The sequence below is a fragment of the Dermacentor silvarum genome, chromosome 3 (assembly GCF_013339745.2).
Source record: "Dermacentor silvarum isolate Dsil-2018 chromosome 3, BIME_Dsil_1.4, whole genome shotgun sequence".
NCBI classification, from domain to species: domain Eukaryota; kingdom Metazoa; phylum Arthropoda; class Arachnida; order Ixodida; family Ixodidae; genus Dermacentor; species Dermacentor silvarum.
The window spans coordinates 73753222-73813703 of NC_051156.1; the positions used below are offsets into that span (position 1 = coordinate 73753222).

A 60482-nucleotide genomic window follows, 5' to 3' on the forward strand; every position below is an offset into this window, starting at 1 on the left:
ATACTGAAGACATTTGTAAATAGGAAGAAAGTCACGTACGCCAGGGAGGTAGCTTGTGGCTGATTGTATTCCCTTCGACCTACGCTACACAATGTGAGCCATATTCCCACCCCGTTGACCCCAACCGCGGCCACAGAACTAGTCCCATTTTACGGCGAAGCTGTTAGCCTCTAGTGGGTCAAGGTTTCTCGTGGCGTGCTCCCCCCCCCCCCCCCCCCCCAAAAAAAACGGCAGCTAGAAAAGGTTGTTTGTGTTTGAGTTCCCGCGTAACATATTTACGTTTCTCCAATATTCGAATTACAATCCGATGCTATGATGTCAGTACGGTGTGCTTACGTCGCGCTTTACGCATTTTCTCACACACTTCACTTTCAGAAATTCAATTAGCTCAATAACGCTTATGCGCAGGCCGGAGGGCCCAAAATCAAACTGCAGCTGGAAGGCTCTGTGTTTAAGTTTCTGCGTAACAAAATTATGCTTTATCGTACAATCAAATTACAATCCGATGCTATCATGTCTGCACGTTATGTGTAAATCGTAGTTTACAAATTTTCTGGTGCATTTCACTTTTAATTATTAATTTAGTTCAATGAGGCACTGGCGCTTGGCGGACGGCCAAGAAGAATGAGAATGCACGAGGGCACGTGCGCGCGCGCTTGACATGCGTCGATTGCGGTGTTGGTGCTTGTGAAACCTCGTCTAACCACAGTTGGAGTGGTAGTACTTGTCTAACCACTGCACCAGCTTCCCTGTGCATCCACTTTCACCAGCTGAAATGGAAGTGGATTTTTTACTTCCCTATTAATGGCGTGTCATCTACTGATTCGTTCGCCACTAGGGCAAGTCCTGCAGTGCGCGTGAACGCTGTAAGGAGGGGACGCCTTGCGGCATTAGCGCGCCACTGGTCCCCTGCAACCATTAGCCTCACCGACGTGACCATTCTGATCATGTAGAAATTGGCGTTGAAACGCCCCTCTGCAGCAGACTCGTTGGCGATCACTGGGTAGTTGTTCCCACAGGCCATTTAACACGGTGCGTCGAAAAAAAACTGCACTACCCCGTTTGGCGATATGGTGCACCAAGGGAAAACTAAGCGACGTGGCGGCGTATTCCTCTCTAACGCCATGAGTCGCCGCTATAAGAGCGTCGCATTGTTCGCTGCACTTCCTCCGAGTGCCATTTTCAAACAACTGGCACGACAGAACGTCTCAATCGCCGCTTTGGAAACTAGCTTCCCAAGTATGTAACCTCGGATCACATTAATTAGATCCGGGTTCTCTTGTTTCTTTCTAACGCCTATACTACATGACGCATACTACCGAATTCTCTCCTTTCCTTGTTCTATATCGATACGGGCCTTCATGTACCATTGTAGTCATTCTCCCGTGCCGGTATCATGTTTCTGAGGTGACCCTTAGTTTCAAAGCGCCTGCTTACGCCAAATAATGTCGCCGTTTCACTCGTTCCTTCACCGCGCAAGATCAGTGCCACCAGAACTCTCGCCATGACGACTCGCATGTAGTCCCTGCTATACTCAAGGCATGTTGGTTTGGCTCTGGGTCCCATTAAATGCACCTCGCACCTCAAGCACGGTTCGGTGAAATTACCATGAGCCATTGAGATTTATGTAGCAAACTTTCCAGTGAAATATGTCCCCGAGCCTCTGGGCATATCATCTGACATATCACCTGGCTGGCTTGAAACTATTCACGTCGTATGACTCAAGCAGTGTCCCGATCCGTCTGTGCTGTTTTTTTCCTACGTCGCCAGGACGGCTGCGTGGTCTGTGGGGAGCGATTGTCGGGAAGAATATCCGTGCCAGAATACGCACTATTCTACACAATAAAAAAGACAGACGTTGATCGTGGTGGGTTACGCTCGCTCAGTTTTTGATTCCTAAAGTGTGCGGGATATGTGTAATTATTTACACTATGAGTAGGAAACAGCTTTGATGACACACTTTTCAAGTGGTTGTGACCATGTGTTGCAACCTCTGTTAACCTTAAGAGTCTGAAAGGGAGAGAACCCTGGTTCTTATATTTGGAGACCACAGATGACAGCCCAAATATTTTTGTTTTTACCCACCAAAAAAGTTATTGCAGTGATGAACTAGTCGTATATTTCAACCATGATTTCAAGTACTTACGTAACAAGGGGTAGTGTCTGTTAGTACTGTAATTTCGGTGCCATTTATCTGCGTACAGTTGATCCATATCTGCAACATAAGATTCCACGTATAACTGCTGACTAACTGCAATACGTATAGGAGGAAATAGCAAAGTGATGATATAGTGCTTTAAAATATTGGACTGGGTAGGCTTATTTGTTATGTTTATTATTGTTCATGTCAAGGATAAAACAGTAAAATGTATTGCACACACGGAGATAATGTGGGTATTGTGGGCTGCATATAGATTTTATGGCATTTGCAGTTTGAGTGTGGTGAAGGTTAGCAAACGTGTTTGCCCACACTTATCTACAGTAAGTATTATTGCGATAGCAAGTATATGGACACTCCAAAGCGGAGTTCTGCCGTCGGCGTCGTCGTCGCCGTCGCCGTGAGGTTCCGTATGACGTCAACGGCGATGAAATCGTCGCCCGGCTCCGGACGCTGTATGTGCGAGTGAAAGGGGCGAGGGGCGCGCGCTTTCACGGGGAGCGAATGCACGCCGGAGAGCAAACGCGCGTTGCACCGTGCTCCCTGAAGGGCTGCAGAATTAAGTGTCTCTTTTCTGCTTCCCCATATTTAGAGAGCAAACGCTACTTCTTCCGTCGCGCGAAAGGCCGTGGGGGGACGGGAGGGAGGGGAGGCGACGTTTAGCTGCGGCACGAAATGCGTATTTATATAAAAAGATTGTCGAAGTTTCACCCGAAAGGCGAAGCATCAATTGCGATAGCAAATTAGTAGAAAGCTATACGGAGGAAGGGTAGTAGTTTTATCAGCTGTATAAACTTGGACATGCAGCAGCACCAGCAAAGCGCAGAACTGTTGTCGAAGCCGTCGGCGTTTTGCCCGCGTTCGCACTGAACACGCGCGCCGTTTTTGTATAAATATGCATTTGGTGCCGCAGCTAAACGTCGCCTCCCCTCCCTCTCGCCCTCCCGTCCCCCCACAGCCTTTCGCGCGACGGAAAAAGTTGCGTTTGCTCTCTATATATGGAAAGGAGGAAAGAGACGCTTAACTCTGCAGCCCTTCAGGGAGCACGGCGCCGAACGCGCGTTTGCTGTCCGACGTGCGTTCGCTCCCTGTGAAAGCGCGTGTCCCTCGCGCTCTTTCACTCGCACATACAGCGTTCGGCGCGCGGCGACGATTTCATCTCCATTGACATCATACGGAACCTCACGGCGACGGCGACGGCGACGCCGACGGCAGAAATCTGCTTTTGAGTGTCCATATAATTGCTATCGCAATAAAATATGTTGCCACGCTGAAATGCCAGAACGAACTACTGTTTTCTTTCAACGCCCGAGCGCTCGCTCCGTTCGCGTCTTCGCGAACTGCGTCGTCGTCGGTGCGTCGGCACATCGGCGCTTGCAAACCCCCCCCTCCCCCCACGTATAGGCGGAGTCTTGCTTAGAAAACCAGCGTACACGCTTTCTTTTGGCTCTAGACAGCTTGCAGAGACTGCAGGGTGGATGTGACAACAGAAATGATGGTACCGTCTACGGAGGTCTGGACAAACGCGGGCTTGAGCCTATCTCTTGAAACTTTCTCTTTTGCGGCATGGTAGGTTGTTCTGAGCTGATAGTGGATTCCTAGTAGACGTCAAAGATGATGGAAGAAGATGATTCAAATTGTTTGCCTCGGTCAGTAACCACTTCCTCGGGAACTCCAAATCGCGACACCCTGGTGTTCACAAAAAATTTAGTGATGATTTCAGCTGTTAATTTAAGTTATGGAGTATGACGTGCCAAAACCACGATCTGATAGTGAGGCACTCCGTAGTGGGGGACTCCGGATTAATTTTGACCACGTGGGGTTTTTTAACGTGCACCTAAATCTAAGTACACGGGTCTTTCGCATGAAACGATTGTGAGAAAGTAGCGGGATCTTTTTTTAGAGGAAGGAAACGCTCCCACGATATCTATGTCTATATGCACTTTGAGGAAATGGTCGCTTGGCAGCAGGAATTTTTTAACTGGGGTTGTGGTGTGAGGTTGTATTTTGCTTTATTGGCAAGGCAAACATACCTGTGCCCAAGTTCGTAGGTCAACAGTCATGCCAGGCCAAACGCAGCGTCCAGAGACGAGTTTCTGCGATCCTTTCATACCGGGGTGGGAAAACAATGAAAATGTTCGAATATCCGTCGTCGGAGTAAGAGCGGTACAAGAGGTCTTGGTGAGCCGGTCGACATGTCGCACGTCATGGTTGCGGTAATATCGAGTAGGGGGAGACCTTCAAGCTTCAAACTCTTCGAAGTCGTACGTAAGTGCTGCAATTTTTCATCGCCGATCTGTCCTGAAGAAAGCTGTTATTGCGTCATCGGTCCAGCCTTCACTGCTTTGACGCGACTCAAAGCAAATACCGGAATATTCATCGTATTTTTGACGGGCTCAACATGTAAGGAAAACTGAGAAAGCTGTCTCGTCATCCTTGGCGAGTTGTTCATTCGTCCAGAGCTCAGCGCAAAGGTTAGTGGTTTGTGGTCGGTAAACAGTATAACACGATGTCCCTCTATAAAATAGCGAAACCGCATTACGTCGAGTTAACATGCAAGACGTTCTCGACCAAAAACACTGCAGGGCCTCTCAGAGCCAGACAGCTTCTTCGAGAAAAATCGGAGGTGTTTCCAATAGTCATAACTCAACTGCTGAAGAACTGCTACAACAGCAACACAAGAAGCGTCCCCCATAAGAATGGTGGGAGCCTCGTGCTTCGGATATGTTAAAGGAGCTACTTCGGCAAGTTTGACCTTTATAGCTACGTAAGCTTTTTCTCCCACGTCTGTCCAGGCTGAAGTTGATGTCGCTGATTTTGTGTGGACCAGTAGGTCTTGCAGTGGTTTAGGCGTTCTGGCACAATTAAGAAGGGATAAAACGCCTGTAGAAATTTTTACTAAACTGATAAAACTACAGCGTTGTCGAATTAGTTTGGAAGAGGGTAATTTGTAATGGCTTGACATTGGCAGGGAGAGGTTTGTTGCCGTCGCTGTTAACAATACGAACACGAAACTTCAGGGATGGCACACCAAACTGCCACGTGTCTGAGTTCATAACTAGACCGTGTTCTTGGAGTCGGTTGAAGAGCAACCAAAGGTGCTCACGATGAGCTTCTTGTGACGAGCTTGCAACACGAATGTCGTCGATATAAACAAATGCAAATCGTAGCCCGCGTGCGACAACGTCAATAAATCGTTGAAATGTCTGCACAGCACATTTTTCACATCATTTGCGAAGTTAACGCGTCTGGTACAGCAACAAAAAAAGTGGTGGGAGTATGGAGCAAGGAAAAAAATGTCACAATTTCGCCCGAAAGGCGAACCATCAACTGGGATAGCAAATTAGTGGACAGATATACGAAGTAAGAATATTAGTTTTATCGGCCGTATAAACTTGCAAACATAGGCATACTAACTAAATTAACAAGAGTGGTGTTACGCGCGCCAAAGCAAAGATCGGCCGGTAAAACGTAAATTTATTCCAATCTGTTTTTATCCCAAATCGGCCATTAGCCTGCCGTGCTAGGTCAAAGCGGTTCCAGGTCTGCCCTCCGGGGTCGGCTCGGAGGTTTTCGATGAGATAAGGAGGGGTGGTATTCTGTAAGAGTCCACCTAGTGGACTGTCCTCTTCGGCTGTCGCCATTGGCTGCTGTTTGACGAGCATGAAGGAGACTAGCTGGCACCTTCGCGCTCGTGAAGCGGCAGCCAATGGCGACGCCGAAGTTAACAGTCCACTAGGTGGAATCTTACAGAATACTCCCCCAGAACGGGACACTCGTCGAGCAGCGTCGGAAGTCTTTACCACCTTCTCGCCTCTCAATGTTTTTATATAAATACGCATTTGGTGGCGCAGCTAAACGTCGACTCCCCTCCCTCCCTCCCGTCCCCACCGGCCTTTCGCGCGACTGAAGAAGTCGCGTTTGCTCTCTGCCGTGCGTTCGCTCTCCGCGAAAGCGCGCGTTACTCGCGCACATAAAGCATGCATACGGCACGCGGTGATGATTTCATCGCCGTTGAACTCTATACGGAATCTCACGGTGACGGTGACGACGACGCCGGCGACAGAAATCCGCTTGGAGTGTCCGTATGATTGCTATCGCAATAATATAGATTGGAATATATTTACGTTGTACCGGCCCTGAACACATCTCACTCGATGACCACGGAAACTCGCTGTCAAAACACTGGAGTGAGTTAGCGTGGCAGCAGCAGCGAGCGAATTGACCTTCGGCTGCCGCTTTCATCAACGCGAATTAAGCCGCGAAAACACAGGGCATGGCAGGCCTTGTTCCCACCGCAGATGATTTTCAAGATACAGCGGCCGCGCGGTGGCGCACGGCATGGAACGCGCCCCCCACCTCCCTCCCCTTCCATATCTTCCCCGCCGGACCCTTGCTACCGGGTGGACGCGCGCCCGGAACAGAAAGCGCCCCATCCTCCCCACTTCCCTACCCTCCCTTCAGAGGGTTGCGTGCGACTGAAAGACGATGCGCATCCTTCCCACTTCGTTCTCTTGTGTGCGCGAGATAGAGCCGCGATCGCCGGTTCACACTTGCACGCTTTCACTCCCACGTACAGAATACAGCGCGTGGCGACGATTTTATCGCCCTTGGACTTTATACTGAACCTCACGGCGACTACGACGATGACGGCGACGGCAAATAAAATGCGCGTGTAGTGTCCGTATTAATTGCTATCGCAAAACTTAAGCACACGCCGAGGGTGAAGGTGAAAGCCCCCGCACTCAAGAGACATTGAGTTACTTGACATTCTCATTCGAATGCGTTGTTACTCCTTATTACATGTTTTTTTCCATCCAAAGGTGGCGGGTTTGATTGCCTTAATTGGCGCTACCGGAATTAACTGTGCCTTAATTAACCTCGTCTTAATTAACACCAAAGGTCGCGGGTTCGACTCCCACCGAATGTCGTGGGTTCGAGTGCTTGATTTAACTCTATAATAATTAACACGATCACGACGGTGACCCGCGCACCATCATACTGTTGCGTGAGTGTTGCGTGCTCGACCCGCCCACCACCAGAATTATTGTGCGATCGTTGCTTGCTTACTCATAGGAGACGATGACGACCGTGACCTTCACACCATCACAATTTTTGCGTGAGTGTTGCTTGCTTGACCCGCGCGCCATGAGAATTGTTGCGCGAGCGTTGCTTGCTTACTCATAGAAGACGATGACGATGGTGACCCGCGCACCATCAGAATTTCTGCTCGAGCGTTGCTTGCTTACTCATAGGAGACGATCACGATGGTGACCCGCGCACCATGAAAATGGTTGCGTGAGGGTTCCTTGCTTGACCCGTGCACCATCTGAATTGTTGCGAGAGCGTTGCTTGCTTACCTATAGAACACGGTGACGGCGGTGCCTCGCGCGCCATCAAAATGGTTGTGCGAGCGTTGTTTGCTTACTTACAGAAGACCATGGGCAGCAGAAATAAGCGTCATCTTCTTTAATAAAATCACTACTACAATGACGATGGTGACCCGCACACCATCAGAATTGTTGCGTGAGCGTTTGCATATACGTAAGACACGATGCCGGAGCGGTGTAGTAAGTGAATTACTACACCAAGTCGTCATCGTGTACGATTTCGCTTACGTGCCCGTAATTTCTGTGTGTGCGTGATACTGTACGCGTGATCGTTTTTTTTTTTTTGTAGAAACACATCTCATAGCATCACTACAAATTTATGTAAAGTGCCTCTGTCACAGTGTCATTGTAAATAATAATTGTGTACATTGTATGTCTTGAGCATCATTTTATATAATGTGACAATTAGTTTATGTGTAACTGTGCGTTTCCGTTGGTCGATGTGGTTATATATTACAGAGTGTGGTCTCGGACATTTCTACAAAAAGCGCGCCGTGTATAGAGCGCTCCGTACTTTGTAAATGTTATCGTCCTAGTGGAATTGTGCCGTTATTGTGACTCAATGTTCGTATCGTCTTTTCTTGAAATAAACTTTTTCAAAACACCATTTCGCTTCGACGACACAGTTTTCGCTCAAGGATCTTGAAGGTCGACTGAACGATGAGACATATAAGGCTTTCGCCTTAAAATTGCCCTCGACAACTTTGAAGCGGGAAGGGTGTCCAAACCAGTTCTTTTTCTCCTTCAGGCTAATGCCTCCCACAAGATAAAGCTCTAATATTGACTCCCGTGCACGCGGGCCTTGCCGGAAACGAAGCCACTCACGCCTGCGCCCGAAGATTTACGGAGCGGGCGCAGGCATTAGATGAGCCAGACACCGTTGTAGCAACGACTCCGTTAGCTGCGCGAGATCGGCTTTTAACCTGTCAGCACATCAGGGCTGGTATAACGTAATACTATTCCAATGTGTTTTTGTTCCAAAGCGGCCATTAGCCTTCCGTGGTAGCTGAGACTGATTCGAGTCCAGCCCATATGCGCGGGTGTCAAGCGCATATGGGCAGAGGCCGAGCCATTTGGCCTATCACGGATGGCTAATGGCCTACTTGGAATAAAAACAGATTGGAATAGTGTTACGTTATACCGGCTCTGTAGCCACTATCACCTAGACCATTTAACGTTTCCGCCGCTAATAAACAAGTCCTGCGCAGATGTGAACGGCTGTGGCAACAGCTGCAGACCCGCAGCTTTCTCTGTCCTCACCTCATCCACCTCCCTCTCTGCCCCTCTTCTACCTGTAAATTCTCCACAACCAAGCCAATCTCAATCACATCATGTGGGGCTGCCCTAAGCACCATCTTCCCCCTTCTCGCCGTAAATAGGTGGTGAGGAGCGGTTGGAGGGTGCCTTGCCCAGCTCCAGGCCCGATATCCAGGAGGCCTTCCTGGGATGAGTGAGAGGGCTGCGAAGAACTACCTTGCGTAGCACCCTCCCGTCACCCCTTTACCCTTCTGCCCGTTTCCTTTAAAAGTAAAAATAAACTTTTCTCCGCCACCAATGCTGCCCGAAATTTTGACCTACCCACTTATGCCACATCCGCGTATAGTCACACCCGCGCATGGTTAGAAGGCCGTGCGAAGAGATCAAGCGCAACGCTAAACCTTGCTGGCGCTGTCAGTGCTTCGCCCTTGAGCCAAAAAGCAAATTGGGCTGCTCTCCTCTGTCTCCTCGCTCGCGTATGTTTACGTATTTGCATTCATAGTAACGCAATTGCTGTTTGTTGTTACGGCCTGGCCTAACATCAGAATTTTGATGTTCGGCAGAAGTGATGATTTCGCGGTGCCACTTAAATGTTATTTTAGGCGTGGCGCATTGCTGCCACGGCCTATTCAGGGCTACTAGCGTCTCTTCAAGGTTGGCTGTAATTACTGCCATAGATCCAGAGTCTTAGCCCATTGTGCAAACCACGAATTTTGCAAGTCGTAGGAATGCATTCCAGTAGGCATGAAGGCCCGTAGCGGGTTCGTCCGACTTCAAAAATAATGTCTTTTAGTGGTACGAGCACCGAGTGACACTTTTGTTTGCTGCGCAGCAACTTCCGGTTAGGGACCGACTTTCGTTTTGTCAAAGAGGTGGGAAGAAATTAAAAATAAATCATAAAAAATAAAAACAGGTAGATATCGATCGTTCTACTTATTATTGATGATATATATGACATCAGAGGTCAGGTTTAGCGCAGTAAAGAGCTAAATAAGTGTCAGGAATAATCAGAAACAATTAGGAAAAGTGTTATTGCCGTATACCAAACCACACAATCGTACACTTTAGATACCCACCGCATCAGCACAGGTTTCCGTGGAACTCAAAGACCGGAGGACACGTCATCAGTGACTTCACACTTAAACTATGCGTACCCGCACAATACTAATTAAAATAAAAAAGTTGCAGTGGCTTAGCTCGGCTATGCCAGGATATACGTAGCGTTAGCAAAGGTTCAGCTGATTATTCTTAGCTTTCCTGGTTGCCTAGATTGTCAAGGATTAGCCTGATTGTCATGCTTACTGCTGCTCCAATGACACACACGTGGTATACGTATTATGTGGCACATGTATATTTATATCCTGGCATAGCCGAGCTAAGCCACTGCAACGAACGCCGCTTTGCTAGACGTTCGTCCCTTGTGCTCCAGTGTCTCCGCAGCACGTTTAGCCTTCTTCTGTTCATTCCTCCTACGCTCAACCGCTAATTGCCAGGCAACTACTTCGGGATCCGATGAGTCAAGCTTCTCCGTTCTTCTGCGCTGTTGAGCAGCATTTGCGCTCTCCTTCTCCATGGCTATACCACACTGGCAAACGCCAGTCAGAAGCGCAGCGGCTCCAGCGCAGTGTCAGACGGCGACTGCACAGCGAGCGCGCGCCGGCGCCAGTTCGTCTACCACGGCTACGACGTCACTCCTCTGGAATGCGCAGACCGGCGGCGGTGAGTCGCGCGCGGCGGCGGCGGAGTGCGCGAGAGGTGCCGGCTCCGGTGGCTCCGGTGCGCAAGCCGTGTGACATCACTGATCCTTGCGCATGCGCAGCACCGCTCTTGATGCGCCGCGCGAAACGGGCTTGGCTAGGCCAGTGTAGCTAACGATACAAAAACAAGCTAATTAGGTCTGCACACCAACTGACAAACAGTGAATGCTTGCCTAACACAGTGGAAGCCTCGCTTCTCCTTTCTGGATGGGTAACTGCTCCGTCGCTCGCTGGCGCGCGCCAGCTGCGTGCCGGTGCTCGTTACATGCTCTCATGGCGAATTCCACTGGGACAACAGGAGCAGGGCGCCGCGCAGTGCGGAGTCGGGTGACAGCGCAGTGAGAGCAGGTACACTCGACCTGCCACTGAAATACGGCGTGCATTTGGAGAGCAGGTGGGAGGGGGACGTGTGAGGAGAAATGCACCATGTGACTAAAGCAACCGACGTCCCACCATTCTCTGCAGGAGAGCGGCAAAACACGCGTGATCGTCTTGTAATCTGTAGGGCGTAAGGCTGCGACCGTTTGCGGTCACGTACTACATACTTCTGTGCAGCGCCGACGCATCCCACAATGTTTCCGCCTGCGAAGATCATCTGAAACTGCAACTTGAATCTGAAGTTGAGCTCCAGCAGCTTTCGCAGTTGTCACCGTCGAGCGTCTCAAGCACTTCAGGAAGGCGAAGACGCTTTGCTGGCGCTGTCCCCCGCGCATCCAACGAGAAGCAAGGCGGACTAGAAATGCCAGGATCTGTCGCTAAATCGCTGCGAAGCTCGCTCGTATCACCGACGTCAAAAACAGCGGTGCCAAAACACCAACTACGCTTGGATGCCGCCATTGCCGCCGCGCGCGCCGGCTGAAGCAAAATAAAAGGAAATGAGGAGGATATGACGGTTTAAGCCACGTGACTTCCTCCGTACTCAGCTTTTCAGGCGAGAGCAGTCCGGACTGCTCTCAGCTGCTCTCGGCGCAGCGAAACTGCTCCTGTTCGACCACTTGATGACGGCTCTCCCACTCCTGTTCGAGCACTGAAACACGTCGCCTCTGGAACGAGCACTTTCAGCGTGCTTTTGAGTGCTCCTGGTCTCCCAATGGAATTCGCCATCAGTTGAGCGGCGGAGGGGCGCATAAGGTGCGCTGTCCGCTAGGAGGCTACGCGTCGCGTTCTCCTTCACTGCCTCGCACGCTCCTCTGTGCATGGCGGTTTCCCGCCAGTTCCGTTCACTCGCTCCTCCGAGGGTGGTTTCCCGCCCTACACCAGGGTACTCCAACGCCGAGGTGCGAGTGCCACTGGCAGACACCTAAGTCAAGGATTAGGGTTGTTTCTTATTTTATTGCGATAGCAATTATATGGACACTTCAACCGGATTTCTGCCGTTGGCGTCGCCGTCGTCGTCACCGTCGCCGTGAGGTTCCGTATAGATAAAATCTTCGGCGCGCGCCGTATGCCCCAGCGGAAGCGTGCGGGGACGCGCGCTATCACGGAGAGCGAACGCACTCAATCTCCCACGCGCAAGCAAGGAAGCGGAAAGCCAGCGCCAGAGGGAGCAGGGGGGGGGGGGGGGCGCTTCTCTGCCAACAACCGCGCTCGTCGCTCGTGCGCACAGTCTCTTATCTCTCCCACGCGCAAGCAAGGAAGCGGGAAGCCAGCGCCGGCGAGAGCGGGGGGGGGGGGGGGGGCGCACTTCTACTCTGCCAACAACCGCGCTCGTTGCTCGACCGCACCCTCTCTTATCTCCACACGGCTCTGACCTTTATGCACTGTGCATTCGCCGCTCAGTTCCTGTTGAAGCGATAGACCGCACGTACCTTCGCCCGCTGCAGCGTATGGGCATGCTGCCAGTGTTTTGACAGTCGTCGTCTGCAGTCATTCAGTGTGATCTATTCATGTTTGTTTCTGCGCGCTCACACCACGCTTGTTCATTCAGTTACTAATAGGCGGGCCACATTTTCCAACGCACGCTACACATGTAATGCTGCCCGGATCGGCAGTGCAGCGCTACAGGTGTGTCCCTTCGCACGCGCTGCCCACGGGAAGCGCTTCTCATCAACACCACCGTTTCACACGCGCCTTTTCGTGGTCATCGAGTTTCTCTTCATGTCGGTCTACTTACGCCGCAGCACACCTGCTTACTTAATCAGCTCATGTTTACTACAATTTATATTGCTACCACAGCCGCTCACCTTACATCGTATGACATTGCTGTGTTGCTATCGCATTCATTGCTTCGCCCTTAGGGCGAAACTGTGACATTTTTTTTATTGTAATCTGCTAACCACCCTTGTGAATATTTATGGCGGAGCCTCTACATTTTGTAAAGTCATTTTTATTGTCTTATTTTAGCTTTTGTTTAGACTCGGACACGTGCCAAGGATTTTGGTTAAGCAATATGCGATTATTTGTTATCGGCTTTCAATTGCCGTCTTAACAACACGATTCTCATGTTCACGCACATTATTTCGTAGATTCATTTGCCTAACACCGTTGCTGATTTATTTCACTTCATCCAACGCAATAAATTGTGAATTAATAAAAGTTTCCAGGAACCACAGAAAAATGAAGGTACTGGGTGTTACCACCTAATAATTTTATAGTCGCAACAGTACAATACCTACAGCGAATTTTCGCTTACACTAAGAAAAGCGACATATAACATACTTACGTTTCTGAAATCATCAATTGTGGCGATAACATCATGGTTATTAGGCTGATAAGGGCTCTGCCCTGAAAAAGGAAAAAAGGTTTGTTGAAACCACACTAGAGCACTGCACGGGCTCGGGCTTACCCGAAAGACCGAGCCCGGCCCGGCCCGTGGGCCGGGCCGGGCCAGGTAGCCCAGTTCTTTCACGGGCTCGGGCCGGGTTCGGGCTCGGCGTGTGCTTTTTGACTCGGGCCCGGGCCGGGCTCGGGTTTTTTGACGCGGGCCCGGGCCGGGCTCGGGCTTTCTGGTGGTGTGCATGTAACGTGCAGCGAGTTATTCTCGGGTGTCTCAACTCTGAAAAACATTATTTTTCGGTCTCGGGTCGGGTTCGGGCCGGTTTCGAGTCGGGCTCGGGCCGGGCTCGGGCCTAAGGTAAAGGGGTGTCGCGCCGGTCCGGGCGGGTAACGTAGATTATTTTCGGGCCCGGGCCGGGCCCGGGTCTCACCATAAAAGTTTTGATCGGGCTCGGGCGGGCCGCCCAACGTAAAAACGGGCCCGGGCCGGGCCCGGGCTGAAAAAATCGGCCCGTGCAGTGCTCTAAACCACACCATGTATACGTTGATATAGGCGTTCATTACTTTGTCATTACTCCTCCGTCGTATTTTTCTTGAGTTGTTTTGAAAGTTGGATGCCAAAATTTCTTAAAGACGCGGGAATAATTTTATTCTAAAGCCCTTTTTATACCACTTCAGTCGATGTTTCAAGAAAATTGCTTAGTTTAATTCACAGGCTTCTCATTTAACGTAAACTATGAGACTACTACACAAAGTAGCAGATTCATGGCTAATATATATTGCAGCATCGTTCGCACGATAACTAAGCAAGTGTGGTGTGACACAGAAACAGATTTCACTTCTTGACCACAAACAGTCGATGTCACAGCGCAGGCTGTATGAAGAGCGCGGACAAAGTTGAGGGCGTTTGCTTATGCTAAAGCAAATGTAGCGCATGCTGAACTGCCTAAACATTTTTGGCGAATCTTTAGGCTGTGGGAGCCGTGGATATCACGTGCTGCTGCTTAAAACATATGGCCGCTGGCTCGATTCGTGGCTGCGGCGGCCTCATTTTGACAGGGGCGAAATGCAAGAACACTCGCGTAGTCTGATTTAGTTGTACGTTATAGAACCCCAGGTGATGAAAATTATTACGCATACCTCTACCAATGCGTCTTTCATAGTCCCGCTGTTGCTGCGGGAGGCTGCATCTCCTGAACTATTCGTATACTTCTGTCAAAACATATTTGCGATCGCGTAACACATACAATTTCACAGGAAAACTCTAAGCTCTTTTTCTTATTAGTACAGCGAGACCTTGCAGGCGCAATCTGTAAAACGTCGGCTTTCATATATTAGAGTAGTCGAAACATTCGTCGTTTCGCTACATCTTACGTATTTTCAAAATAAAATAGATTCAATGGCCAATCTTCCTCCCGAGCCATTCAGAATATTTTTGCAACTGAGTAGACAGCATTGTGTTTGCAAAAATGCTGTTGGGAGAACATACCGGGTGTTTTATTTTAACGTTAACAGAATTTCATAAAATTGCCTGTGGCATAAGCACAAATCTACTCGTCACCTGTACTAGTCGAAGAGGCAAACACTACGTATATTAGAAATCAAAATGCATAGTTTATTTATTAGGAACATTGCGCTAATGAACATTTGAGCTAATTGCTTTAGCGCGACTATTGCAATACATGAATTGAAGCCAGGATATGGAAAAATGTTAGACCAAACATATTAAGAATAGTATATAAAGTACAAATTAGCATGGAATACATTTGCTTGCTTAGATGAGATCACTCACTGCTTAGGCACGTCTCTGTGACTAAGTGCACGTCCACTTACAACGAATTTCGAAGCTAGCGTCAATTTTTCAATAAGTGCTGTCAAACTTGCGGTAAAAATTCGTTGTTTTTCCAGTTATTATTTTCACAAAAGGCCGTTTTTACACTAAAGCTAAAGAAATTCAGTTTTTCTATCAGGTCTAAATACCAAAACGACACATACTTGTAACTTACCTTATTCAGCTGTTTTAGTCCGGTAGAGCTTCGTACGGGAACTACTGCTGCTTATCTGGTGCCGCAACATTTGATGAACGTACAAAAATCCCGGAACGAGCATTTATATAGAGCAAAATCAACATTCCCTCATTTCGCAAGTCATCTTGCGTCTACTTTATGAAATTTCACGTTGCACAGGGGACTGATGGAGGCTTGTAAAGATCATTTGCAATCATATTTATTTGACCTTCGTGGTGATTTCCTTTTTTTCTTTCTCTATCGATCTATGTTTCTCTCTTACTTTTTCTATCTCTTTTTATCTATATCTATCTTTCTGTCCCTCTCTCCTTATTTTTTCTTTCTCATTCTCTCTCTCTCTTTCTTTTTTGTCCCTGGTATGTGCCATTGATCTTGGACCTTTTCTTCAATATCGCCAGGATCGGCCCACTTTTCAGCGTGACACCGGCGCCGCCGACACCGTGTACCACCACCGCCGACACTCGTGAGCCTATAAAGTATAAACCGCATTCACGCGATCTTGCGCGCGACAGTGACAAGTGGCGCGATGGAGATGGCTGTCGCGGTCGCTCGTCGACTACAAGTCGTACCGCATGCGAGCGACGACTTTGAGCGACGTCTCCCCGGTGTTGCCGGTATGAAGGCAGCAAATACTCGCCGAAACTGGCGTGAGGCTTGCTTTATTAATTTAAGTTGATGTTTTTTAGTGTAAAGAGCAGCATAAATATTTCTAAAGGTCTTGCACTACGTTATTATCCTTGCACGTATCAAAATCTACTCGTTTGCTCGTTCCGTGCGACAATCGGTAGTGCTAGACTGATGTATATCGAGTTCCGGCTTCGCGCTATTGGCTAGTCGCTCATAGCACTTCCGGGCGACGAGCGACGAATTATAGATTTCTAGAACCGAGCGATTGAGCGAAAAGACCGAGCGATCTGTTCGCGCGACGGCCCGTTTCGTCGCTCGAAGCCGTCGCTCGTCGCCGTCACGCACCAAATCGCTTGAATGCGGTTTGGGCTTAAAGCTTCGCTTAAAAATAAATGCCGCGCCCATCAGCGCAGCCGGCGTAGCGTGTATCACCAGGCATTCAAAACGCACGCGCCCGTAACCGGAAGTGCGGTTCCGGTATTGGCATCAGCCGCTTGGTGTGCTACAGTCATTGAGGCCGCTGAGCTCTATGGAAGTGTCCGCTTTTGTTCAATGCTTACAAAATTCTCGAGCATGTCCTTAGTGCTGGCGTCTCTTGGCGTTCGTGTAGCATTTCCTTGGCATTTCCTGCGGCGTCCATGAGCCTGCCGGTGGGTCTGTCGCTTTTCGCCGTACCCAGACCATGACCTACTGGAACTCTAGACCTACACGGATAACCGACTTCTATGGGAGCAGCCTGTGCCCTCTCTCGTTCAACCGTTGGTCGTGGGCGTCGCTTTTATGACCTGTTCGGCTGCTACTGCACAGTTGAGTGGGGAAGGCGTTATAATTAGAACGGTGGCTGCTGTGTTGTGACGAACGGCTTGCAAAGTTCATTTTTGCGAACACAGTGACAGTGAAGGCTTTGATCGGTCACTTGGCTCCAAAAGTTGACGGCCCGAATCCGAAAAATGTCGGTGCGTGTAGTTTGCTGCTCTCTTTTTAAAATAGCCGTAAATATGCGCAGAGACAAACCACGCAGCTCGACCTTGGTCCTTGAAGGTCATCAAAAAACGTCCAGCAGGCAGCTGGCGTAGAGGGGTTGGAGAGCGTGACCGACGGCCGAAATCGGTCCGATCATTGGGCATGGATTCATCATTCGGCTGCGCTATGGGAGGTCCCAGAAAAGCAGCGTCGTCGCGGCGTAGCATGGAGTCGTCATTTGCTCGTCGACCATCAGACCACGGACGAAGAGGTCGAAATGATATGTTGCGATGCCAGCAATGGCGCGCAATATGGCCGGCACCTCCGCAGTCAAAGCAGTTATGACGGTTATCGATGGTGCACCACGCCTCGTATCTTCGAAATTGCGGCAGTCTCGTAGGGTCGTTTTGCGGCGTCGACCAAGACGCAGCGAATAACGGCTGGTGGTATGACTGCATCGGCTTCACGAGTGCGCGCCTGACAGCCTCCTCTTGCGGTGGCGACCAAGGTGCGGCTGTCAGAGGCTGCGGTGGTACGGCGGTGTGGTTATAACGGGTGGGGGACATCGGACAGCAGCGGCGTAACTCATGGGATGCTAGTGGTCTTGAAGATCGGCAGCCGGCAACGCCTGCTTGATTTCATCACGTACCACTTCGGCGATTGACGCGACGGGTCTATCCAGTGTCGGTGTCAGAATCCTATGAATTTCTTCTTTGACGAGCTCTCCGATCAATTCACGCAAGAGGCTCTGATACTCTGGAGTCCACGCGGCAGCATTGATTGTGGTGATGGTGGTCAGTCGATCATACTGCCTGCATCCTTGATAAAGGGCCCGCTCAATAACTGTAACCTCTTTGATAAAGTCAGCGACGATGTCTGGTGGATTCCGCACAAGCCTCGCGAACAACTGCTCTTTTATACCTCGCATGACGTAGCGCAACTTCCAGCTTCTGTCATGTTCGGGCGCGACAGAGACGGGCCATGTCTTCGGCGAACATTGTCGATGCACGCGTGATTTTGTTAAAAAATTGCAAGGGTGCACATGTCGTAGACGCCGGGCAGGTGCATGGTGTGATATTTGACGAGTGCCCAGCATGGATACGAACATGGACAGAGGCGCTCCGGAGGGCAAGTGAAGTGATACGCCCGTGCGGGCGTCACCAACACACAAGCGTGTACCCAAATTGTTTTACGCGGCACATGTTGAGTTACTTCCCTGCATGATAGAAAAACGTCTAATGAAACTCGTCAGCAGCTTCCTTTGGTGGACGCTTTAGCAGTATATACGTATAGCGTCACGTGATTTAGCAGTACTCTGCTAAAGCACGTGACGACATCAGTGTCGTTGGTGTATACCATCTTATCGTAGATGTCTTGAAGTAATACAGACGCGTGAGGCACATGAAAGGGATACATGAATATCGGTCTTACTTTTGCGAGCTCGCATGCGCACGTTCTAATGACTCAGCGGTCAAAGGAAAAAAAAAGTACTGTAGAACACATCTCGCGATGACTGTGGACGCTAATGCGATTAACATATAGCAACACACCATATTTCTGAAGCCACGTTTGTTAAGCATGTGTAGTGGTTATTCCGACACTTCTGTTGGTTCGGCTATATGCGACATACTCCGATATAGTCCCCTTTTGCTTTAGTATTCGTTTGTGAAGATCACCCGTGAACAGGTGGGATGACGACGACTGTATGACGCCGATGCAGAGACGACGGTGGTATGACGAACAAGAAATGACATTGATGGATGGACAGAGGTGGTACGACGACGTAGGCATTACGGCAACAGGTGTCGATTCTTCAATTATGACGACGCTACAACGACGGCAGAGTGACGACGGCGACATGAGATGGCGGCAGTTCTGCAAATTTCAGCGGCTCTGTATCAGTGGTGAAAATCTAACCCCCACAGGCCACTACGAAAATGGGCGTGAGTGTCAATGAAAGCTATTCGCTTTAACACCTTAGTAGCATTACTACACGGAATATTACTACATTGATAAATTTTGAGTACTCGTGCCGATGAAGAGTGCGACTGGTCTGTTTTTTTTTTTTTTTGATGCTGCCTTATGGTTTAGTTCTGGCTTTTCTACGATCCTTGCTTGTTTTCTTTACTTCCTTTTCTATCTGTCTATATATTCAGGGTAGCTTACAATAAAATTAAATTGAGAGACCGCGCTCGTGTCATGCATTTCCTTCTTTCTCCATTGTGTTTGCGCTGAATTTTCGTAAAGATAAATCCAACATTCCAACTAGCCCAATTAGCCGTCTTGACTCATAAGGAACGACGTCGATGGATCGATGAAGGTAGAGTGAATATGGCAGTGACGATGAAGGCATGACGAAAGCTGGTGGTCGAAGTTGGAATGACATCGATAGAATGATCGCGGCGTCACGACAACGGTATGACAACAATGGTGTGACGATGACTGTGTCACGATGACGGCGTGCCGGCGACGGAGTAACGTTTTCGCCGTCAATTCTTCTTCCTGCTTCGCCGCTGTTTGCTGGAACGCTAAGTCCTTCGTATGATGATCGGCAGCAATGATAAAACGCAGACAGGAGGCGAGGCAGACCACATGCGCAAAATGACCAGATTGGCAGTGGAGGTGTCGAGCAGAGCGGACGACTACTTCTGCTCATTTCACAGGCTTCTGCAGTAGCAAGAGCACGGCTGTTGCAACAGTCATCGGCAAGTCGACTGACGTGGCTGCATTGACAAGCGATGTGGACCGCCCACAAGAAACCACGTGTTCACTGCTAGCTTAAAAAGGACAGCGCACCCATCGTCGCAGCTACTTTGCCGTGGAGGCGGCGAGCAGAGCGGACGCTTATTTCTGCTTAATTCACAGGTTGCAAATATGGCATTTGTTTTTCTGCCTCTGCAGCCTGGTGCTGTTGACACATAAACTGCTGTTTCACTACAAGTGCTGTTGTGCGAACTATGGCAGGCGAAAATGACTTTAAGCGGGAAATGCGAAAGGTGTTTAGAGAACTAAAAATGGCCTCGACTATTTGATCAAAGATTTCGAAGTTCGACCGAAGGAATGTGGTGATCTCAAGAGAGAAAATGCCGCGATGAAAACAATAAATCTGCAAATTGCACATCAGCTCGAGGAACTAAGAAGTATAGAAAAACAAACCTCTATGCGTATGACAGCTCTGAATCAGTATTGGCGGAACAAAAATTTGGAAATTAAAGGAATCCCACAGGAAACAAACGTGAACATTATTGCAGTGCTCGCTAAGGTTGGGGATACGTTGGGAAAACAAATCTCAGAGCATGATGCTGAGAACTGCCACCGTACTCCTGGACGCAGAAATACTGCAAGTAATAATAGTGAACGTATCACAACTGGCAAAGCTCCAGTCCAAGGTAAGAGCCCGAGCTCTCATGCGAGTCCGGCCATCGTGGTAATTTTCAAAACTCATGCAAGGCGAGACGCAGTGCTTGGAAAAGCACGGAAAGCAAAGGTTGCCACAGATAAACTAGACTTCCCTTAAAAAAAGTCTTCCTAAATGAAAATTTATGCCCACAAGTAAAGAATTTACTTGCGATGACAATAGCAAAAAAAATAGAGATGAACTAGCGATTAGCGTGGAGGAAGGCTGGAAATGTGTATGCACTGGAAACCGAGCAGTCCCACCCCCTCCAGACAAGCTGTGAAGCTGACCTGGAAAAGATGTGTGACACACGTTAGGTTTCCTAAATTGTAATTTTTCAGCCTGTTAGTTATATCCCTATGGCTGCCCCGGAAGATATCACGTTTCCTGCGAATAGTGCTTATCTAGCCTTTTTGCATTGTAATACACAGTCTGTGCGCAACAAGTGCGTTGAATTGCGCATGTCACTTAGTGAATTTCTTATTTGATTTTATGTTATCAAGTTCACGGAAACATGATATTCCTTTGAATCACATGTACTTTGCTTACCAGTATACCAAAGTTATTTCCGTAAAATGCTCTCAACGGGGGGGTGGTCTATCACAACTGATATCAGAAGAAATTTCATGCACTCTGTTACCAGAATTCACAAAAATCACACCTGTCTAGAAGATTCTAAGGTTAGGACTTGCAAAATATTTGTTTGTGGTAATGAATCGCCCACCTGTCAGGCGCGTTAGTGAACTTTTTGTTTTCCTCAAATGCTTGTTGAGTTTTGTTGACACAAACAACTTCAACATAATCATAGATGGAGACTGTAAAATAATGTGTATCAGAACACAGATACCACTCGCGATTTCCAAATATTGCTTGGCTCTTTTTATCGCACAAATGTCATAAAAGAACAGACACGAATGACTTGTAATTCGTCAAGCGTTTTAGACTTATTTATTACTAACAATTCTTACGACTGCGTGAGGTCTGGCACGATTATATCAGGAGTCAGTGACCACCTTACTGTTTATATTGTCACCTATTAGTGACGGAGAAGAAACTCCCGGCCGCGGCGGCCACATTTCGATGGAGGCGAAATGCAAAAACGCCCGTGTGCTTGCGTTGTAGTGCACGTTAAAGAACCACAGGTGGTCAAAATTAATCCGGAGCCCTCCACTACGGCGTGCCTCATCATCAGAACTGGTTTTGGCACGTAAAACCCCAGAAAGAAGAAGAAGATGACGGTGAAGAAAACTATCGCAAAACTCTTAATGATGAAAGTGACTTTTTATTGGGCGTATCTGTGCCCACAAAAGCAAGCTGCACTCGAAGCACAACGATAGCGGCGAACACAGTCGGCGATCGTCGAAATCTGATCAGCGGCAAAGCGCGTCGGCTTTTATACATGAGTCATCGCAGGTTGCAGAGTAATCCCTGGTGCCCGCGTGGCTTCCAGAAAGTACTAGACAATTCGCGTCTCTCCTACAATCAGATTACATAAGCGTCGTGATAACAGACCACGGATAGAAGCATCGATAACGTTCGAGAAACTTCCGATACATACAAGCGCGTCCTGCACCGAGCGATGACGGTTAACATTTGTTAGCCGGTGAAAAGTGGTACACCGATGAAAGATAAACAAGTACACGTGGCAATATGCTTTCCACACACAATTACAGTTTCAAAATCTAAATTGTACACTATACAAGATATAAACGCCGGCACTTGAGATGCGTTTCGATGTGAAATAACCAACATAAATTGGACCCAGTCTATGAATGCACGAGCGCTGAGAAAGCATACGATGTTTTCATGGGTTTGCTTCAGTTAGCCTATCATAACTGTTTTAAGTTCAAACAGGTTCGGAGGTCAAGAAAACTACGAAAACCTTGGATGACAAATGAGTGTTATAGATTGGTTAAGAAAATGATATTTTGTTTGCGAAAATTGTAAAGACAGAGAACCGAAACGATCTTTCAGATTTAAAAAATTCTGAAACCACGTGACCAAATTTTCGCGCAGAACCGAACGTACCTATTTTGAAAAGCTTTTTAATGAAAGACTTGGTAATCGCGATTCAGTCTGGCGAGAAATTAATAAACTCTTGAACAACGGTTCTCCTCGAAAAGATGAGCTTGAGTTAAGAATTGATAACACAATAACAAAGGGCAAAGGGTCAGCGCATAAGTTTAAGACATATTTTACTGCCTCTAGTGTCCTCCAAATGCATTATACGGTGTGATGCAGTAAAACTATTCTTCGAAACTCCAAACTCGAAAACGGCATTCCTGTAATCAACAACTCCCCAAGAAATATTCTAAACTTTCACAACCCTAAAAAACAACAGGGCTCGTGATATTGATGAACTAGAAATCAGACCATTAAATATATCCTTGGCATCTTATCACCAGTACTTTAGTTTATCTTTAACGTCTGTATATCCACGGGTACTGTCCCTGAAATATGTGACACGACAGAGTAAATATGTGACACGACAGAGTAATTCCACGACAGGAATGGCTTCTCAAATTACAGGCCGATATCTATATTACCTGTCATCTCCAAAGGTTTAGAAAAAAATTTGTGCGAACGATTCATTTTTTTTTGTGAAAAACACTCTTTACCACCTCCATAGCAGTTTGGATTTCGCCGCGGTATGTAAACCAAACTAGCGTTATTACCTCGGAAAGAATTTATTTTTATCGCTTTCAAAAGTAAATTTCTGACCCTAGGCATATACGTATAGTGACTCTTCAAAGGCATTCGACAGAATAAATAATAAAACAATAGGCGTTAAACTTGAGCATTACGGATTCCGTGGTGTTTCACTTGACATTTTAAACCCGTACTTAAAACACGCAAATCAGTCTGTTGTAATGGATGAAATTTGTTCCCCTTTGTTAGAAATAACATCTGGAGTTTCACAAGAAAGCATACTGGGACCGCTACTATTTAGCATTTACGTAAATGACATAACCAGGCAGAATAAACGTGCCGAATGCGTCATGCATGCAAATGACATCGCCCGCTTTTTCCAGTCTACTAACTTTCACGAACTAACTTACATGGCGAATATTACATTACAAACATGATTACAATGGACTTCCACAAGTTGCTTAGAAATTAGTACCTCCAAAACTGAAGCTCTTTTGTTTACACCTGTGCGAAACCAAGTAAAATTTAACCTCACTCTATACTTAGGACCAGAAAATATTTATGCAGGAGGTAAAGACATTGTGTGCGATTTTTAATCAGCACATGACCTGGAACACACATGTCGATCGTGTGGGGAAATGTTTGGCAAAGGCCTGTGGCATTCTATGCAAAGTTCGACAGGTATTTCTACCCAATGTTAAATTGTCAGTTTATAATTCTATGTTTGCAACTCATATAAATTATTGTAAACTCGTACGAGGGAACGCATCAAAAAGCAGCATTAACAGACTTCTTTCATTACAAAAGAAGGTCATTCACCACATTGCAAATGCTTCTTATGACATGCACATGGCCAAGCTGTTTGCCACGCTGAAGGTGCTTCCTGTGCAACACATTTTACAGTTTAATCTTAATATGAAACATAAACACAGTTTGAAATTTGATAATAAACATTTTCTAATGTTATGTAACGTCAGAAAACCCCATGAAAGCCAATTTAATATTAGGAACAGAGACCAATGGTTAATACCTTTATCACTTACAAACCATGGAGTAAATAGACTAGAGCACTGCATGCCCATTTATTTAAGTCACTTGATTTGTACACCATTACAATTGATTCGTACACTATTACCACGAAACAGTTTAAACGATTTCTTATTCTGAACATAAATTGATTACGCCCAGTTTCACCTTTACATACATTTCAAATGTCGCACTTATTAAATTGTTGTGTAGTATGTCTTGTTGAACTAATATTCCTCAAGTTAGCGTTATTCGCGTTGCGCTCTAATACACGTCATTTATGTTATTGAAGTATTTACTTAGATTCATTGTTTATACGAATCTACTTAAGTTTAATGTTATTCTCGCGTTCTACTACGCACAACTTTACTGTGCAAGTGAAATATTTCTGTCATGAATATTGTAATGAAGCAGTCGCGCCTCGTGTGTCTGATAGCAGCTCGGAGACGACGATGATGACCCGTGCTCGGATTTACAAGAGAGCACGGGCTGTTCGCTACTGCTAGGCTGCTGTTTGTCTGCTGCTTCCCATCTTTAAATTAACATCATTACAATATGCTCTTTTTGTGTAATCTTCCTTGTATGAATGTATATCACTATATTTTTATATGCGTTGCTCACCTGCATTCAATATGTTTATTGTAGAATCTTATGATTTGGTTGTTGTCTTCTATGGCAAGACATGGGCGGGAACCTCGTCAAGCTACTTTTCTGTAGGTTTTTGTTCCTGTCCAAACTTTTTTCTTTTCTTTGTAAGAGGAGCAAATGTGAAATAAAGAAGTTGAAGATGTTTATACGTAAATGTTTCTATGACGATACATGGCAGATAAAGCAAATGAATTCAGCTATTCAAAATTAATTACAACTTAAAGGGCTGAGCAAGCAGTGCCTCACTCTCCGACTGACTCAACGAGTGATAGAGCCCAGACTACTGTGCGGTGCTTCACTAATCTATCAGCAAAATTTATTACAGCCCAGACTCCCATAAACGTATAATACATGGAGCCCACTGATCTACTCGTATTAGCTACCCTGATTTTAGCCCGGAGCCCACTGATCTATTAGCTACCCTGATTTAGCCCAGACTGAAGGTCAGGATATCATCTGGAATAATATAGCTCAAACAGACAACGAAACGGGGCGGGAGGGCCATTGGGCGGTCCGTCCCACACATGCAATTACGAATGAGAGCTAAAAGTTTGGTAAGCCACAACACACAGGGATGGGCTTAACTGTGAAAGGTATATGTTTTGGAAAACACAATTGTTTTCCTTCTTTCTACAACTACATTTCCCTTTCCGATTTCCACATAGTCAGTGACGGCAACATCAAAAAGCGCTAGGCATGCGCCATTTATGGCCTGACCATCTCAATCTTCGGCTGCTTCATCATTAGCGTAACTCTAAAGGACGCGCACTGTTGGCTTTCAAAAGCAGCTACCAAAGAGATGCCTATGACTACACATTTACCGTCATAAAAGCAGATGAACAGTACAGTACACCTACTCTATCTCGGTTAGTTTTCGGGGAAACATTTATTTATTTCATTCATTATATTTTTGTGCACCACAATGAAGAAATACTGCACCAGAAAATGTTTAGGACAAGTCTTTGTATCTTCGCAGGCAATAGGTTAATGAATTTTTTGACGCCGTCTTTCGTCCGGGTATGTGCCGCTGGGTAAGCGCGCTTTCCAATGAAACTTTTTGATGTCAAATCGGGTCACTGGCAATTCTGTCGCCCTTCATAAGATTGCAGCAGATGCCATCTCACGATGAGTGCCGAAAGTAGTGCATTGGCGTTGAATAAATGAAGCGATTTAGCTTATTGACACCGTCGAAAAGTTATGTGTGACGCGTGTACTACGGCAGGACACTTCTTTCGTGCTGCCCTAAGAACCCGCCACGAAGCCTGCGCGTGGCCTCCGAAGTGTATGGAGCGCTGGTGCGTGCGAACGCTGAGAAACGCGTCAGGAGGAAACTGGGTTCATTTATCACGCTTCTTTCTGGTCACGCTACGCATTCTAGTGGCATTGCTGAGAAGTCCACGGGGAATTGCCGAGAAGTCCGCGCGATCAAGTATGGACGCAAACAAATTAGTTTGTGTTCATACCTGTTCAGAATGTACTCATTACATGTATATTCATTTCATTTCTTGTAAGTTGCACGTGCAAATTCTTTACTGTTGCTTAACTTGCGTTCAACTGTTGCTCTTATTAATGTTTAGTTTTAATTTTGTAACGGTATATATTTCCCTGGCGCTAATGTTATTTACCTGAATTTCAAAGCGCTCGCAATGAGTATACATGTATGTAGATGTATTCATGCCCTGGAAGTACATACAAAGGTGTTTCATTTTAGCTGCACCACGTTTCTAAAAATTGCCTGTGGCAGATAGCACAATTATAATACTTGATCTAAACTACTCGATGAGGCGGCCATTACTTCCGTGAGAAATCAAAATGCCTAATTGAATAATTAACACAACTAAGCTAATGAACTTTCAATTATTTATTTTACGGCACATCTTTCAATCTACGAATTATAGCCGCTGAGTTCGCAAGACGTATCCACTTGGAACGAATTTTCAGGACTGAACAAATTTCGAGATATTATTTTCAGTGTCTGACGAAATGCATGGTCGTTCCAGTTAACTTATTGTGGAAAACGCTGTTTTATGCATTGATGCAAAAAGTTAACTGGAACGCCCATACATTTCGTTTGGCACTTTGAAAATTATTACCTCGAAACTGGTTACATCCAGAGAATTCGTCCCAAGAGGATACGCTTAGCTAACTCAGCGGCTATAATTCGTACGTTGAAAGATGTGCCGTGAAATAATTGATTGAAAAGGTAATTAGCGTAATTGTAGTAATTATTCAATTAGGCGTTTTTATTTCTTGTGAAAGCAATGGCCGCCTCATCGAGTAGTTTAGATCAAGGATTATAATTGTGCTATCTGCCAAAGACAATTTTTACAAAATTGGTGCAGCTAAAATGAAACACCCTGTATATACCACGTGTTGCATTAATGAAGCTACTTGTGAAAGCTTATTGCTTGTATTGCGGATGTGTGCGCTGCCGCTGTTGCCTGGTAGTGGCCCCCCGGCCTCGTCAAGCTGTATGTTTTCAGCTTTCTTGCCAGGGTGGCCTTCAACACTGTACTTTGTGCATGCTGTAAATAGACGTGACTTGATTTGATTTGGTCTAGGAGACGAGAAGCGTGAAGCGGCGGTGCCTGCGAACACTGAGAAATGCTCTCTCGCTTGCCACACACCCATTGGCACACACTCAGTGACTCAAGTTGGCGAGAGGGTCATTGAAGGTCGCGAGATACCCAGTGTATTCATAGCGCATCTTTTTGAAGCGTTGGCGTGAAAGGCACCACATACCCACTGCATTTGTGGCGCAGCCCACTAAAGCGTCCGGTGGCTGTCCTTGAGGAATAGTCACATGGGTTCGATTCAGCTCAGCATCGGATAAGCTTATTTGATCTTTTTCCTAATGTACAACCGGAGATTGTCAGTGGCAAACGCCTAGTTACACAAGTTGGCGTCAAAGACGTTCATTTATCAGATGCACACAACTACTGCAACATACCCAGTGACCCAAGTTGGCATCAAAGAGGTTTATTGAACAGCAGCGGAGACCGAGTGGCTTTCTTCGAAAGACTTTCTTCCAATAGCCGTACCTAAACCGTCCCGTATTTTAGAGTGATCTATGTCTGCGTGAAAGAGGTTGGTTTAATAGAGGCACTTATGTACACATTGCCACTTACTCAGTTACACAAGTTCGTATGATGGCTAGTTTCGGTACCTCTCACCGCAGCACGGCACCCGTGCGCTACCCATTCTACCACGGACTTCCCAGTGACCCAGCTGGGCAGGAAAACACTTAGATACGAACACAGATATAAAATAGATAGATAGATACATGTACACGTAGCCCCCGGAACGTGCGTGAAGTAGCCTAAGAATGCCAACGCATTAGTACTCATTCTAATCATAGTAAGGATACAGAGTGCCTTCCTTTAGGCGACTAGCATTTTTAGGGCACTTAACGTACTTTCCGGGATCTAAATGTCTATATAGCTACTTATCTTGCTATGTGTCCAACCATTTTCGTGCCCCCTAGGGTCTTAGAGCGACATGTGCTGAATGGTTGAGTGGGTAGCGCGTGGGGCGACTGTGCTGGGGTAATAGGGTTTGAAAGCAACCATCTAACCAACTTGGGTACCTGGGTATGTGACACTGTGTACTTGTGTGCCTCTCTTAACAAACCTCTGTGACGTCGTTATGTACCGGTCCCCAGTGCGTATCTTTTAAGCTGATTGGGACACTACTTATGTGCCATTGGTCTGTGCTGATCCTAAATAAACTCATTTGATACCTACTGAGGTAACTAGGCATGTGCTACTTTCCAATGAAAGTCTTCGACGCGAAAGTCGATAGAGAGCGCTGCGCGTGATGTGCAAATCGACGTGCAGTAGCAGCTGTGAAGCGGGAGACGAGCCCGGCTGCATTTCGACCAGCTGAATGTACCATTAGAAGACCTTTGAAATGTTTCACATGCTGGGCAGAGTCGAACCAACTTCACACGGCGTCGGCAAGGACAGCAGCCCGACGCTTTAGCAAAGTGCGCCACAAATTCATGGGGTAAGCGCCACTTTTCTGTGAGGGTCTTTCACGCCAATGCTTTTGTGAGCTGCGTCATGAATGTACTGGGTATGTGCCGCTCTCGAATGAACATCTCGCCAACTTGGTTTACTAAACTTGTACCACTGAAGTTTTGGCCCGAGACGGAGCTTTTCTCAGCGTGCGCTCGCACCGGCGCGCCCTTGATCGCGTCTCGGAAGCCACTCGTGGAATCTTCGGCAGGTCACCAGATGGCGCAGCTTGGGCAGAATAAATTGTGAGAGAGGAGCCCGCTTGCCGCATGACGCGTTTCTTACCGCATGCACTGTCGCGACATGAATTTCGGAGGCCACGCACAAGCTTCACGGCGGCGCCGCCGCTAGGTTGTGCATTGTTCATAAGGAAGCCCGAGGGAGGGGTCTCGCTGCAATACATGCCTCATAGATAAGGTGTTTCGACGGTGGCAGTAAGTTTTGTTGCTATATTGCTTCATTGCTAAGCGCATTACCGTCGACAGTGATCGTGAGATTGGTTCCGCCGATTTTTCTCAAGAAAGGTTTGAGCTTACTACAGCTGGTTTTGAAAGATTTCACATGATTGGATCGAAACGCTCATATAGAACACGGCCCTAAATTATTAAGTTGCTCGATTAGAGGCAAGAACTCAATTCTAAATAACAGTGGAAAGCTAAAAAACACGTATCTATGTGGCAGAGGACTCCTCACAAAATGTACGGGAGTTTAGAGAATGTCGCACTGCTCCAGTGAAAAATTAGAACCTAATGATCAGGTAACACTTGTCCATGATAAGGTATCAGCCAATGGGGCTTTGCATGCGTGGGATGAAGAGCGCTGTGTGCAAGGGGCTTGACATAGAGCGCTAATGTTCACTGCACGAGCCGAACGCCCCCCCCCCCCTCCCCCCTTCGTGCTCACTCACGAAAACATATCTTCAGAATGGGCTCTTCGTTAACAAATTTGTGCCTTAGTTAACACTTCAGTGTACACAGACTAAATAGGAATTATAGGGATGTAGCTGTTGTACGGCTTTTTAGGACGTGCCTAACAGCTGCAGTACTCGAGTAGTTTACAGAACGCCGGGTGAAAGGTGTAGAAGCGGTGGGAAAAGGCAAAAAGGTTATTCATTGAAGCATTAAAAACTCTTGTGGTTTCTATTAAGTCGCATAACACAAAACTAATCGAGTTCGGTGATTTCTAATAGCGATTCTTTCAACCATGAGGTACAGATTTACAATGCGCTTCATTTTCACCTGAGGCAACTACTTAATGAATACACATGGTGTTCTTGTGTATCGTGTACATCATGAAGTTGAAGCTATTCTTGTTTTTTTTTGCGTGAAGTAACATTCTATGTGCCACTGAGTTCCATGTATTTGATGGACCATCTGATGACTGAACAGTCCTTGTGCAGTTTTCTTGTGTAAAGGTGAAAAAAACATGTTAAGATTGCACATTTCCGTGACTTCTCAAGAGCTGATGATGTTTACACAATGGATAAACTAGAATGTTCTTACGACAACTTATTTTGCTGTGTCGGTACCTGTATGGTGAATCTCTGTTTTTAATGTTTAGGGATGCAGTCCTTGCTTATATGTCGCTCTTTGTATCCCTTAGAAGTAAAAAAAAGCTGCTAACTCGTCCCACCCTTAGATCACGCGGAATATGATTCACCTAAATAGAAGAGTCAAACGTATGAAAAAACTGTTACAAATAATGACCCATTCCACTCTGTGAAGGTGGATGACCAGCGACGCTGTTTAAAACATAGGCGCGTTGCTCCTCGGGAATCCGGACTATACGCGGCCACCCCATTCCAACGATTGAAGAGAAGTGAAATACAAAATGTAGAACGGCAACTTGTCCTTCTGTTTTTCTTTTTTTATATACATTCGCGTGAGCGACAGGACTGCCGCCCCGAGGAGCCGCAGGAAACTAGACACGCGTGACGTTTTGACGGCACCGCCACCATGGCTTAGTGGAAGGAAAGGAATCCAGGGGCTTATCTAGAATTTCCATTTTGGGGAAGTGTTACCAGTACGTGGGGGGGGGGGGGATACGATAGTTATTGGTTTAATATTTTTTGAGCGAAAGGCAGGAGAGGGAGTGGGGAGATGTTCAAGGGGCTTCCACTCTTTACCACGTTTTACTTAATTAAGGCTGAGCGCTTCTTTTTCAACAAATGGCGATGGAAAAGCTGCTAAATGGTAGAAGAACACTAATTAACCCTTTCGGCAAGCGTATGTAGGTATGCATGTATGTACGTTACAGTGGAGTTTGTCCTTGTCGGTGCATGTGGAGCTGATGTTGTTGCGCAAAAAATACTAGAGCGAAGGTGCAGATGGGCGCGCACAGACAGACGAGCACGAACGAACGCTGTATAGAAGGCCGAAATGCATGCCTCGTATTGCGGGATTATAAATTTAATACCATATTTAAACACACGGGGTATTCTGTCAGCACGCTTGAAAATTGCAAGAACACAACGGACAGCGTTTAGACTTTTCGTTTGATTGCACAAAGTTTATTCTTTTTTTTTCTATGCAGAGCAATGTGAAGAAAGTTATTAATCTACAAGCCTTGATAGAACAAAGTGCAGACGCTTTCAAGACTAAGTACAGCATCATTTTGCACGAGAAAAAAAAACAAGAAAAAAACAAGCGTAATAGACACGGTCGAGCCATATACCTAGAAGAACACAATTGAAATATACCAAGTATAAACAAAAATTATATATGCGTATCATGTCCGCTACAATCCGGTACATGCAATATCCAAAGAAACTACTATGTCAGGATGAATGCCTTCTGCAAGAGGGGGGGGGGGCTTTGGTCTCGATTAATTTTTGGGGGGATGACGGGATTCTCCGGAGTGGGGGGGGGGGTAGGAGGCAGTTGGGGGTGTGTATAAATCACTGAAGGAAACTAGATAGGCATGTGCTTGGAAGGCCGACAAAGAGAGGGCGGTGCGAACGTAGACATGGCCGACGCGGGTCGTAAAGCCGCAAATTTTGAGAAACGTTAATTATCTACCTGGGAGTTTATTGATATTGAAAATGGTTTCTATTAATAACTAATCTATTTTTTGATGTCTATATTGATAGCATATCCGTGGGGCGCCGACGAGCCAGATGTGGAAGAAGACGACGACGAACGCGCGAGAAGTGGCAGGAACGCGTTCACGCGGGATCTCAGTTTTTGCACACGCAGAACAAAAATGCACGGAACTCTGGCCAGAAACAGCTTCGCTGCAAGAAAGGCCGCCATAACACAAAAATTTGTAAACATATTACAAGTATGCGTCAGGAAACTAAAAATAAGGTGCGAGAGGAAAAATTCAAGTTTTACAATGTCCGGTTTAGCAGAATAATTAAAGAGTATCCAGGAAATTTATTGAGATTTATAAAAGCCGCGCCATTTAACATTCACACATTACCCCAAACAACATTTCTGCTTCCGATGCTAGTGTTATAGCCAATGCATTTAACCATTTTAAATCAGTGTTTACAGCCAATAATGGAAACTTACCCTCTTTATGTCAGTTTTAAAGATCCGCCTCAAATTGAAAACTTGGATGTATCGGAATCTGTATACTTCATTTACTTGTAAGATTGTGCGACATGAAATGGGCGTGTCCGGATGAAATACGTAACGTATTTTTAAAGCGCTGCTCGGAATAGTGTGCAATATTTCTCGTGATAATTTTAAAGGAGTCATTTGCTAGTAGTCTTTTGCCTGATGACTGAAAAGTGTCGACAGTAACGCGTCTACTTAGACAAAGTGACGAACATAAGATGTCTAACTTTAGGCCCTATTTGATTTTGCCGTTGAGTACGGGAGTTGGCCAACCTTGAGGAGGACTTAGCGAAATGAAGGTTTATTTAAATTATGTCCAGGAACAGAATAAGCAAAATAACAGTAAAAGAGTTATTGTTGCGGCCCCCAGCTAATCGCGCGCGGCGGCTGCAAGAAGGTCTTTCTCTCCTCAATCTTTTTCCGGCTTATAACCCCTTCAGCCCGTGCAGGTGTCGTCATTTTCGTCCAATCGTCAAGCCCGTGCAGGTGTCATGTTCGGCCAATGGGGGCGAGTCATCCTTGAAAGACATCCCAGTGCTGCGAGACAGTTTTTCCCGTGACGACGGTCAACGACCTCGAACTGTAGCAGCTTCTAATTGCTATTTCGGGAGGCGTCACGCAGTGAGAGAAAAAAGCTCCATGGGCGGCATACGAGGGTGGGATTGCCAACCTGTTTGACGGATCCTGTAGCATGGCCGATGCGCCCCTCCACACCATAATTGTAGTGCACCAGCGAGTGGTTGAATTCGATGAACTTGACAGTTGCGAGTCATTGGCCCGTCCCTAACAGCCCACAGCTCTGGCCTGCACATGTGACAAAGTACTCGAACGCATAATATAGCGCCATGTTACTGAATAATTGGATACTAACACATTTCAATCACCACCGCACCATGGTTTCAGGGGGTGTTTCTCTACTGCTATACAGCTACTTCAGGTAATTGACGAGTTCGCTTTAGCTCTATCTAATCCTAGTCAAGTTGACACTATCTTCACGGATTTTCCCAAGCCGTTGGATAAGCTGTCATACCCAAAAGTACTTGATAAACTATTACACATAAAATAGAAGTATGACTTCCACTTGGATTCAGCGATGAGTAACATGTAAATATCAATATGCCATTTAAAGCAAGCCCCTTTAGGTCTGCCTCCAGTTGTCCGATGTACCCCGAGGATCCGTGTTGGGCCCATTGTTATTCTTACTATACCTAAATGACATTGTTTACGGAAGTAATGATAAAATTAGAGTATACCCGGGCGACTGTGTATTATTCTGTTAATGACTGATCTGACAATCAGTCCACCTTAACAGATAACTTCGTGAATTATTTGAGTGGTACAAGACATGGCAAATGTCGGTGAACGGTAGCAAAAGTGTTATCTTGTCTGCAACAAACAGAGCGTGAGTCACATTATTTGATTCCACAATGGATGGAAACATATTTTCTCGCGTCGAGGAATACAAATGTCTTCGTCTCAATATTAGAAATTACCAACCCTGGAACGATCAAATACTTCAATTCACTAACCATGCAATATATAAACCACATTACTTGAGAGAGAGAGAGAAAACGGTCATTGTTAATGTGGTGGGGCGACTTCCTGGTAGGGTGAAGCCCTCAATTCAGGGCCCCATGGGCTCGCGCCACCCCGCGTGCCCGCTGGATCAGCGTCGCTGCTCTTGCAGGTCTAATCGGGTAAGCGCAATCTCCCAGGAGGAAGGTGTAGGAATAGGGGAGCAGCCAGGACTGTATGAACATTCCCAGTGCAATGATATACTGTGGGCTTTGCTCCACAGTAGGGACAGTATGAGGGATATTGTGTGGGCTGTAAGAGGTCAAGGTAAACGAGATCGGGGAATGATTCGGTCTGCAGCTGTCGGCCACACGACGGCATCTTCTCGGTTAAGTGACTGGTGTGGGGCGGGGAAGTGTCTCCTGCTATCTCTGTAATGTTGTAGAGTTTCAGTGTAGTTCAGTGGCTCTGACGGTGCGTCATCTGGGTTGGAGAGCTCTTCCAATGGCGCCCGGTTAGCAAGCTCTCGCGCTGCCGCATTACCGCGTTCATTACTTGAAACCTTCTCCTCGAAACGTTTCATGGGAAACAAAGCTTACAGTACACAGGACTGTTTGCGTACGCCAATATTGTTTGGGACCGTTTTACATCTTTTATTAATAATTAGATTACAAAGAGTTCAAAATGAAGCGGTTATGTTTATTTTTAATTGCTAAGGTAGGGTGTCGGTTTAGGGAGTGGTGACAAAAGCCCACGTTGCAGTGCAACAAAATTGCACGATTACGCTTTATGTTTGAAGTTATTAAGTAAGAAGTAAAGAGTAGCGCATTTAGTTATGTTATTTTGTAACAGGTTATGATGCTACAGGGGGATGGTCTTTGAACAGTATCATTTCAGTCGAAAAAACTGTATGTTTAAGTACTCTTTTTTTCTGGGATCGATAATGAAGTAGAACGACCTAGGTTAACACGCAATTGTTACAGAAGACATAGAAAAGTTCCAAACTTTACAGAACTTTTTTCAATCCGCCCGGATTGAAATACTGCACTGCTTACGGAAATCAGTCTGAAGACGTTTCCATAGGATCTATTTTTGGCATGCTAACACACGAATGTCAACATACAGAGGACTCACCGTACAGCGGGGACGCTATGAACGCACACAAGGCAAGGCACAGTAGCTTCAGCTCCACTAATAAAGAAAACAAAAGAGCGAGCAGTTACGAATCTGAAAAATTCTGAATGCATATTTCATAGTATCAAGGAAAAATACAATTTAACTGCAACACCTTATAGAGTTTTTTTTTAATATTTGACCTAGCCTAATGCAGTATGCAGTAATCTGTTGAATGCAATTCAACTTTCTAACCATTGCATCTACAAACAGACAGGCAGACAAAGAACTTTAATGAAGCTCCTGAGAAGCTCTGTTGCCCCGTCTCGGAGTCGACGAAGGCATCTACAGTTAAAAAACAAAAAAAAAACGAAGCAAATATTTTCTTATTTTGGTATAAAATAGGATGTAGTTCAGTAATGCTGCCGTGGTCAGTATTTAGGGCTCATCACATGGAGAAAATATTTTGTACATTATGTGTTCGGAACCTGCAGGCGTGCAAGATCTATCAGCGTTTTCTAAGAATAATATTTTCTATGAATACTACGCATGTTTAATACTATATTATTAAACGTGCGTCGGAGTAGTGACAATGATTGATGCCTTAATATTAAGCAAACGCACACTTACTTTGCTTCAAGTGCTGTAGTTGTTTTAAAAATATTTAGTACCCACCGCGTAGGCTTAGCTTCTATGGTGTTGCGCTGCTAAGCACGAAGTTACGGAATGAAATCTAGGCTGCGGGGCGAAATACAACAACAATCCAATTCAATGGGGGCGAAATACAACAACACGCGTGGCCCGTGCAGTGCGGGCATGTTAAAGATCCCCTAGTTTTAAAAATTATTCCCCAGTCCCCAACTACGGCTTGCCTCGTAATTAAATCGTGGTTTTGGCTCGTAAAACCCCAGAATTTCAATTCTGGGGTTTTACGTGACAAAACCGGTTCTGATTATGAGGCACGCCGTAGTGGAGGGCTCCGGATTAATTTTGACCGCCTGGGGTTCTTTAACGTGCACTACAACGCAAGCACACGGGCGTTTTTGCATTTCGCCTCCATCTAAATGCAGCCAAATATCTGCTGCCGCGGGTGACCATTCTTCATTTGAGGATCATACATATTATTTTGTTTCCCCACTCCTCTTTCACTACATTCCATTGGCTTCTCTTGTCATGTCCGAATGCAGTTCATAGATTGGGTCGTGCGCCATGTCGCGCACCACAGCCGCCGTCTTGTCAAGTGATGATAGTGGTAGTGTTCGAATGTCTGAAAGCTTTCTTTGCAAACGTGCTTAAAACATCTGTATTGAAGACGATTCTCATCATGCTAGTAGAAGCATAGCAGTAATTGAATGAATGAATAAATAAATAAATTAGAAACGTTTTTTTATCTAAGAAGACAGCTCCGACAATCTCTAACGGAGAACTCCGAGGCGTGATGGGATAGAGAAGTTCCGGCGGGGCAGTAGTGGGACGCCTGTAGCGTTGACGTTGCTCACGACTGCAGGTGTATGTAGCCGTAGCGTGACGCATTTTGGCCAGTATAATTGTTTGTGAGTGCGGTGCAAGGTCCTCGAAAAAACGCATATGGCCAGATAACGCGTCATAATGCATGACTCGGAAGACCTCTTGTCGCAAAGTCCTAGGTACGACCAGAAGTAAGCGGTTGCCTTCTACAGACAAATTCCACTTATAAACTAGGTGACTTTTTTCTAACAAAGCTAGCATTCTTCACCGAGACCGAAAAGCTTTATCCTTACGGGGCTTGACCACAGCAGAAAGTGCCCGTGCTGCACCGGTACTGCCAAAGCGATTGAAACCGCCGCTGCCGTGCTCTCGCTACACAACTAGTGGAGCGAAGATGGAGTTAAGATACTAGTTTTAAAGAAAGGCTGGGGAACATAGATGAAAAAAATATATCGCCGGCGAAAGTGCACAAATATCTGTACCTCAATAGCCTGGACACGGAATGGAAGAGGTCAAGAAAATTGGCAATGAAGTGCAGGGTAACTGAAAGTGCAAATAGATAACCAGGAGTCATAAAAAAGAAATTGAAAGAAACACAGATGGCAAATTAGATACAAAGCATGGAAACAAAAAGGCCATGGTGATGGGAAAAAATTGAAAGGAAGACGTAAGGAGTGAAACATTGTATGATAATGCAAAGGGCACTTCCTAGCTATTTAAGACCAGAGCTGGGTGCCTGAGTACAAAAACATACAGGAACTAATATGTGCCAGAGCATGGGGCATGTGTGTGCTGCAAAAAAAAAAGCGTGGAAACTACTAGGCACCACATAATGGAATGTCAAGATATTGACAGAGCGTGACCCGTAGGTTATGTCCACCTTCCAGAAGCGTCGGTATTCAAAGAATATAGAAATATTAGGTGGGCAATAGTCGAGATAGGCAAAAGACGATATTGGCGGATGAAAAGCAGCGAAGACATTCATAACACAGCAGTCATTGCCAGTGTATTTGAAGGAACAGTATAGTGATAGAGCTTTTAATTACGAAAGTTAACATCTACATGAGATAGGCAACCGGCTAGATAGCTGTAGATGTAATAAAACCTGAATAAATCAAGCAGTCTAGGGGAGTATTAGACGCCGTCCTGTTAGAACGGGATGCCAATAAACATCATCATCTACACCATTGTGTGGAGCCTATGATCGTTGGCATACGGGATTCGGTGATGGAACCAAGTTTCAGGGGGGGAATATGGATTCGATATTTTCAACTGACGCGGTTTCAGATTATATGCCTGAAGTGAAGTGGCTCTTTTTGAGGCTTTGTAGTAGGATGGTATTCGTCACGCATGCGAGCACGCGTTGAAGACAAATGAGGCGTGTGGCGAAATTGCGGAGGTAAGAATTGCAGAAAGGAGGTAAGGCCAGGGTAAGAATTGCACATATGCCACATTAGGGCAAGCAAGATGTTCACTATTCTCTCGAACATAATAGACGCACCACAACGTCCGATGTGCATGATGCTCAATCCGTGTAAGCCACCTGGATTGACGAAGCGGTATTTGGGCGATGAGAGTCCGCCAGTGTTGCCAGCCAGTGGCCTGATCCTAATGGAAATCATAGGAATAACGTTTTGTTTAGTATTATTTCAAGAGTGTCCTTAGTTTGGAAAAAACGATTGAAAATTCTTGAAGTTGATCCGATTGAAACGCGACAGACACCAAAAAAGTGCTGACGGCCGTCTTTATTTTGAACATCACTGCAGGAAAGGCGCAAGAGTGGTGAGGCTGGGTGACGTCACAGCGAACCGCATCTTAAACGTGCTTTTTCATTGCGTCACGTATGGTGTAAACAATGACTATGCATTTCGCATATTGCAGGTTAGAATTCATTGCTTATAGAATAGCGGACATGCGCTGGTGCTTCAACAGAAGGCAGCGCGAAGATAATAGTTCAATCGCTAAAGGGGCTGAAGCTGCTATGGTCACAGTGCATAATGAAGCTATCGATAAAACAGGCGCGAAATTATAAAGCGTCAAGTGTGCTAACCTGACGGGGCGGGAATCTTATGGAAGCTGGTTTCAAGAATGGTTGCAGTATCCATCCTGTGCCACGGCCGCTGGATAAAAAAAAAAGGTGCGGCCTGCTGCGTCGTGTCGCCGTCTATGGGCGAGCGCGTCTCGGCTGAGTTGACAGTTGCGGCCGCTGTTTTTGGTGAGGACGCCACTGCTTGGGTACGCAAGGCAGACGCTGGTTCGTTCTACATTGTGGTTGCCTCAGCATTTATGCGTGTTGATGTGCTTTTTCGTGCGCATATTCGAGTGCTTTTTGTGTGTGATCGTGTGTGTGAGAAGCTTGCCTCATTTTTCTTGTGCTTGAGTACGGTTCTTTGGTGTGGGCGTGTGTGGCAGACGGTTTTGTTCAAGCGTTGTGATGCCGCGTTTCTTCTCGCGTTGTGCAACTCGAACGCGAGTAGAAACGCGAACGCGAGAATGCGAGAAGTGTGAATTACCACAAATTTCGGTGCGATCTACAGCGTCGGGAAGCGTGGCTGAAGAATATTTCTCGCCGAAGGCCGTCAGGGAAAGGAAGGAAGGGGGAGCCAAGCGACAGGTCGCTGGTATGTTCATTACACTTTACTGAGAATTACTATAAAAAGAACACGAAGATTAGGCTCTTGCTTCCGACTTCGGTCCCGACTGTGTTTCCCGGATATCCGCCGTACATGCAAAAAAAAAAAAAAGAACGCGCAGCCCAGGAAACTTTTTTTTTTCGGCCGCAACTGTCAACTCAGCCGAGACGCGCTTGCCCACAGGCAGTGACGCGACGCACCAGGCCACACCTTTTTTTATCTAAAAAGAGCCACGAATGGATTGATCAATTCCGGGCTGTCCAGAAGGCCCACATGCGGCGGTGAGGCCTTCCCGTTCCAACGTGGGAGCAGCCCGCAATATTGTCCCTATGAAAACGGGGTGAAGATTCTTCCGGACCTCAATAAATTGAAATACCTACCTACCTAGCGGCCGTGCCACTGCCAGCGCAGAGAGAATATTGAAACGTGCGAGGGGAGCTCCGTTGAAGAGAAGAACGAAGCTGGGCTAGATAGGGTGCGGCACCGTGGACTGTTTCTCTGAGCGATACCTTCGCATTCATCATCTTGTAAATAAACACGATCCATCGTCTTGAAGTCGTATTGAAGAAACACGTAAATCCACTCCCGATTATTCGTAGTAGAAGACTTCTTTTCATTTCAGGTGAGTCGAGCGGGCAGGCTTCAAAGAGAGCATTGAGCTTCACTCTACAAAAGATTGGCTCCTAGGGTAGACACACATATGTGGGGTAATCAGCCCTTCTAATAAGGACTGCAATATTCAACCTGTAATGTGCAACTATAGAACGCGTTATTTACGGCCTGATTAGAGTCACTGTGGTGCGTACAAACACGGCTGTAGGAATGCTTCTCCGTGAACGGCTGTACCCGAGCAGTGGCGCCAGAGCGGGCGCGAGGAGAACTATGCCCGAGACGCTGTTTCGGTGCCACGCAACGGGCGCATCTCGTGCACTACAGCGCTGGCTATATTTTGTGGTGATTCGACATCATCGCAGAGCACTCTCGACAGTCAAGTAAAGCGATATCTACTAAACTGCGCAAACTATGGGTAATAGTATGGGATGGTGTAGAAGAACAGCTGCTTAAACTGCGTGAAGCCAAGTTCCTTCGCCGCTGATCTGCGCGGTAACTAACCTTCTCTCGAGACAAAATTCTTCTACAGGCAGAGTGATGTCCCACCTACTGTTTGCCTAAGTAACGACTTTGTACTCGCGTACTCCCCGGACGTCATCTTTGAATTCAAGCCAAATGTCAACAACTGTTCTATTTGCTCCTCTGTATTTACAGCGAAGCTGTATACTTCTACCAGCCAAGGAATTGTTCGTGTCGTTGGCGTAAGCACAACACGCCAGGCTAAAATTGAATAGATAGAGAAAATGAGAGCAAGAGAAAGCGGGCGCGTTGCGCCGTATGCTGGGGAAAGAGAAAGAGAAAATGAGAGAGAGAGCGCGTCGCTCGCTATGCTCGGGAGAGAGAAACAAATTATAGCAGTACCAACGAGGCAACGCGCAGAGGTGCTGCCGACGCCAACCGCACTTCTCCGTTTCCCCGCATTAGCACCGAACGCTCGCGGTGTCTGTGATAGGATGCCTCGATGCAAGCGCCGCCGTTCAGGGTGGTGCCATCCTTTGACCGCCCCCGCGCCGCCGCTTTCTCGCTGCGACGCCATCTTGAATCACAGCGAGCGGTTGCGATTGCTTGGTGCCGGTGCTTAGTTCGAGACACAGTGCGCGCGGATGCTTAGCTGACGCTTCTACTTGCTGGACAGTGTTCAGCCGCATGAATGACAAGCTTGTCAAGTGCATCGAGTCGACATGACGGGCTGTTGTGTTCCCATGTGCACCGGATCGACGCGTAAAGGGCTTCGTTGTTTACTATTCCCCCGGGACCCAGAGCGAAGGAAGAGATGGGAAGCCCAAGTAAAGCGGTATCACTGGAAGGCAACGGATTTCTCCTACATTTGCGAGGCAAGTGTCAAGAAAGTTTAGACTATCGCATCGTGTTTTTCATTTAAATAAGAAAGTATTCTCTGATCCTCGCTCACGTACTTACGTTCGCTCACGAACTAAGTAAGCACTGCACCGATGCTGTCTGAGTAGCCTATGGTTTGCGAGCCCGCGTCGCATAGGTTTTTTGCCGTTTTGATCAGCGCAGTCTATGCGAGTAGTACCCTTATTTTAGGGACAGACGAAAATGCTTCACCGCGAAATAGTCTTACATTAGCTACAAATCGTCATGTAAACCACCTATTTTACTTTTTAACGGGAGGCACACATCGTGTGTGTCCCTTGTTTCTTTTTTTTTTCTGAGTTTCTTTTTTCGCTACTGGTTATTTGGGACTAAAGAACGCAGTGCTTCTTCTGGGGAGAGCGGCTGCTGTGTACGTGGCAAGCGAAGCATTGTGATTTTATCGGATTTCTCAGCAGATATCTTGCGGATCTCAGGATGTTACGTTATATAGCTGATTTTTTAGACGAATATATTTGTAGCGTGGTGCTCGTAAGCCGATGGTCATTCGTGCTCATTCCCGATCGTAGTGGGTACTGTGACGGTCTTTAAATGCCTGTGCACGGTATGCCCAGGTGTAGTATACAGAGTTAAGGGGCATCATGGGACCAAATTGTTTCGGCGCTTTCTGGCATGGTGTCTGTTGCAGCCTGTGCATTTCTTCGAAACGTGTGTAGCGAGGTAATACAACATTACTTCTGCGAAAGTTTATTTTTAAGCACTGTAATGGGTTCTCTGTATTTACAAGGCAACTTTTCATATCGATAATCATTGTTGTTTTACTTGTACTTAGAAACACTTTGAAGAGGACCAGTACAACGAAAATCTACAGGATGGGCGCCGTCTGTTAAAGTCAACAGCCCTACATCATCATGGACTATATTTTCGAAGTGAATAACATTGCTAATCTGTATTTGACTGTCTTAGTTTCGTTTACGGTTTTTGTACGCGATATGGATGCAGTGTTGTTTATTTTTTCAATGTATTTATCAGTGTTCTAATGGTTATTTATAAAACGTTCTGTACTCGCCATCGATGTGTTTGGCTGATGCGACGTATTCGATGGTAGCTGATGTATTCTGGCTGGATATCTTGATTAATATTACCCGCGGTTGCGTTTTCTTGTTTGTATTCTTGTTTTCGATTTATATTGTGTATAATAAGGTTGATGTACTCACTTGAAATCCCCCCCCCCCCATGTAATGAATAAGTTAAAAAAAAACTCTCCCTATCCCGAACTGTGTGTGTCGAGCCTACCTTGCGAATTTTTTTTTTATCTCGTCTTTCAACATAACCTTCATGCGCCACACAGTACATATAATTTTTATGTACATATCTCTTTCATGATTGACTGTACTAGACATTACTAAGTAAATGTATTTTGTGCTTCGTTTGGTTTCTTGTGTGTACTACGCAAGATTGACACAGACAAGTTACGTTACATTTTTCTCTACAGCACTAACTAAACCTTATTTTCACATCGCAGTTATTTTTACACCAGCTTAATCCTGTCAGCACACAGTTTTGTGGGCAAAAAGAAAGCAAAATTGCGCGTAGATATTGTCAAATAATTGCAACGAACGTGAAGAGCACGCGCAACGCAAGGGAAACCAACCGCCGTGCGCGAGTGGCTGGCTACAGTAAAGGAGGCGTGACGTGTAAACCAAAATACAACAGCGAAAAAGAAAAATTTCCACACACAGGGGGTCGGAAACCTTATATACCAAGCATCGAAGCGCAAAAAAAATAGTGCGTATTTCACACATACACGCGGCATATTAAATGTGATTGAATTAGGCAACTTGGGGCATGTTCCCGGCGCCATACATTTACGTCTTCGACCTTCGACGAGTTAACGGCTATTGGTTATAAAGATGTGCAGATGCGATGCCGATAAAAAAACCCTCATCAAGGCAAAGCACTTGGAAGGGCGCCGCGAGTAACACTATTTATGAACGCAAGCGTAGCGGAGTCTGAGCTCGTCTGATTCAATATGGCGGCGCCAGCGGGGTTGTCTCCACCCTGAACGGCGGCGCTGTCATCGAGGCACCCTAGTCTGTGACTGCAGCATGCGCCTCTGGCGGCGGCTCGGCCAAACTCCCATCATTTGCACGGTACTGCACATGCGCTGTGACGTCATACCGCCGTTTCGTCTGCTAGGCACCGCTCATACACTGTGAATAGCCTTAGCCCCACTTCCCCTACGTGTGCTCGGACACCAAGTGCTTCGCGAGGCGTTCCCCGATGCCACGGACCACGAGGAAATGCTTATACACTTAAGTATAGCCATGACCAGCTAGGAACCGATCAGCTCCGCTGTGTCTTTAGCCTTGCGCCACTAGTGCAAGCATATCTCCTTTAAAATCAGGCATACAGCATACAGCTCAGCACTCGTTTTCAAAAGAAAAACCACAAAACAAGCATCAAAACCATATGATGTATGTATGATAAGGCGCGTGTGAACAATGGGAACAACCTCGGACACGTTGCGGTAAAGATTCGGTTTGCAGCTGCTTCTAAAGGGGTTGACGTCATTCAAAGCCCTCGTGTGAAGTGCAGACAGTATAATGTAGGCTAATGACGTTTACGAATAATGCGAAGCACGTTACTTCTCCAGCGTGTGTTTGCCGGTAAGATTACAGTTGCGTAAGCTACTCCGAGTGGAAAAGTACCCAACAGCATAGAAATCACTTAGTGACGTCGCTATGGTCAAGCAACTCGTTCAGTACGGACGCCAAAAGAACAACGTGAATATGATGTCGCTGTGAAGTAATAAAGTCTGTGGTTAAGTACGTTTCACTTGTCTCAGGTTTCACTTTTTGTAGAGCCAGGTGCGTGAATTCAAGTGACCTCACAATGGGTAATTGTTGTGGGTGTTGTTTACAACTTTTTCCAACCGCCTTCACAGCGTGGATTGGAGCCACAGTTTCTTGATAATATTGTCATTAAAATTACTATTTCATTTGAAAACATACACAGGAGAGGGAAAGGGAGGAGCATGGCTCGCAACTACCACCGGAAGGGGCACAACGCCTGCCTACTCTTCAGAAAAGAGGAGACAGAAACATGGAAATGGAAAATAGGAAGGACGGGAGGAAAGAGGAAAGAAAGAGCGAGATGAGAATTCTCAAAGAATAACGTAGAACACAAAATACAGGTTACACACAGCAGGGCCCGTCACTGCAGGTCACGCTAGTAAAGAATGTTAAATAGACGTAATAGTTTCCGGGTTACAAACGTGCCCATAAATTCGTTGATTCTGGAAAACTAAGGAGAGTGCGATGAGCCTGATTGCGTCTAGACCCACAGCCACTGGAGTACAAACATTCGGCTAGTGTGGTACACCGCCGGCCAAGGAGATGATAGTCCTTCACTAGTGACATGCGTTGCGCACTGAAAGCGGGACACTCCAATATCAGGTGTTGAAGTGTCTCGCAGCCACCGCAAGACGTACACGATGGACTGGCCACACGTCCTTGTCTGTATAAACCTTGGCGCACGTTCACACAGCCAACCCGTAGCTTGAGTAGTTGCTCTCTAGCGCGACGAGGCCAACCTCGACCGGGAACACGGGGCGGGAACGTTCCATTTGCGACGCGCTGGTCTGGATGATGCTTGAGTACGTGGCGACGAATGAGCAAACGAGCGCCATCAAGCTTGCACAAAATTTCAGGGAAAGCCCAGTCGTTATGAGTGTAAGTTGAAGCCAGCCGATCAGCCTCTTCATTTCTGGCGTGTGATGTATTGCAAGCACAATACGTTATATTTTTGTCATTATATGCATCTGTATTATTGGATACCTTGTTCTTCGATTGCCTGTGTGTTATTTTTTTTTCGAACTCGATCGCACGAGTGCACGCGCCCTTTGCTTCAGATCTTTTGTATGGGTGGTTAAAATCCGACCGCTGACAATGACAACGGCCGAAATAGTGAAAGAAGGACCTTCGCTTTAAAACAACTTCTTTGGTGCCGCTGCCAGGCACAAACAAACAGTGGGAGGTTAGATCGCATTCATACCGCTGCGCCATGTTGGGAGCCCACTACTGACATACAGACCTACTTCAGTAGGAGCTTCTTAAAACGTGAGGCTAAAGGACTATAGGCTGTCAGAGTATCAGGATTTATTAAATTATGACATATGTAGTTGCACGTATCTTATTAGATCAAACGTCCATTTCGGATAATTTCCAGACTGGTCTAGCGGGTCACGTGGGCTAAGCTGCACTTTAACTCTGAGACCACTATCTACCTTGATTATGGCATCCCTCACTAAGGATTCAGTAAAAGATATAACAGCACGAAACATATCGTATCGGCACTAATTCCAGGAAAATGAAGTGAGAAACGAAGGAGCGATGCAGAGACACGTGCAATAGGAAATATTAGTATCAAAATCATGATATGGTGAAATATACTTTCAATATCGTGATGTAGGATTACGTTTTCGGTATTCGACGTCTGAAAATTTATCAGAATAGCCATATGAATCACAACATAATTCGCCAACGTTGCTTATGGCAGAAATCCTCACATTGTGAAAAAAAGTTATCAGCAGTAATGCTATATCGCATTAAAACCATCGTGAAGAACACTTACTCTTTCGTATGGCGAAAATAGTTTCCAAGTCAGAAATCTATCAGAATCGCGCAATATATAGAACGCACTTTACCGTAGAACAGACGTCACGCGTCGCGCACTCTCTGCAACAATCGAATAAGTGTATCTATATAAGTTAAAAATTCTATTCTTGCATGCCTCTGCGAATGAAACGAAGTTTTTATAGAATGATTTTCTCTAGGTATCCTGTATCGCTGTGGCCAGCAGTGCGTATGTTGTTTGGCATTTAGCGCACCGATGGTTATATAATAAAGAGACGACACAATGAACAATGCCAGCCATACGAAATAGCTGCATCGTCAAGATTGCAGCGCGCGAAAATTTGTACATGGACTTGTACTAAGTGAAAAAAATATATGCGATAGCTGTGAAGATGAGTGTTTTGCCGCAAATGTGTGCAATTATTTAGAGCTCAATTGTTTCGCAAGCATACAAGACATCAGTGGAAGCTATTGCGTTGAATTCATTTATTGGGACAGTCATTAGACACCAGCCGGCACCTTTAGGCACCTTACAACTCCGCCACATTTCTTGAAATATTGTGACACGCAAAGCAAACATGACGAACACGGATAATGTTCTGGTCATGAAAGTAGGTATTTCATGTAAGTGGTCGATTGTTCGTCGTTGGCCCACCGTCGTTGTCATACCATCATGTTGATGTCGTGTTGTGTTCTACGAAACTACAACAAATATAACCATAGTCCCTGGCTTTAATACTTGTTCAACAAATCCGCGGTTCTCTTATACACATTGCATTAACACTTTCGGCCCTACTGGTGTCAGCTGACATTTCCGCAAACGTAGTATGGGATTCATCAAACATACCAAATAGAAATAGTTAGGTTTTCGACCCGAAGTTAGCATAGTCTTGATGCATCTGCCAATAGTTTAGGTCGAATGAGGTAACGAAACAATTGTTCAGCCGAAATACCAAGCTATGAAACTGAGTAGTAGCACTTACATTCCTAATTCCACTTTTGAACGCTGTCGGTGCTATAAAACATGGCTGTGCGGCTTGATAATGTTATTTTACAATGAAAGTATGCTGAATAGCCGCTGAAATAGAAAAAAATATGAACGAAGTGCATTTCGGAGCTCATATAACTTATCATTTTACGGAGTGCAAATATGACAACACCATGGCTCAGTGGTTCTAAAAGAGAGATTGGATGAAGTCACTTTATTTTCTTCTATATCTTTTCGGAACCGTTTTCTCCAAACATCGTATGCAATTCTCTTATTTTTACACGTAATTATCTGTTCAGGTCTGTTACCTTAACTGAAAATGTGACGTAACCTGCGATAACATTCAAGTACATAAATATTATTCACCAATGAAAGCAAGGAGGTCTGGAGAAACTCTTGAGCAAAAGCTGTTTGCTTGATAAAAAAGAGTAATGAAACGGATGTGTTGTCCAACTACTTAACAGGTTTTAGAAAACAGAGATGCACAATGGATGCAATATTGGATATAGTAACCTGTGTGGAACATGAACGTGCATGTGGCAACTTGACGATAGCAGTATTCTTAGACATCAAGAGGGCATTTGACACTGTTAATCACGTTCATGTTCTGCTAAGCATGTTAGAACTCGGAATGTCCAGCAGGTCATTGCGATGGATTTCTGAATTTTTATCAGGACGCAAGATATTTGTTCAGACGAGTGAAGGAAAGAGTGCTGAACATGTTGTCAAGCAGGGAGTACCACAGGGAAGTGTACTCAGCCCTTTTCTTTTTAACTGCGTCATGGCTGATTTAGCAAGAAGACTGCCATCACAGTTAAGATTCTCACCGTATGCAGATGATGTGTGCATTTGGACATCTGTAACTAATGTTCAACTACTTCAGATGGCGTTACAAGACGGCATAAATATTATTAACCGCTTTTTGATAGAGAGAGGAATGGTATTTTCACATGCGAAGACTGCTGTATTGCCCTTCACTCGGAGACAGTTAAAAAATTTCACTCCTAATATGGAAGGACAACCGCTAATGATAGTCAAATAGCATCGTTTTCTTGGAATAATACTTGATCGGCAACTATCCTGGGTACCCCACATAAAAACACTCGAAAACGAGGTCAATGCGATCGTGAATGTACTTCGCAGATTTGCTGGTACATCATGGGGTGGATCAGTATCGACCATGCTGTTTACAATGCATTAATACGACAAAAAATGCGTATTCCGCGCCCATCTTGCACGGACTTTCACACACGTCAGAAGAGCGACTTCCTAGAATTTTAGCTAGAGGACTGCGCAATGTCTAGGAGTTCCACGAGCGACTTCTAGCCATCTTGTAATAGCTGAGGCTCGCCAATCACCGTTTCCAGTTATGAGAACTACAGAAACATGCCGGCATTATTGTCGTCTTCAAACACAGCACAAAAACCAACCGTTGGCTCTAGACATAATGAAACGAGATAGATGTTATGTTAATAAAGAAATTCAGGACAATCTGCATGTATTGCCAAGAAATGAATTTTGGAACTCAGATGTCGAATATCCTCCATGGCTGCTTACTAGTCCAAAAATCGATTTGTCAATAGATGGCATATTCAGAAAAAGAGACATGTGAATTCAAGCTGCTCAACAACTAGCACTTTACCAGATTTATATTCGGTATTCAGGATACGTACACGTCTATACAGATGGCTCCAGTACAGCAACCTCGTCAACTTCAGCATTCTATATACCGCGCCTCAATAAACACGAATCGTTTAAGCTATCTCGTGCGACTTCATCCACAACGGCTGAACTGTTCCCAATCCTATGTGCGTTAAAATTTATAACTTCAGTACGAGATGCGCAAAAATGGGTAATTTTCAGCGATTCACAGGCGGCACTCATATCACTCTGCAGCGCAAAATCAAAAAGAATCAGTGATAGTATAATATATCAAACAATTAGAGACCTCACGAAGGCAAGCCAAGAGAAGCATGAAATAAGATTCCAGTGGATACCTGGACATTGTAACATTCCTGGCAACACAGCAGCCGATGAAGCAGCACGACAAGCACACCTCAAAGATGATGCAATTTCGCTCCCAATATCAAAAAATGAATTACGCTGTATCATAAGGGCAACGTCTTTTAAAATGTGTATAAATACGTGGTTCGACCAGAATTCGAAGAGCTCTCATTTATACCATATTTATCCGCTTATTGAATTCAAATTTCCGTTGTCATTAGACAGAAATATAGAAACCGTTATTCGTCGATTACGACTAGACACTGCCTACACAAAACATTTCTTACACAGAATTGGCCGTACGGAAACCCCCGATTGTGATTGTGGATTTGTAGATGAAGATGCATATCACCTCCTTTTAGATTGTCCACATCACGACACACCAAGACGCCGACCTAAATCAACTTTATTGGCATTAGACCGCAGACCTTTAAGTTTACGGAAACTTTCGGGCCCTTGGTCAACAACGGCCTTGCAAAAGAGCGCTCTAAAAGCGTTAACAACATTTCTCGAAGAGAGCCGCATTGTTGGCCGTTATTAGCGCTTATAATGTTTCTTTTAGTTCAATGTAGCTGTGTATGTGTTTGTGGACTATGATTGTGTTGTATGTATGATTGATTGTACGTGTTGTGATTATGATTTTTGAATTTGTGATCTATGTTTACATTCTGTGCTGACTATATGTGAAAATGCATGTACACGATGTGTGCACCACCCGCTGATTAGACTGTATTGTAAGGTGCCATTATTGTTTATATTCTTGAGACTTTCTTCTCCAGTGCATTATTGTTTATATTCTTCAGAATTTCTTCTCCAGTGCAGTGGAGTGATTGAACTTCTACATTGTATGTACCACTTTTTTTCCTCACCGTGTTGCTGTGCAAACGTTGCTTATATGAGAAGGCTATTTTAAGCCCTGTATGTTGTAGGTTAGACGTATTAAAGAGTTGAAGAGTAGCCGGCGCCTTACTTGTGCGTCAACATCTCCTCATATCATTTCAATAAAAAAAAAGAAGCTGAAAGTGACTTCTAGGCACTCTGTCTCTGAATATCAAGCACCCAACGCACACTGAGCAAACTCTTGAGCAACTGAGCACTGAGCAACCCTTGAGCAAAACCTGTTTGCGTGATGAAAAAGAAGCTGAAGATCACTTCTAGGCGCTCTGTCTCTGAATATCAAGCACCCAACGCGCATTGCGACTGAGAACAGGTCTCTGCACCACTTATAAATCACCAGTCAATGTATCGTTTTCTAAACGTTATATTTCTCTAACGGAGGTGAAAACCTACTTTTTCGGTCCCAGAAACATAAAACTTTAAGAACGTTCTACCTTTTACAAAGAATGCTTTACGTGTTCACTCAAAACATTCGAACCCTGGTTTCATTTGACACCTTATGCGTATCTCTTCTAAAAATTGTAAAGTTTATTATATTATCGAGCTTCTGAAGTATTTCTCACACTAAATATACCAAGAAAAACATTTTATATCCATACGAAGAAGTACCAGTTAACCGAAAGGGCTAAAAACATCAATACAGAAAGCTGCTGCATGCGCTGAAAGCTACGTTGCGAACTGCTGCCGGATTACGTACTAGCTCTGTTCCATAAGCATGTTTTCGTCTATTTTCTACGAAAACGTCATAGATGTCACCGCTTACAGAGTGCTCCGCGCAGAAACAGCAGCGATAGCTGCCAGGTGGGAGGTATGGCCGAAAGCTCAGTTATCAGTGCGCTCGCCTGCTAATTGCATCATGCATTAAAAGCGTGATTTCGATTCACGATGGTAGAGAAGGTGGATGTTTTTTTTTCTGTTTGGACACATTTTGCCATTGAAGCTGAGTGCGAAGACATGCGAAGTGAGCAGGGCTCTTGCAGCGACCGCATAACCGAAAGGAAGGACGGATCATGGACACAGCTAAATTACTTCCGATCAGGGTTGCCAATCCTCGAGTGGACGAAGTCGGGATGGGACAAGGGGTGGATGCAGGTGACGAATGGCCATGTCACTGCCACGAGCAACAAAGTTCCACTTCGGTTTATTCCTATACCATGTCGTTATTTACATCCAGAAAGGTACAGCGATTGCCTTGCTAGCACGATTAGTGATAACAGTACTACAACCATGACACGCACGAAACGACATGTACGCTATGACAGGAATGTACAATCGAACCAGCTGTGAGGCATTAAAAACTCTAGATTATTGATTGTTATTCAGCTTTTAAAAATACAAGAGTCGGGACATTTGGCTATACCGACTGGGTCGTGTTAGGACTCGGACTCTTACTCAAATGTCAGCACTCTACGGCCAAAGCGGGATGGTATGCGATCCCACTTACGACGCCTTTACTGACCATGCAGTAAAAGGATCAGGAAATGCTAATGAACTCGCCTCCAGAGCTCAATATTCTTCCACGAATGTCGGCGGCTTTCAATAAGGCAATAAAATTGAAAGAAGTCAGGTTAGCAATGAAATCTCTTATTATGACCGAAGCCTTATATAGTACTCACTTTTGAACGAAGAAGAGCAACTGCATTCGCACGGCGGACGTACGTGCAAATGCAGTTGCTCCTCTTGATGATACGGCGGATCCATACGGAGAGCGCTCTTCCGCTTACATTCCGTGAATTTTCGCGATACCTTCAGACTCAGAAAAATGAAAGAGCAATGGTAACGAACATGTATAATCTTCTCTAGCAAAATGCAATTACTGTTTCACAATTCTTCACTAGCTGTGGAGTAGACGGCCATAGAGCATTAGCAGTGCGTATGATATCGAACGAGCAAATGCTGTCTGCATCGACGGTGAGAACTCTGTGATAGCTTCTGGGAAGTAATTTGCTTCTCGGCAGCAAAACCCTACAGTGATACTGTGGTCTGCATTGTCTGTATCGACACGCTTTCAATAACAATTTCAGGCAACTCTAGCTGTCCTTCTATTACTAACTATTTGATGCCAGTACATAAACGCTGCAGCATCCAAGTTGGATCCAGCACAAATGAGCAGCGAACACACTCGTATCATTTTCATTATCGTTCAACTTTTTATTAGTAAACTACACACGTGCAGACTCGCGACCTATTTTTTTACTGCAATTCAACCATATCCCCCAAAGTTTTGAAGAACTTACCTCATGATAAGCAGAATCGTTCAGCTGAAAAATTTATGGTGTCGATTACCAAAACTAAAGGCAAATTAAAGCAGATGGTGGCTAAAGTACCTTATGCCTAATTTTTTAGATGATAACAGAAGTACCGAAACTGAAATTCAGCAAGCAAGTCCCTGAGACACTTCAGACAGCTACTTTCTTCGTCAATCTTTACTGCGTCAGTTACTTTACTGCGTGGGTCATTGCCCGCCTAACTCAGGGGACGTGGTGGTCCACAATGAACCTCTTTTATGCCAGCTTGGGTCGCTGGATATGGGCGACTGCGTATGTGCTACTCTTCGATTAACCGCTTCGACGCCAAGTTAGGTCATTGGGTATGTGCCGCTCTAGAATGAACCACTTTGGTGTCATTTTAGGTACCTGGGCAGTTGCCACTCAGTGTGTGACATGCATCAAACAAGCCCTGGTGCAATATTGAATCATGGGGTATACGTCACTGGGTATATCTCAATGTTTATGCGCCGCTTTTGTCAATAATCATTGCATAACACGTATGATCAACAAATACCCACTAATCATACGATAGAATGCTGATAGCATTGCGGTCGCGAATCATCTTTAAAAGATGGATGCACCGACACTTTTTGGGCACCGTCAGTACTGGAATACTCCAGGCTTTGCGCAGCGGCCTTGCTTCGTTTCTCGCAGCCCTTCACGCAGGCCCATTCACCAGCGATGCGAACAGAGGTGGTCAGCTTTGTAGGCGGCAGATCTGCAGTGCGAAGCAGGGTACGATTAGCGGTTGTGGTCGACGCCGTCCCTGCTGCTAAAGAATATTGCTTGATCATCGGTATGACTTGCTGTCCCTTGAGAAAATATAACTACTCGCCTCTTGAAAAAAGATCATAGTTCCCGATTTCTCTGTGTTATCATTGCGGTATAGACGTGTCGCTGCGTTGCCACATACATTGGCAAGTCTCGATAAATCTCTTGCATTATCTGCTAGCAATCATACTTCTAGCAGCACACCCTCTGGTAGTCAGTGAAGCAGCAAGTCAGCCTCATTGTTAGCAAATAATTGGCTGTCCAGCTGGATGAACCGGAAAACTGGCTGCTCGCTTGGAATTTCCGGACATCGTGCATCGGCGGAACATCCACCGTGATGCCGCCAAACAGCCAATGGCGGTGGACGTTCCGCCTATGTGCGGCGTCCTGGGATATTATCCGTGCTGCTAGCCTTCTGGTTCCTTTAGCTGTAGTTTATGCGAAGCGGACACTACCCAAGGACATGAAGACTACGGTGACGTATCTCGTTACATTCGCCATGTTTGAGTAGCTTAGCCGCCGCAATGGCCGGACTCGGTCCATCGGAATTGCCAAATGTTTAGCGGGGACCTGTAGTGGTTGTCGCTGTGGCAAGGATTTATCGAAACCGGCTAGCCATGGTATCGATGGTCTCTGGAGTGACAAGTCGAAAAGGCCGCGGCGATTGGGCGCGCTAGAGAGCTCTATTATGGGTACCTTGGGTAAACCACCGAAGGTAAATACGCCAAAATAACAGCGTGAATATAATGTCGCTGTGAAGTAATAAAGGGTGTGGTTAAGTACGTTTCACTTGTCTCTCGTTTCACTCTTTGTAGAGCCACGTGTGTGAATTCAAGTAACGTCACAATGGGTAATTCTTGTGGGTGTCGTTTACAGCTTCGCTGTCCAACAACCTTCACAGCGTGGATTGGAGCCACAGTTTCTTGATAATAGTGCCATTATTATTATTATTTGATTTGAAAACATACACACAGGAAAGGGAAAGTGGGGAGCATGGCTCGCAACTACCAATGGAAGAGGCACAACGCCCGCTTACTCTTCACAAAAGAGGAGACAGAAACATAGAAATGGAAAATAGGAAGGACGGGAGGAAAGAGGAAACAAAGAGCGAGATGACAAATCTCAAAGAATAAAGTAGAACACACAGTGCAGGTCACACACAGCAGGGCCCGTCACTGCAGGTCACGCTACTAAAGAATGTTAAATAGACGAAATAATAAACAAACTTAGGGGCACGGGTTACAAACGTGCCTCTAAGTTTGTTACTTCTAGAAAAGTAAGGAGAACGCGATGAGCCTAATCGCGTCTAGACCACGTGGTAAGATGAACAGGAGCGCCGACTCGACCGCCGAGCAACGCATTCGCTCGGGACAAAACGTGTAACGCTAAATTAGTCATCGCGTAGCGCCATCTGTAGAGGCACGTGGAAAACACTCAACAGCTTGCTTCCATGTGCGCATGCGCTGAGTGGCGGAGGCCGGTGGCGACGGCAGCGCGGAACGGGCAGGGCGGCACGCGTAGAGCTTGTCGTCTGCTAGAAACGTGGGCCCTTGTCCGCCTCAAGGTGACAGAAATCTAACACAAAAAATATACGCGCACAAATAATAAAAGCGCAAATAAACACGCGGTAGCGCTTTTATGCACGTATGCGAAAGATTTTTAGATGTCTTTAGAGGAAACAGACGATAAATGATGCCGTACCAAAAGACACAGCAGAAGTACTTGTTTTTCACTCCACAACGTCTGGGCGGAAGCGAAGGTGCGAAATTTTCGTCTTCCTCGCTTTGTTTACCATGTCTGCAGTATGTTTATTCATGCCTGACGGAACAAGGTATCCTGATACTTGTGCGTGAAGAGGCTGAGAAATAGGACAGTGCTTTGTTCCCGGCTGTAAATCTGGGTATGGCAAAGGACGCGAGAAGTTTTCGCTCTTCGCGGCGCCATCTAATCTTCAACTACTGCACCAGTGGCATCAAAAAATTCCTAAAAGTAAGCGAGCGCTTAAAGCAACGGACAAAATATGTGCGCGACACCTCGCGAAGCAGCTTATTTTTGATAGGGACTTCAGCGAAGACAATTAAGGGCGATGTCCTATTAGATGTAAAGAAAGTGCCTCCACTGCGAAGCGGAGCCGTTCCTTCAATTTGTTTAGGGAAGCCTGGCGTAGCTCAATGATGGTGAATGCCAGGAGGGACCAGAAGACGCTAATGCGGAAGGACGAGAGGAGCTCAATTTAAATTTGTCTACAACTACACACAGTGACGGTGCCTTTCCTTGTCCAGAGACATGCCGTCATGTAGAGAGAGAGAAAGGGTAAGAAAGACAAGGAGGTTAGCCAGAGTAAATGCCGGCTGGCTAACCTGTAAATCCTCCGCTTTGCGTTCGAGATGATTCCCTCAGTTACGCAGACACATAATCAGAGCTTCCCTTGTGAAATAATAAGCAGGAAACACTGGCCGGAATTCCCAGTTATTAGGTTTAATGAGAATGTGGCGATTCTGCTCGCAAGAGAACCGGGCGACACGAAAAGCACCGCGAGAAACAAAGAAGCAAGCGAAGGATCTGAGCACTTGATGCGTGCTCAGATAAAAAAGAGTGATAAACGTCAGCTTTTGCATAAAAGCTTCTTTTCGCTGTCCTCTGTTATTGCTTGAGACCACCCGAATTGCCGTTATATCGCCTTACCATTTGCCTAGTTTTTCTTTCCGTCTTAGTTTCCGTAATTTCTTTATTTTCTGTTCATCTGCCTTGTAAGGTTCTATGTAGGCCACCTGACAAGTTCCCTGCATTTGACCTGTATAAAATAAATTAAATAAAATGATACATGACTTGTTTCTCCTGCTAACGTCACTCCGTGTACCGCAAGAGCTATGCGCGCTACAGGCCTCAGGGCGTGCGCGGAGCAGGCGACAAAACGGATAGGCAAGCAGGCGCCGCGAGAGAGACCCGGGCTTGTTATGTTTTTTAGGCTTAGCTCACCCGCGCTTTTGCTCCTTCGGTTTGTTGGGCCCGCCTCTCCGCTCCAGAGTTTTTCCTCATTCGTAACGCCATCTGGCGAACACGCTGTGAAGCAGGAACCGGCGTTTCAGAATGTGTCCCTTCCATACGAGCGGAGTCGGCGCTCCTGTCTTATCTTACTCCATGGTCTAGACGCACAACCACTGGGGTACAAACATTCGTCTAATGTCGTACACCGCAGGCCAAGGAGATGATAGTCCCTCACTAGTGACATGCGCTGCGCACTGAAAGCGGGACACTCCAATATCAGGTGCTGAAGTGTCTCGCAGCAACGGCAAGACATACACGATGGACTGGCCTCACGTCCTCGTCTGTATAAACATTCGTGCACGTTCCCACAGGCCACCCTTAGCTTCAGGAGTTGCGCTCTATTGCTACGAGGCAAGCCTCGACGGAGAACACGGGGTGGTAACGTTCCATTTGCGACGCGCTGGTCTGGATGCTGCTTGAGTACGTGGTGAAGAATCAGCAAAGGAGCGTCATCAAGCTTGCAGAAAATTTCAGGGCAAGCTCAGTCGTTATGAGTTCAAGTTAAAGCCAGCCGATCAGCCTCTTCATTTCCGGCGTGTGATGTATTGCATGCACAATACTTTATATTTTTGTCATTATATTGCCACGAGGTCTCGAGCTGCGGCGAGCGCGAGCCAGTATTCAGGCAAGGAGAGAAGAAGAAGAGGTTTTTCGTTTTTGGGGTCAGCCATCTTCCTGGCTAGTACTCGTCTCTGCCGGTGCAGGACTTCTTGCTCTGAAGGCCTTCTGTTGCACGCGACAAACTGGTAGAGGTGCTGGGTAGTCCCAGCAAATGTCCTACACGCCTCCTGGTAGCCCTGTGCCTACAGTGACAACAACTGTTCACCGGGCCAGCCGAAGAGTCCGAGGATTGCCCCCTGAGCTTGGACCTCTTCCCGAGACTACGTCAGCTACGCACCAAAGCGGTATGGAAGGCACTACTAGTGCTGCTCACTATACGCTACAGAAAGTGCCAAAAGTCTTCCATGGCTCCATCCTTGAGGATGTCGAAGACTGGTTGGCTCAGTTCGAACGCGTCGCTGATTTCAATGGGTGGACCGATGCGAACAAGCTGAAGAATGTATACTTTAGCCTGGAGGATGGCGCTCGCACCTGGTACGAGAACCGCGAACCCTTCTCGTCGTGGAGCGACTTTTGTCGTCATCTGCGGGCAAGTTACGCCAATGCTGATCGCTGTGAACGCGCCGAGCGGGCCATTCAGTCGCGCATCCAAATGCCCAACGAAAGTGTGATGATGTACGTTGAGGACATGACGCGCCTCTTTCGTCGAGCTGACCCGGACATGACAGAAGATAGGAAGCTCCGGCACTTAATGCGAGGGGTTAAGGAGCAGCTTTTCGCTGGCCTTGTTCGGAGTCCCCCGACGACTGTGGCCGAGTTCTTAACTGAAGCCACGACAATGGAAAAAGTGCTTCAGCAGCGGTCAGCAGTGTACGACCGGCAAATCAGCGTCGCGTCATCGATGGATCAGATCGGAGCTGCCGGAGGTAGCATCAACATCGACTCCCTCTGCGACCTCATCCGATCAGTGGTACGCGACGAGCTGCAAAGAATACACTGCCCGCCTCAACCTGCTGCGGGATCCATATCCAGCCTCATCAGGAACGAGGTGCAGCATGCTCTGCAAGTCCCGCTTGCCAGGGAGGTCACACCACCTGTGCCGACGGAGCTTCGGCGCGCATCATACGCGGAAGCTGCTAGCCGGTATATTCCTGCTTCTCCGCGCTTCGTCCGCCCCACACCTCACGATACACTTCCATCAGTGCAACCGATCCAGCACTTGGAGAACCGCCAACCACTTCAAAGAAAATCGGATGTCTGGCGCACACCGGACAGGCGACCGCTGTGCTATCACTGTGGCGAAGCCGGACATGTGTACCGTGAATGCCCATATCGCCGCCTTGGACTTCAGGGTTTTGCCGTCGACTCTCCAAGGCCAAGATTCGGCGAAAGACCAAGAGCCATTGAGGAATACCTGTCTCAACAGCGCATGCCACTGCCCTTGCGACGGCAGTCACGGTCACCGTCGCCGAGACGATTTTCCCCAAATTCCCGGAGCTCCCCAGTGGCGGCGCAGGGGCGTTCGCCAAGCCCTAGACGGGAAAACTAAAGACAGCGACCTTCGGGGGCGAGGCCGCTGATAATCGACGCGAGCAAGGCCTCCCAGCGACGCGACCAGGTACCGCCAGTGATTCGACAACAACTGAACTCGGAAGCCGACTGTCTTTGGATATACCTGTGGTGCTCGACAGTCACCATGAAGTCAGTGCGTTATTGGACACAGGGGCTGATTACTCGATCGTGAGCCGAAAACTAGCGACACACCTGAAGAAAGTAGTTACGCCTTGGTACGGAACACAAATTCGTACTGCCGGCGGACATGTAGTCACCCCACTTGGTATATGCACACTCCGAGTTGGCATTCGTGGACGTACGTTTCTCTCCAGTTGCCTTGTACTTCGCGAATGTTCTCGAGACATCATCCTGGGAATCGACTTTCTACGGGAATATGGCGCTATTATCGACCTGCGGGAGCGCACCGTGACCGTCTCGACAGAGAGAGCAGCAGACAAAACCGACGACAGCCATCTCAGCACGTTTCGCGTTTATGCCGACAACGTCGCGTTACCCCCCCGTTCGAGTGTCCTCGTTGATGTCGTGTGTGACAAGTTACGTGATGGTGAGGCAGTCGCTGAAGGCAACATGTCGCTCTTGCTCACACTAGGTCTCTGCGCCGCTCGCTGCCTCGTCACGCTTCGTGACGGACGTTCTACGCTGCTTGTGACGAATTTTAGTAATGAGCACCGTCACCTTTTTCGTCGCACTGCCATCGCTCTCGCCTACCCCATAACAGAGACTGCTGAATGTTTTACGTCTGCATCACTGGACAATGCTCTCCAATCGACACCGGGGGCTGCGACGGCATCACTAAGCAAAGTAGACATTAATTCGACTCTACCGGAAGAACAACAAATAGCGCTGCATGAATTGCTGCTTCAATTCCAAGAATGTTTCGCCTCGTCCTCTAAGGTGCGTCAGACGCCCATCACGAAACACCGAATCATTACATATACCGACGTGTCGCCCATAAAACAACAGCCTTACCGAGTTTCGGCCAAAGAACGGGACGCGATACATACGCAAGTCGAAGAGATGCTTCAGGACGATGTTATACAGCCTTCCAAAAGTCCCTGGTCATCGCCGGTCGTCCTCGTGAAGAAGAAGGACGGAACACTACGTTTCTGCGTTGACTACAGGCGGCTAAACAGCGTGACTAAAAAAGACGTCTATCCACTGCCCCGCATCGATGATTCACTCGACAGACTGCGACGCGCCAAGTATTTTTCATCTATAGACTTGAAAAGCGGATACTGGCAGATTGAAGTTGATGAACGAGATCGCGAGGAAAACGGCCTTTGTTACGCCGGATGGCCTGTATGAATTCAAAGTGCTCCCTTTCGGCTTGTGTTCTGCACCTGCGACATTCCAGAGAATGATGGACACTGTTCTCACTGGTTTGAAGTGGCATACTTGCCTCGTTTATCTTGATGACGTCGTCGTATTTTCGGCGACCTTTGAGGAACACCTGAATCGTCTGAAGACTGTGCTGGACGCCCTCCGCGCCACTAACCTCACGCTGAAGCCAGAGAAATGCCACTTCGGTTACAAAGAACTTAAGTTTCTCGGCCATGTTGTGAGCGCGGATGGCGTTCGGCCTGACCCTGACAAGACCACCGCCGTAGCCTCCTTTCCTGTTCCCCGTGACAAGAAAGCAGTGCGTCGCTTTCTGGGGCTCTGCGCATACTATCGCTGCTTCATCGCCAATTTTTCTAGGATTGCCGAACCTCTGACTCGCCTCACACGAGAAGATGTACCATTTGTCTGGAATGAAGAGCAGGACGCGGCTTTCACCGAGCTGCGGGAGCGTTTGCAGACACCACCAGTTTTTGCTCACTTTGACGAGGACGCTGATACTGAAGTCCATACCGACGCCAGCAACGTGGGTCTTGGCGCCATCCTGGTCCAACACCAAGAGGGCACAGAGCGCGTGATAGCTTACGCCAGCCGTACTCTTTCACGCGCAGAAGCAAACTATTCCACCTCAGAAAAAGAGTGCCTTGCAGTGGTATGGGCGACCATGAAGTTTCGGCCTTACCTCTACGGTCGCCCCTTCAAAGTAGTGACCGACCACCATTCATTGTGCTGGTTGACCAATATACGAGACCCCGCTGGGCGACTCGCACGATGGAGCCTTCGTCTGCAAGAATTCGATCTGACCATCGTATACAGATCAGGCCGCAAGCACGAAGATGCGGATTCGTTGTCGCGTGCACCCACCGATGTTTGTGATCCGGCCGCTGAGGATGACAGTGGATTCCTTGGGGCCCTCACCGCAACGGACTTGATTGCACGACAGCGCGAGGATACCGAAATCCGCGCAATCATCGAGAACCTCGAAGGACGCAACTCTCCCATACCTCGACGCCTTTCTCGCAGTCTCTCGTCCTTCTGCCTTCGAAGAGGTGTCCTGTATAAGAAAAATTTGAACAGCAACGGCAAACCCTACCTTCTCGTCATACCTGCTGACATGCGCGACGACATTCTTCTTGCCTGCCATGACGAGCCCACATCTGGTCACTTAGGCTCCTCCCGAACTCTCGCCAGAGTTCAACAGGCGTACTACTGGCCCAAACTATCTACATCTGTAAAGCGCTACGTCAAGAGTTGTCGGGAATGTCAACGCCGCAAATCCCCGCCACTGAAGCCCGCGGGGCTGCTGCAACCGATCGCACCACCCAGGGCACCATTCGATCAAATAGGCATGGATTTACTCGGGCCTTTTCCACTATCATCAGCCGGCAACAAGTGGATCGTAGTCGCCACAGATTACTTAGCCAGATACGCCGAGACAAGGGCTCTACCACGCGCTACGGCTGCCGATGTTGCCCAGTTCTTTATAGACCAGATCGTTCTTCGACATGGAGCCCCGTCTTACGTGATC

General features: G+C 46.6%; 1 long non-coding RNA gene across 1 annotated transcript; it reads right to left on the minus strand.

Annotated features, from left to right (window-relative positions):
- Positions 1-2144: 2144 nt before the first annotated feature.
- On the minus strand, positions 2145-45684 carry LOC119443863 (uncharacterized). The gene is made up of 4 exons (XR_005190326.2): positions 45501-45684; positions 34840-34896; positions 13225-13286; positions 2145-2215 (listed from the first exon to the last, which is right to left on the minus strand). It is a non-coding gene; the product is annotated as an uncharacterized LOC119443863 (long non-coding RNA).
- Between the last annotated feature and the right edge of the window lie 14798 nt (positions 45685-60482).